Raw genomic sequence first — 68,291 nt, forward strand, 5'->3', positions numbered from 1 at the left:
GGACGTGCGGAGAAGTGAATCCGAGGCAATATTCAGGAGGATAGACAATGGGGGAGGGGGCCTCCATCGGCCGCTTCTGGCAAGTGATAGAGCCGCGGAGCACAAAGTCGGACCTTTCAGAAGTTGGCTCCGCTGAGGGACGTCGCTGCAGTGGCTAAGCGGGGGGTGGAATCCTCCCGGGACAGTGTGGTCGCAGGACCCTTGGGGTCACAGAAAGACCAGGGGTGCCTGAGTGCGGCAGAGCTCCCAGGTATGGGAGCGGGGAAGCCGGCTGCAGAGACGGAGCCAAGGCGCGGGCTCTCAGCTCGGGGTTGCCATAAACTGTGATCCATGGCCCAGTCGGGCTACTGCTCCTCCAGCAGGGACCCAACAAGTGGCAGAGCCAGGGAGACTCCCCTTTCTCCCCCGGGAGGAGCGGCGCGGGAACTCACCGCGGGGATCTGCTGGGTTTGGAGACTCCACACGGGGTCGGGTGCCAGAGATACAAATGCTCGGTCACAGGCCGGGTGAGCACAGAGTGCGGCCAGAGACCAGGGAGACGGGAGTGACTACTTTTCTCTGGGGGCGCACTAAGGAGCGGGGCCCCGAGTTCTCAGCTCCTCTGGGTGGAGATTGGGAGGCCACCATTATTGCCCTCGTCCTCCAAGGCTGTACCGAGAGTTTGCAGGGAACAAAAGCTCCTGAGAGCAAACCCGAGCAGCTTGCTTAGCCCAGACCGACAAGGGCGGGGCAATTCAGCCTCCAGCAAAGACATTTGGAAACCACGGCAACAGACCCCTTCCCCAGAAGATCAGCACGAACAGCTAGCAAGCCAAGACCAAGTTTACCGATCAAGGAAAACGGGAGAACTCCAGCGCGAGGGGAATACTGCACATAGAATTCATGGCTTTTTTTTACCATGATTCATTAGTTCATCAAAGTTAATTTTTTAACGGTTTTTTAAAATTTTTTTTCCCCTTTTTCAACCAACATCTTATCAATCCCTTTTTTTAAAAAAACATTTTTTATTTTTCATTTTTAGAGTCATATTTTATCCCTTCATAGTAGTTATCCTTATTTTGGCATATATATACAAGTTGTTCTCTCTTTAAAATTTTGAGATACAGTTTCTTCTAACAGATCAAAATATACCCTAAATCACTAGTGTATGGCTTTGTTCTAGTCTCCTGCCTGATCACATTCTCTCCCTTTTTTCTTTTTTTTTTCTTAAATCTTCTTCTTTCTTTTTTCAAACAACTTATCTTATCAATTCCTTTTATAAAATCTTTTATAATTTTCACCTTTACAATCATCTTCTAACCCTTCATTGTATCAACCCTTATTTTGTACATATATGTCTTTCTTCCTTTAAAATTTTAGGAGGCACTTTTTTCTAACAGACCAAAATATGCCCAAAATCTAGTGTGTGACACTGATCTATGCACAGGCCTGATCATATTTGATCATATTCTGCTTTTTTTGTATTGTTCTGTTTTTGTTTTTATCCTTTTTTTTTTTCTCTTTTTTCTTTCTTTCCCTTTCTTTTCCCCTGGTTTCAGGTCTTTTCTGATTTGTATACAATATATTTGTGGGGACGTTGTTAACCTGTTAGCATTCTGTTCTCTCATTCATCTATTCTCCTCTGGACAAAATGACAAGACAAAAAAATCACCTCAGCAAAACGAACAAGAGGTAGTACCGTCAGCCAGGGACCTACTCAATACGGATATTAGTACGATGTTGGACCTAGAGTTCAGAATTGTGACTTAAAAGATACTAGCTGGGCTTGAAAAAAGCGTGGAAGTTATTAGAGAAACCTTTCTGGAGAAATAAAAGAACAAAAATCTAACCAAGTCGAAATCAAAAAAGCTATTGATGAGGTGCAATCAAAAATGGGGGCACTAACTGCTAGGATAAATGAGGCAGAAGAGAGAATCAGTGATATAGAAGACCAAATGATGGAACATAAAGAGGCTGAGAAAAAGAGAGAGAAACAACTACAGGATCACGAGGGCAGAATTCAAGAGATAAGCGATACCATAAGACAAAACAACATTAGAATAATTGGGATCCCAGAAGAAGAAGAAAGAGAGAGAGGGGCAGAAGGTATATTGGACCAAATTATAGCAGAGAACTTCCCTAATGTGGGGAAGGAAACAGGCATAAAAATCCAGGAGGCACAGAGAACCCCTCTCAAAATCAATAATAATAGGTCAACACCCCAACATCTAATAGTAAAACTTACGAGTCTCAGAGAAAAAGAGAAAACCCTGAAAGCAGCTCGGGAGAAGAGATATGTAACCTACAATGGTAGAAACATTAGATTGGCAACAGACCTATCCACAGAGAACTGGCAGGCCAGAAGGGACTGGCAGGATATCTTCAGAGCACTAAACGAGAAAAATATGCAGCCAAGAATACTATATCCAGCTAGGTTGTCATTGAAAACAGAAGGAGAGATCAAAAGCTTCCAGGACAAAGAAAAACTAACGGAATTTGCAAACACGAAACCAGCCCAACAAGAAATATTGAAAGGGGTCCTCTAAGCAAAGAAAGAACCTAAAAGCGGCATAGATCAGAAAGGAACACAGACAATATACAGTAACAGTCACCTTACAGGCAATACAATGGCACTAAATTCATACCTTTCAATAGTTACCCTGAATGTAAATGGGCTAAATTCACAATCAAAAGACACAGGCTATCAGATTGGATTAAAAAACAAGACTCATCAATATGCTGTCTGCAAGAGACTCATTTTAGACCCAAAGACACTCCCAGATTGAAAGTGAGGGGGTGGAAAACCATTTACCATGCTAATGGACACCAAAAGAAAGCTGGGGTGGTAATCCTTATATCAGACAAATTAGATTTTAAAACAAAGACTGTAATAAGAGATGAGTAAGGACACTATATCCTACTTAAAGGGTCTATCACACAAGAAGATCTAACAATTGTAAATATCTATGCCCCTAACATGGGAGCAGCCAATTATATAAGGCAATTCATAACAAAAGCAAAGAAACACATTGACAGCAATACAACAATAGTGGGGGACGTTAACACCCCCCTGACTGAAATGGACAGATCATCTAAGCAAAAGATCAACAAGGAAATAAAGACTTGAAATGACACAATGGACCAAATGGACTTCACAAACATATTCAAAACATTCCATACCAAAGCAACGGAATACACATTTTTCTCTACTGCCCATGGAACATTCTCCAGAATTGATCACATCCTAGCTCACAAATCAGGTCTCAACCGGTACCAAAAGATTGGGATTATTCCTTGCATATTTTCAGACCACAATGCTTTGAAACTAGAACTCAATCACAAGAGGAAAGTCAGAAAGAACTCAAATACATGGAGGTTAAAGAGCATCCTACTAAAGAATGAATGGGTCAACCAGGAAATTAAAGAAGAATTAAACAAATTCATGGAAACCAATGAAAATGAAAACACAACTGTTCAAAATCTTTGGGATACAGCAAAGGCAGTCCTGAGAGTAAAGTATATAGCAATACAAGCCTTTCTCAAGAAACAAGAAAGGTCTCGGGCGCCTGGGTGGCTCAGTCGTTAAGCGTCTGCCTTCAGCTCAGGTCATGATCCCAGGGTCCCGGGATCGAGTCCCACATCGGGCTCCCTGCTCAGTGGGAAGCCTGCTTCTCCCTCTCCCACTCCCCCTGCTTGTGTTCCCTCTCTCACTGTATCTCTATCTGTCAAATAAATAAATAAAATCTTAAAAAAACAAAGAAACAAGAAAGGTCTCAAATACACAACCTAACCCTACACCTAAAGGAGCTGGAGAAAGAACAGCAAATAAAGCCTAAACCCAGCAGGAGAAGAGAAATAATAAAGATCAGAGCAGAAATCAATGAACTAGAAACCAAAAGAACAGTAGAACAGATCAACGAAACTAGGAGATGGTTCTTTGAAAGAATTAACAAGATTGATAAACCCCTGGCCAGAATTATCAAAAAGAAAAGAGAAATGACCCAAATCAGCAAAATCCTGAATGAAAGAGGAGAGATCACAACCAACACCAAAAATACAAGCAATTATAAGAACATATTATGAGCAACTCTATGCCAGCAAATTAGATAACCTTGAAGAAATGGGTGCATTCCTAGAGATGTATCAACTACCAAAATTGAACCAGGAAGAAATAGAAAACCTGAACAGACCTATAGCCACTAAGGAAATTGAAGCAGTCATCAAAAATCTCCCAAGAAACAAAAGCCCAGGGCCAGATGGCTTCCCAGGGGAATTCTATCAGACATTTAAAGAAGAATTAATACCTATTCTCCTGAAACTGTTCCAAAAAATAGAAATGGAAGGAAAACTTCCAAACTCATTTTATGAGGCCAGCATTACCTTGATCCCAAAACCAGACAAAGACCCCATCAAAAAAGGAGAATTACAGACCAATATCCTTGATGAACATGGATGCAAAAATTCTCACCAAAATACTAGCCAATAGGTTCCAACAGTACATTAAAAGGATTATTCACCACGACCAAGTGGGATTTATCCCTGGGCTGCAAGGTTGGTTCAACATCCGCAAATCAATCAACGTGATACAATGCATTAACAAAAGAAAGAACAAGAATCATATGATCCTCTCAGTAGATGCAGAAAAAGCATTTGAGAAAGTACAACATCCTTTCTTGTTCAAAACTCTTCAGAGTATAGGGATAGAGGGTACATACCTCAATATCATAAAAGCCATCTAGAAAAACCTACAGCAAATATCATTCTCAATGGGGAAAAGCTGAGAGCTTTTCCCTAAGGTCAGGAACGTGGCAGGGATGTCCACTCTCACCACTGCTATTCAACATAGTATTAGAAGTCCTAGCCACAGCAATCAGACAACAAAAAGAAATCAAAGGCATCCAAATCGGCAAAGAGGAAGTCAAACTCTCCCTCTTTGCAGATGATATGATACTGTATGTGGAAAACCCAAAAGACTCCACCCCAAAACTGTGAGAACTCATACAGGAATTCAGTAAAGTAGCAGGATATAAAATCAGTGCACCGAAATCAGTGGCATTGCTATACACCAACAACAAGACAGAAGAGAAACAAATCAAGGAGTCGATCCCATTTACAATTGCACCAAAAAGCATAAGATGCCTAGGAATAAATCTAACCAAAGAGGCAAAGGATCTGTACTCAGAAAACTATAAAATACTCATGAAAGTAATTGAAGAAGACACAAAGAATTGGAAAACGTTCCATACTCATGGATTGGGAGAACCAACATTGTGAAGATGTCAATGCTACCTAGAGCAATCTACACATTCAATGCAATCCCCATCAAAATACCAACCACTTTTTTCAAAGAAATGGAACAAATAATCCTAAAATTTGTATGGAACCAGAAGAGACCCCGAATAGCCAGAGGAATGTTGAAAAAGAAAAACAAAGCTGGCGGCATCACAATTCCGGACTTCCAGCTCTATTACAAAGCTGTAATCATCAGGACAGTATGGTACTGGCACAAAAACAGACACATAGATCAATGGAACAGAATCGAGAGCCCAGAAATGGACCCTCAACTCTATGGTCAACTCATCTTTGACAAAGCAGGAAAGAATGTCCAATGGAAAAAAGACAGTCTCTTCAACAAATGGTGTTGGGAAAATTGGACAGCCACATGCAGAAGAATGAAACTGGACCATTTCCTTACATCACACACAAAAACAGACTCCAAATGGTTGAAAGACCTAAACGTGAGACAGGAGTCCATCAAAATCCTAAAGGAGAACACAGGGAGCAACCTTTTCGACCTTAGCCGCAGCAACTTCTTCCTAGAAACATCGCCAAAGGCAAGGGAAGCAAGGGCAAAAATGAACTATTGGGATTGCATCAAGATAAAAAGCTTTTGCACAGCAAAGGAAACAGTCCACAAAACCAAAAGACAACCGACAGATTGGGAGAAGATATTTGCAAATGACATATCAGATAAAGGGCTAGTATCCAAAATCTATAAAGAACTTATCAAACTCAACACCCAAAGAACAAATAATCCAATCAAGAAATGGGCAGAAGACATGAACAGACATTTTTCCAAAGAAGACATCCAAATGGCCAACAGACACATGAAAAAGTGCTCAACATCCCTCTGCGTCAGCGAAATCCACATCAAAACCTCAATGAGATACCACCTCACACCCGTCAGAATGGCTAAAATTAACAAGTCAGGAAACATCAGATGTTGGCGGGGATGTGGAGAAAGGGGAACCCTCCTACACTGTTGGTGGGATGCAAGCTGGTGCAGCCATTCTGGAAAACAGTATGGAGGTTCCTCAAACAGTTGAAATTAGAGCTACCACCCGATTCAGCAATTGTACTACTGGGTATTTACCACAAAGATACAAATGTAGGGATCTGATGGGGTACGTGCACCCCAATGTTTATAGCAGCAATGTCCACAGTAGCCAAACTGTGGAAAGAGCCAAGATGTCCATCGACAAATGAATGGATAAAGAAGATGTGGTATATATACAGAATGGAATATTATGCAGCCATCAAAAGGAATGAGATCTTGCCATTTGCAACGATGTGGATGGAACTGGAGGGTGTTATGCTGAGTGAAATAAGTGATCAGAGAACGATATGTATCATATGACCTCACTGATATGAGGAATTCTTAATCTCAGGAAACAAACTGAGTGTTGCTGGAGTGGTGGGGGGTGGGAGGGTTGGGGTGGCTGGGTGATAGACATTGGTTAGGATATGTGCTATGGTGAGCGCTGTGAATTGTGCAAGACTGTTGAATCACAGATCTGTACTTTTGAAACAAATAATGCAACATATGTTAAGAAAAAAGAGAAGGAAGAAGATAGCAGGAGGGGAAGAATGAAGGGCATTAAGTTAGAGGGTGAGACGAACCATGATAGATGATGGACTCTGAACAACATACTAAGGGTACTAGAGGGGAGGGGGTGGGGGGATGGGTTAGCCTGGTGATGGGTATTAAAGAGGGCACATTCTGCCTGGAGCACTGGGTGTTATGCACAAACAATGAATCATGGAACACTACATCAAAAACTAATGATGTAATCTATGGTGATTAACATAACAATAAAAAATTTAAAAAAATTAATGATGTAATGTATGGTGATTATCATAACATAAAAAAAATGCCTATTAAAAAAAAAACCACAATGAGATACCACCTTACCGTAGTTAGAATGGCTAAAATTAACAAAATAGGGAACAACAAATGTTGGTGAGGTTGTGGAGAAAGGGGATCCCTCCTACATATTGGGTGAGTATGCAAGATGGTACAGTCACTCTGGGAAACAGTGTGGAGTTTCCTCAAAAAATTAAAAACAGAGCTACCCTATGGCCCAGCAATTGCACTGCTGGGTATTTGCCCCAAAGATACAGATGTAGTGAAACGAAGGGGCATATGTACTCCAAAGTTCATAGCAGTGATGTCCACAATAACCAAACTGTGGAAGGAGTGGAGATATCCTTCAACAGATGAATGGATAAAGAAGATGTGGTTCCTATATACAATGGAATATTACTCAATCATCAGAAAAGATTAATACCCACCATTTGCATCGACATGGTTGGAACTGGAGGGGATTATGCTAAGTGAAAATAGTCAAGCAGAGAAAGACAATTATCATAGGCTTTCACTCATATGTGGAACATAAGGAATAGCACTAAGGACCACAGGGGAAGGCTGGGAATACTGAATGGGAAGAAATCAGAGAGGGAGGCAAACCATGAGAAACTCTGGACTCTGGGAAACAAACTGAAGCTTACATAAGGGAGGGGAGTGGGAATGGGGTAACCGGATGATGGGTATTAAGGAGGGCAGGTGTGCTGATGAACACTGGGTGTTATATGCAACTAATGAATTGTTGAACAGTACCTCAAAAACTAATGATGTTGGCCTATTGAACATAGTAATAAGAAAAATGCAGCACAAGTTTTTTAAGCCTGTTTTAACATTCCTTCATTTTTTTAATATACTGTTATCCTCCAGGCATGGAAGGGGCCCAGGCCTCTTGGGCCTTTGGGAGGAAATGGTCTGCATCTTATAGGCAAGGAGGTAGGCTTTCCTCAGGCTCTTATGTCTGGTGAGTGGCTGACCCCTTTGCCAGCTGCTCTTCAAAGTGAAGTCAGCAGAACTTGTGGGACTATTTTTAGTAACCAGCTCAGTAACCTTAGGCCCTCCTTCTGAGGTCTGGGGCCCTGAGGTGTCTTCCCAGCAGCCTGGGTGTTGTTTCTAAGGGTCCTGGGTGTTGTTTCTAAGGGTCCTGTAAGCCCTGAGGTGTCAGCTTCTGAATGTGCTATCCTCCTTTGTGGGGCTGTTCCTTCCTCCATCCCGAGGCTGGCAAGATACTGGATGTGGGCCTAGTTGCTACCAACATTTCCACCTGGAGATTGAATCAGCAGCTTCACTGAGGTCAACCCTGAGTCCATGCCCCTACCCGGGTGCTGTAAGTCTCCCTGCATGAATCTAACAAAGACAAGAAGTCCGTCCCTGGATGTTAAGTAATTTGGGGGGTGGAGAAGACTCCTAGGTCTGCTGTGGGGAGGTTTTCTAACAGAGGCATGATCATCCCTTACATCGTAAAGCCAGCACTGCCAGACACACCCTGGTGGGCAAGCCTCAGTTTCCTCACTGGAAAGTGGGAACGGTAATGCATGTTCTGCCTGCCCTCCAGGTCTGTCACGATGATTCTGTGATATCACGGATGTAAGCATGTGTTGGAAAGTCCCAGTGAAGTGCAAGGTACTATTTCCATTACAACATGAACAGTTTTGTTCACGGTTACGCTCTTGCAGATTGCAGGAGGGGTCCAAGTAGTGGCACTGTCTTCCTTCCTAGCAGCTCTCGGTGCAAGGGCAGTGGTCTGGGCCCAGCGCATAGGGAACTGCTGCATTCTTGTCCCACCTCGAGGACCATGTTGTTCTTCCTGCTGTGGCTGAGTCTCTATCAGTTCCCTGCAGAGCTCTGGGATGGGGCCACTGATTTGGCAGGACAAACAATAGCAATGGCCCACTTCTCCCCATGTGAGTGAAGCACAGGAATGGCCTTTGGGTGTGGGTGGACCTGCTGGGGTAGTGGGCACCACACCAGCCCTGGATTATTCAGCATGCGAAGTGGGAAACAGAGAGGGGCAGGCCCTGAGTGATTGATCTTGAAATATCTTCATCATCATCACAGACCAAATGTCATTCCTTGGAATTTTACTGTTTCCTGTGTAAATATGACATCATAAATTTAATATCGAAGAGCAGCTAATTCATGGAGCAGTCATCTTTGAACCGGGACACTAGGTGAATCAGAGCATCTCCCTTATAAAGCACTCATTTGTTCATGCATTCATTCACTTGTTCACTTGGTTTGAGAGACGGAATCTGGTTGATGGAATGGAAGGGTCATCTTTAAATTCCTTTGGAACAGAGTTTGAATCCCAGCTCTCTCTCTCAGGGCTGTGACCTTGAGCAAGTGGAGTAACTCTCTGGGAGCTCAGTTTGCTCATCCATAAAGAAGGCAGGTGACATTCCCCTCCCTGGTTTACTCTGAGGGTTAGCACTGATGTGCGGACAGCAATCTGCACCCAGAGTAAGTGGACAAGAATCAGACTTCTGCTCTCCAGCACTGCACCTTTTCATTTATTCTGCAATCAGCAAGTGTCTTTCCAGTGCTGCAGATGTCCCTGCTTCTGCCCTCCCTCAGGTTCCCCCTCCAGTCCCGGGCACACCTGCCTGACTTCTTAATGTTGGCCAGCAGTAGTGCCCAGGAAGACTTTCTTTGCCTGTGGGCGCCACTTGGCCCACCTTGTCTGACAGTTCATCAGGCCTGAAGGACCAGCACACTATTGTGCCCTGGAAGTAGCCTTCATGTAAAGATTGGGGGGAATTAGGATTTGCACATCCTTCAAGATATGTCTGAGGTTCCCAGAGGTCCAGGCAGGACTGAGCTCCAGATGCTGCAGTGGTAACTTGCTTGGTAATGAAATTTTCTTGGCTGCCCTCCATTCCCTGCCTCATCTCCCCCCTTCTCCCACCAATGTTTTCTGGGATCATCTCCCAGATAAACTCTTGCACTTGAATCCTCATCTCAAGGTCACTTCTGGGCGCTGAGAGGGGGCAATTTAAAGCAAGCGTCTAATAGTACTAGTGGATATGTTCAGAGATGAACAAAGCCTCCTCCCTTGGGGAATTCACAGTCTAAGAAGCAAAAATATCCAACCTGATATAGCACAATGACATAAGTTAAGAGGTGTTGGGGAGTTGGGAGAAAAGAGGTTGAGGGGTGTGTACTTGAATTTCCCAGGGGAGGACAAGCCTGAGCAGAGGCTAAGGGAGCCATCACAGAGGGCAGCCTCTATAGGGACAGGACTGGGCAGGAGGCCGACCCCACTGTAAGGTGTGGTCTCTGAAGGGAAGGCCACATGGCAGCACAGGGGCAGGTGGGCTTGTTGTGGGAAGAGGGTGAGGGCCCTAAACTCCAAAGTCATTTTGTGGGGTCAGTCTGCATGGCGGGACCACACCCCTCCACTCTGGGCAGAGGGGCAGTCAGGGCTTGGCCAGCCCATCACATGGGCCTCTGAGACTGTGGGGGGCTGGGCAGACCTTGAAATGGGGCTGCTGCCACCAAGATGAAGGCCATTTGGGGAAGACAAGGACTGGCTGGGAACAATGGATGGATGCTGTAGTGGCAGAATGACAGCAGGAAGCTGGGACAGACATGAGGAAAGCTGTGGGTAGGGTAAAGCCCAACTTGTGCCCCAAACCTCCTCCAGTGATCCATCCACATGCCTGGAATCAGCCCCCTTCTTGGGATTTGTCCTGTCAGAACTTCAATAGTAACAATAAACATAGTAGCAGGAAACATGGGTTGAGCCCTCACTATCTGAGGGCTGAGGGCTTTACATGGATGACTTCCTGTCAACCTCAACCCTTTGAGGTAGGCACTAATATTAATATCACTTTGCAGATAAGAAAACTGAGGTTCATATCTTTCCTAAACTCAGGTTGGGCTTCCACAACACAGTACTACAGACCAAGTGGCGTGAAAAACAGAAATTTATTTCTCAGAGGTCTGGGGCTTGAAGTCCAAGCTGAAGATGCCAACAGGATTGGTTTCTGGTGAGACTTCTCTTCCTGGGTTGTAGATGGCCACAGTCTTGCTGGGTCTTCACATGGCTTCTTCTCTGTGGGCATGGAGAGATAGGAAGAGAGAGAGAGAAAGACAGAGATGAGAGATGAAAGACAGAGAGAGAGGAAAAGAGAGATGAGAGATGAAAGACAAACACACACACACACACAGAGATGAGAGATGAAAGACAGACACACACACACACAGGGTGGGGGAGCTCTTGAGTCTCTTCCCCCAGTTGTTGGGACACCAGTCCTATCTGCTCAGGGTCCCACCCATAAGCCCTCATTTAACCTTTATTGCATCCCTATAGGCCCTATCTCCAAGTACAGTCACACTGGGGATTAGGGCTTTAATATACATATTTGTTTTTTGGGGGGGAGACATAATTTAGTCCATAATATCCCCTAACACTATATAAAACTTTATCATTTACAAATGTCATTTTGTAAATGGTGAGGTCTATATATCTTAAATTTCCATCCCAAGACTACAGTTTGGCATAGTAGCTCTTTGCAAAAGCAAAGACAAGCTTAAAATTCAGACAGGCCTGTGGACTCCCAAGGCAGCATTCTGGGTGGGCACTTATAAATGCTGTAAGTGAGGGGAAGAGAATGGGGCATGAGCCAGGACCTAGTGCACACCACCTGCCACTTACCAAGACCCTTAAGAATGGGTCCTGTGTCTTAGCATGGCTATTGTCCTTTGGAGCTTAGCTGGGGCTGCCCCCTTCACAAGAGTACTATATTCTCCCCATGGTTTCTTTACTAGAGGTCAGCTGTTAGTTGACATTTATCATTACACTTTTGTTGGTTTATTTTTCTTGCAGTGGAGTTAAGTAGGAAATAAAATGTTTCTTGTACCCATATTGAAACAAGATAAGCCCACTTAAAAAGTTACAGAACCTACGGCAAGATTACAAGTGGGGGCCTACAAACCATATGTTTAAGTACATATGCAAATAAAACATGGCTGGGGTGCCTGGGTGGCTCCATCAGTCAGTTAAGCATCTGCTTTGGCCTCGGGTCATGATCTCAGGGTCCTGGGATTGAGCCCCACCTCAGACTCTGCTCACTGGGGAGTCAGCTCCCTCTCCCTCTCCCTCTGCGCACGCTCTCTTTCTCTCTCTCTCAAACAAATAAATAAAATCTTAAAACAAAAACAACACACATGGCTGTAAAATAGAGTTCATTCTATTTTCTGGCCTTGACAAATGTACCTCCATAGCAACTTGGGAGGCCGGGTTCAAATGTAGAATTCTTGGACTCCTATGTAAAGATACAGGGCGTGCCCCCCAACCTGTTCATTCTCTGGGACACTAATCCAGGTATACATCCTAGAAGTGGGCTTAGGGTCATTCAGAATTCCCAGGTCCTGGGGAGTTGGAGCATGGTCTAGAAAGTTTAGGGCAGGATTACTGGCTACCAGTGGATATAACCCCTCTTTCTGTCGGGAAGGCAGGAGGTGCCAGAGGATGGTTAGTCCCCTGAAGCCTAGGTGCATAAGGAGGTGTGCAGGCAGTACGCAAATGCGGAAGGCTGCACATTTGCTGAAAAACAGGGTGTGCATGTGGGTGTCTGTAAACTTGTAGAATATTTTTGTGTTTAATATGCAGAGTTGTCTTTTGCTGAAATAATATCATGTAGTACTAAATCTTGTTAAATATCTAGCTTTCACTTGCCCTTGCATTTCCACCGCTGTTTTGGACTTTCTTCTGGTTGGACTCATGTTGAGCTTTGCCTGAAGCTCTCTCCCTCCAAAATCTCATCCCTCTTTAGATCTTGGTTAGAAGAGGCCGACCATCAAGACATTTTTGAGTCAATCAGGGAAAACAGAACCAGACTGGGTATTGCTAACTTTGTTAGGTGTGTTACTGGTATTATGGGAATGCTTGAAAAAACAAACATTTATAGATTAGATAAGATACTCAAGTATTTAAAGGTGAAATATGTCTGCTGGAATGCTTTAAAATTGCTCCAGGAAAAAAAAAAACAACAGATATGTGTGTCGGGGGAGGGATATAGATGGGGGGAAAAAAAGGCAAGGTGCAGACCATGATGGAAGCTGGTCTATGGATGTGTGGGACAATTCCACTGTTCTACTTTTGCATGTGTGCACATTTCTACAATAAAGAAGTTAACCACAAGAACAAAACGCTCTTCCTGGAGACTTGACGGAGCACTGGCTGCCAGCGAAGCATCTGTGCGTTAGGAATGGCTCGTCTTCACACCCTCTTTAAAGATGGGATCCTCAAGCCCCCTCTCCTCCCTGGAGGTTTTAGAGCCTGAGATTCGGTTTCCTTTGTAAACCAGGCCTCAGATGGTTCACTACAACACAGGAGGAGGGGAACTTGGCGCGCTCAGGCAACGCTCGGTTTACACAGTCATAGCCTGGTTGAACGCGGCCTGGAGAGGGCTTCTGGCCCCAGGAGTCCTCATCACGAACCCCACGCTCCCCGGCCCCGAGGGCGGGGTCTGCACCGCCCTGCCTTCCTGCGCGCGCTGGGCAGGGCAACGCGCTGGTCAGTCTGGGGCCGCCCCTCCCCGCCTTCGCCCCGCCTCCAGGGCCGGCCCTCGACCCCGGCCCCGCCCCCGCGCGCAGTCTCCGGGTCCCGCCGCGGCCGGGAGGGGTGGCTAGAGGAGCTTGACTTCCCCGTTTCCTCCGTGAGCCCTACCCGCGGCCCGCCCACCTCCTGCCCGCTTGTTGTGTGCCGCCGCCCGGGAGGGTATCCGGTAAGCGCGGCCCTGTGCCCCACGCGGGCTGGGGCGGGGGTGCGCGAAGTCTGGGGTAAACCGGGGGTGGGGTCCCAGGGAGGGCGTTCCGAGGGAGGGTCTGGATGTGTGGGGGTGTCACACTGGAGAGGCCCGGCCCAGGGGAAGCGCCGGGGTGGGACCAGGGCGGGGGATGCGTAGAAGAGGGAGTAAACCCAGGGCTGTTCGAGGGTATCTCGGGGCTGGGTGGGGCACACCTGGGAAGCCCAGGGCTTGGGGAACGCGGAAGACGAGGTAAACCGAGAGCCGGGGTGTCCGATGGAAGGCCGGGGCCAGGAGGTACGCGAATGTAAGGTAAAACGGGGGAAGGGAAGGAAAAGTGGTTCCAGGGGGACCTAGGGCGGAGGTGGCGCCTGGGGAGGTAGCCAGGTTAGGACCCAGGGCAGGGGCAGCTCTGGATGAGGGACCTGGGGTGGAGAGAGACAAACCAGGGCTGGTGCAGTGCCCTTGCGGGTGGGAGGTGGAGAATCCAGACCTTGAGGGGTGGGCAAGTCTTGTTCCTCAGGTATCTCTGAGGCTCCCTCCTCTCCCACACATCCAGTGTCTGGGTTTAACTGGCCTCCTCTACCACACCTACTGATCAGAAACTACCCAGGTGGGTACTCCAGGTGATTTTGATGCAGCTATAGTTTAAGAACCACTGGTCTAAAACATTAGAACTTTGAGGGTTTTGAACTAGGGGTGGGGACTGTCCAGGTGTCTTGTGACATAAATGTGTTATTACATTTAATCTTCACAACTCTGAAGTCGGTGCTATTGTCCCCATTTAACAGATGAGGCACTGGAAGCACAGAAATTGAACTTTTCCAAGGACCCGCATCTAGGAAGGGGAAGAGCTGGGATTCAGACCCTTTAGGCTGGCTCCAGGGTGCTCCCACTGAACCCCGTCCTCTGTGAAGCCCAGAGGCACTTTGACTCACAGCCAGGTAGTGGGCAGCTGAGTGGAGCCGATTGGTTCCAGCATTTCGGCTACCCAGTGAGTGGTTAGGAATGGCCATCCGTCCTGCCTTGGGGTGAGCACTAGTTTGTATGAGGTGCTAGCGACCAGGTCTCAGACCTCATGTGCACTGGGGCTCCCAAAAGGTCTTAGATTCAAGGCCAGCTTCTCCCTGACTCACTGGGAGGCTTCTGGATGATCAGTGACCTTACAGACTCATGTGACTGGCAGCCAGTGTTCGTCTGGGCCCTGGTCCTCTTGCCCAGCCCCTCTCATAGCCTGCGCCAGAGGAAGGGGCTCCCAGCACTCCAGCCCTGCAGGACTCTCGCTCCACACTCTGACGCCTTGGCTGGGTAGTTCTTTGTTGTGGGGGGCTGTCCTAGAGCACTCCCTCCATCTCGTGTCCTCTGGGGGAAAGGCTGGGTGGGCACCGCTGCCCTGGAGTCCGTGACATCTCCCCCCAGGTTTGCCCCTCTCTGTGGCCTACAGGAGAGGGTTTACTGTGTCCACAGCCCACTCTCCCGACAGGAGCCTCCCTTACCAGCAGGCCCGTCCTTCAGGACCTGGCGTGTTCATTCATCTGTGCTCATTTCTGTTGATCCAAATGACACTGGAACCCATTCTCCTGAAACACTCCTGCGTTCTCCAGGAAACGGAGTGCCTCTGACCACCATCCATGGGGATGCGAGGTCCCTGCTGGTGGGTCACGGTGTCCCCACACCGTAAGGGGCACAGAGCAGGTGGGAATGCCTGCTGGGTGCTGACCACACTGGGCCTCTGACCCATTTTAGATGATTTTAGAGGACATTCCTCAGTGTGCTTCCCTCACGCAAGTTTCTCTTGGAGCTGTTCCCTGGGCTCCCCCTAGCTCTGCCTTGCCCCTTGAGACGTGGCCTCTTTCTCAGCAGTTGGGGAACCCTTCAGTTTAGCTTGGCTGCTGGCACTTGCCTCCTGATGCCAACCTGGTTTCTCGGCATATTTGGAAACTCATTTGTGTTCTACCTGAATCTCACCACAATGAGTGGGTCATCCAAAGGGTTTTACTCCTTTTGGGAGGAGAGAACAAATCTTCAAGGTTCGTGTTTCTCTAATTATCTAGTTTTTGTAAACATTCTTTGGGCCTCTTTTCAGTTGGTTACCTTGTCTGAACATCTGTGCCCTTCAGCTTGTGCACCTTCCTGCTGCCTGGTTATCTTGTGACCACAGGTGCTGGGTGGTTTCTCCTGCTCATCCCAGCATGGTCTGCCTTGTCCACTCCTTCCTGCTCACATGCATGGGTCACGGATGTGTCTTCTCTTCATGAGGTGATGCAGTGGTGATCAAATTGACAAAGGGCCCAGCTTATTAAAAGCAACAAAGGAAGGATTCTCTAATAGGCTGTATTTCATCCTTTCTTGACTTTTTTTGTCTGCAGTTTTATTTTATTCTTTATGGGTTTTATACATTTTGTATTAATTTAACTTTTCTGTTTTGATCTCCTAATGAACTTGTGGCCCTTTGCGGGTTCAGCTTGTGAAGTGGTAATTATACCGTGTTTATTATTATTATTAGATGCTGAAGTTGTCACTGATTGACAGTGGTAGTCTGTTTACATTTTGTTCCTTTGTCATTTTAGTCCCTCCTCAGACACTTCTGAAAGCATCTTATTTTCTAGCAACAACAGAATGTTCCAGAGCTATCTTGATTTTTCTCCTGCCTCAAGTTATGGGATTCATTGTCCTCTAAGAGTCCTGGTTCTGAGTATTAGAGGTGAATATCTGAGTGTAAGATGTGCGTGGGGGTACCCCCCCAGACTAAGGGAAAGTCCTGTTGCTTTGGACTACTTTAGAAGTGTCAGAGCCAGAAAGTACATCCTTTTAAAGGTTGGTGTTCACATTGACTTTGAGCATTTTGATGCCATGTACCCAGCTATCTTTGCAGTACACCATGGCTGTTAAGATTTATCTCCCACACTGGAAGTCCTCAACTCAGCTCTCAATTCTCTCGCCCCCAGAGGAGGGCAGGTGAAGTCACAGAGCCCGAACATGCATGACAAAGCACAGGAAAACTGAGGGACTTAAAGCCAACAGTGATTTATCCTTTCTCAATGTTCTGTACATTGCTGGGGTGTAACTTTGGCTTCACGGGGGTCATCTGGGGTCACTCATGGGCCCTGATTCCTTTTAGTGGGGGAAGCAACAGAGTTGTCTTTTGAAAACAGAAAATCAGTCTGTGGAAGAAACATGAACTCCTTGCTCTGCCTTTAAGGTCCTACAGGACCGGCTCCCCTGCCATCCTCTTGCATCCAGGTACCGCAGACTTGTCGGCCTCTTTGCCGTTTCTTCCTTGGAGGCACCGAGTTTGCCCTACCCCAGTGCCTTTCTACTTGCTGCTGTCTCTGCTTGCAGGGCTCTTTCCCTAGACCTTCGCACAGCTGGCATTTAAAAAAAAAGTTTTATTATTTATTTTTTAGTAGTCGCTACACCCAATGTAGCTTGAACTCACAAGAGTCGCATGGTTTTCTGACTGAGCCAACCAGGCGCCCCTGTGCAGTTGGTGTTTTTTTTTTTAATGAATTAGAGCTAAGTAAAATGTCACCCTCTTTTCTAGGGCCTTCCTTGATCCTCCATCTGTACCCTACCCTGCACTTTCCCGGCATGGCCCCTGTCAGTTCACTGTATTTAATTTCTCTTGTTCATTTATTCCTTCTCTTGTTTATTTCTGTCTCTGCCTCTAGAATACAAATTTCCTGAGAACAGGACCTTTATCTGTTTTGCTTTTCACGTATTCTTGGTGCCTAGAAAATCCCTAGCATAAAAGGAAGGAACAAAATGTTCTTTGTTGAATGGATGATGAATCATTCATGCACTGAGGGGGCGAGAGGGATGAATAGGTGGAGCACAGAGGATTTTTACGGCAGTGAAATTACTCTGTATGATATCATTATGGTGGACACATGTCATTAAACATTTGTCCAGACCCACTGAGTGTACAATGTAGGAGCGAACCCTAATATAAACTGGACTCGGGGTGATTATGATGTGTCAGTGTAGGTTCAGTGTAACATGCTCCTCTCATGCAGGATGTTGGGGGAACTCTCTGTACCTTCCTCTCAATTTTTCTATGAACCTAAGACTGCTCTAAAAAAGAAAAGTGTTTTTTTCCTAATAGTGCACGTCCATTGGGAAGAAGTCTGAACAGTATAGACGTGTATAAAATCCAAAGGATTATATCCACGCCTCCTGAACCCTAGCTCCTTCTGTTTACACCCACGCCTCCTGTGTTGACTGGTTGGGTGGCTGGGGTGCCTTTCATGGGAAGGATGAGATTGAGAGGCAGAGTGGGGACCTCGAGAGCTCTGTGTTAGACCTAGTGTGCCTGAGATGCTTCTCAGACCACTGAGTAGGAGGTGGGCTCTCTGTGTGTGGATCCCGGCTGAGCTGGAGACCTCTGTCCAGGGGGCAGCGCAGCACATCGTTGTTACTTCACGCACGGGCCTGGAGGAGGTCCGGGCACGGGCTGTGGACAGAAGAGAGGTGAGGAGAGTCTGGTGTGTCAGCGCTGGAGGTCGGGGGGAGAAGCCACAGCAGGAGGAGAGGCAGTAGGACACCAGTGGAGTAGGACCAAGTGAGGCGCGCATGGAAACCTGGGAAGGGCCGCCGGGAGAGACGGGGACTTTCACATAAACAGTGAATCACTTTTCAGCGTAAGTGTGTCCCATTTGATCTGCTGCATCTGGCAGCCCAGAGCTGGGAGGAGAAGGCTGTGATGTCCGTCTAGCCTTTCCACCACGGTGCTGTAAAGGCCAGGGAAGCCTGTGGGCCTGTACGACTTGTGATGAGCCCCCAGCCAGTTCCCCAGCTGGAACCGCTGTTGAGGCCGGACCAGCCCTTGTGGTTCTTACTATCACAGGAAGCGCCTCAGCAAAAACCATCAGAGAACTTTGAAGAACAAGCTTTCTTACAGGTCCCAGAGGGGACACGGCACGCCTCAGGGCCACACAGCCACACAGTGCAGTCTCAGGTTGGGGAGGGGGTGAGGACATGATGCTCGGCCTTTCCTGGAGTGAGATAACTAGGGTTTCATGGGTTCACTGTTTATCAGATGATTTAAAACCTAAGAGCAAGAATTAGGATGAGGGAAGGGAGAAGCGGGGTCACTTAGGCAGTCAGTGATCTAGATTACCTAGGATTTGCTAAAGGGGGAGCTCTGTGGGTGCAGTGACCTGGCTCTTGGGTTGGTTTGCCAGTAGCTGTGTCATATAGCTGGGTTCGCAGATGTCTCTGATATGGATGCCTTGGCAATCAAAGGCTTCATGTCAGGCACACACTACAAAGGAGGCTCAAGGAGCCTCAGGAGAAACAAAGTCAGCTCCAGCACCCTTAACGTAGCCTTTATTCTAGAGTGCTGAACACTGGAAGGCTTCCAGAGAGCATTCTGACTTGGGGAAGGAGGGTGGAATGTTTTATGGACTTTAGCAGGAAGGTATTGGTTAGAATTCCCCTAGACTTAGCAGGAAGGGGGCAGCCCCTGTCCAGCCAGTTTCAGAAATGAGAGCAGGGCATTGTTCTTGAGGGTCAGCAGCTCTTTCAGGCAGTTGACTTTATCGGGAGGGATGAAAGGAGCAAGAGCTAAAGGCACGTGCAGGAGGGGTGGGGGCACACTGCGGGGGCAAGGACGTCGGGAGGCCATGGTGCACAGGTCTCGAGTCCTTGAGAGTGTCTCATGCCACGCTGAGGTTTGGGGGAATTGTTGGGCATCGTGCAGGTGACCTCTGGCCTTGGCAAGGGCCACTTGTGCAGAGAGGAGCCAGCTGGGTGTTGAGCACAGAGGCAAGGACACCGGGACAGTGGGGATGTGTCCCTTTCATTGTGTTCTGAAGGGGAGCAAAGAAATGGGGTGCAAGCTAGAGGGTGGCTTGAGGTCAAGGGAGCTTGTTGGAGAGGGAGATTCTAGAACAAGGTCCTTTTGTCATTAGATGATCCTGCAGAGGTAGAGGGAAGAAACTGAAAAGGCAGGAGAGAGGAGAGCCTTGTGAACGCTGGTCCTTGAGAGGGCTGAGGTGGATTCTGGGGCACAGGCGAGAGGCTGGCACCCCTCACCCCCTTTACCCTGTGTTCCCTCTGCTCTGTAATAGACCTTCTTGGGACGTGTGAGGCTAAGGGATATGAAGGACCGCTGCATGGGTCATGGGTAGCTGTGTCTATTATTATTTTTAAGAAATTATGGATCTGGTACTGCAGGGATGCTGGGACCCCCCCAGCCCTGTTCTACTAATTGTCCTTCCTCCCCATGTGTTCCAAGGGAGCCACATAGAATAGCAGAATGGGGACCTGAGACCCTGTTGACAATTTTGTATGTGGCTCGCAGTGATGGTCAGACTGGGACTCTTCTCTCCATTGTTACCTGCTTGCCTACTATGGCCAGGCCTCCCTTGTGAGCCTGACTCACTTTACCAGCACTGCTGCCCTGAATGGGATGAATTTAAAGAGAATGTTTGGTTTACCTCAAGGGTTCAGGCTTAGAGGGTTTAGAGCAAGAAAGCCACTGGGAAGGTAGAACAAGGGTCTTAGTCCTAACGAATGACCTGGGCCTGGACCAGCCAGGTGAGGGTGGCTCCTGTGGGGGGCAGGACCAGGGCAGGGGGCCAGGGTGGGCCCCGCTGGGCCTGCTGTGGAACAGACATTTCCTGTCCCACTGCTGGGCTGCTACAAAGCCTTTAGGAGTCATGCAGGAATAAGTAATTCCTATTGTTTGTCCGTTGTGGTTTATTGCCTTTCTGAGCTGAGCAAAGCCTGCCTTGGCCCAAGTTCTGTAGGCTTGTGTGTGCGGACTGTTCCTACCTTCAGAAGTATCCCTGAAGACGTGAGGCCTCTTCTGTGCCCTGTTTACTCATTGCTCACTCAGGCTGTCCTCACAGGCCCAGTGTCTCTGTTGACTTCCATAAACCTGATGCGCACAGTGCAGGGCCCCTGGCCGTCTGCCAGTGGGGAGGTGGGGCTGGTGGCCTTGGGCAACTTGTGGCTACAAGTTAAAACATGTATCGATTGACTTGTCCCTGCTGAGTTCTTCCCTCTGCTCTTTCTGTCTATAAATCCTGTGGAAAAGAAGGTTTTACCAACACCTGGGTGGACTATCAAGGATGGCATGAGATGCTAAAAACAGAGGTGGAGAGGTATATACAAAACAACCCAGGATCTAAAACATTGATTTAAAAAAAAAAATAGCATACATGATTGTGTCTGTGTGTGTACGTAGGAAGGATATATACTAGATTTAGTGTTATTTGGGGGCAGTAAATTGTTGATGATTTAAACTTCCATATTTACACCTTTTTTGTGTTTTCTAAATTGTATTTCTTATGAACACATTACTTTTATATTAAAAAACAATCGAGTGATTTTTATTTTGGAAAGGATGGTCCCTTGGGAGTAGAATAGGTGGATCGTGGCAGGTCATTTGGTTGCATTCGACACAGCAGTAAAATGAGATGGTCCCACAGCGTGGCTGAATGTGAGAAACCTAATGTTGGCCGAAGAGACCAGACAGGAATAGATGGGAGTATGACTTACTGATCTAACCTGCAAAGAAAGCAGACACTATTGTTTAGGACTGCTCTCATAGTTGGTAACACTAAGGAAGGAATGAAACAGCAGCTGAGGAGTGGTTCTTCCCAGAGTGCGGACTGTGGTCCCCTGTGGTAAGGAGTAGGGGCTGTTATTAGACAGGGGCTCAGAGAGTTTAGGAAGCTGGTAGTCTTCTGCTTCTTCCCCTTATTCCATAAATAATTCATGAATATTTTTTATTGACACACAAATCACGTACCATAAAATTCACCCCTTCAAAATGTATAATTCAGGAGAACAGAAAATACATGTTCAGACAGAGACTTGCGTACATATGTTCATAGCAGGGTATTATTTGTAATAGCCAAAAAGTCAGAAAAGTTCAAATGTCCGTCACCGAATGAATTGATAAACAAAATGTGGTCTATTCATACAGTGGACTATTCCACTAGTCTATGAAACTTTGCTCTATACTCTCCTACTTTGTGCTCCTACTGTCATACAAATTGCGTATTTAGTTACTGTGTACCCATATATAGTGATTTGTAATCACCAAGTTATGCAGTTGTCTTTGAATTGGATGAGAGAAAGAAGAGTTATTAACAAAAATGCAGTTACGCTGTTTTTATACTTTCCTGTGTAGTTACCGTCACTCACGCTCTTTCTTTCTTTACATGGATGCAAACTACTATCTGGGTCCTTTCGTTTCAGCCTGAAGGACTTTCTTTGGTGTTTCCTATAGGGCAGGTGTGCTAGTGGCAAGTTCTCTTGGTTTTTGTTCATCTGGGAATCTCTTAATTTGTCCTTCATTTTCGAAGGATACCTTTGCTCCTTACAGAACTCTTGGCTGGCAGTCTTATTCTTTAAGCTCTTTTGAATATGTCATCCTGCTGCCTCTGGCCTCCATGATTTCTGATGAGAAATAAGCTGTTAATCTTGAGGAGCTCTGGTCCGTGAAGAGTGACTTCTCCCTGCTTTTACGATTCTCTGTCTTTGACTGTTTGATAATGGTGTGTCTTGGTGTGGATCTCTAAATTTATTCTGCTTGGAATTTGTTGAGGTTCTTGAATATGGGAATTTTTCTGATCATATTTGGAAAGGTTTTGCCCATTCTGTCTTCAGATATTCTTGTGTACCCCTTTACTCTCTCATTCCTTTCTGAGACTCCTGTTATGCAAATGCTGGCTTGCTTAATGGTGTCCCACAGACCTCTGAGGGCTTGTTCATTTTTCTTCATCCTGTTCTGTTCTTCAGATAGGATAATCTGTTGATTTATCTTTCAGTTCAGTGGTTCCTTATTCTCCCTGCTCAGGTCAGCTGTTGCAGTCCTCGAGGGAATTTTACACTTTGGCTATTATATTTTACAACTCCAAAATTTCTACTTGGTTCTTTTAAAAGGTTTTTATCTCTTTATTGATATTCTCTGTTTGGTTAGGCTTCATTTTCATACTTTCTTTGGTTCTTCAGGCATGGTTCCTTAAGTTCTTTGAACATATTTAAAATAGCTGATTTAAAGTGTTTGTCTATTAAATCCAGTGTCTGGGCTGCCTCAGGATATTTTTTATTAATTGCTTTCTTCCCTGTGCATAGGTCATAGTATCATGTTTTCTTGCATGTCTCATATTTTTTGTTGAAAACTGGACATTTTAAAATTCTACAACGTGGGGCGCCTGGGTGGCTCAGTTGGTTAAGCGTTCCAGCTCTTGGTTTTGGCTCAAGATCATGGTCCCAGGGTCCTGGGATCGAGCCCCGCATCGGGCTCTCTGCTCAGCGGGGAGCCTGCTTCTCCTTCTCCCTCTACCTGCCGCTCTCCCTGCTTGTTTTTTCTCTCTCTCGCTGTCAAATAAATAAAATCTTTTTAAAAATTTTGTAATGTGACAACTCTGGAAATTAGATTCTCCCCTCTTCTCAAGGTTTCTTGTTATTGCTGCTTGCTGGAGTTGTTGTGTCTTTGGTGACTTTTCTGAGTGACCTCTTTAGTTTGTATTCTGTGTTGTATGCGGCCACTGAAGTCTCTGCTCGTGGTCAGGTAACGCTTGGCTAGAGATCTCCTTGAAGGCCCCGTGTGGAACTGTGTGGAACTGCTGAACATCCCTGTCTGTGCCTGGGGGCTCTGTGTGCGCATTGGGGCACGCCTTCAGCGTAGTCTGGTGGCGGACAGCTCTGCCTCGCCCTCACTTTCTGCTTGTGCAGAGCCTCCAGAGGAGCTGGAGGGTAGAGCTTCGGGCCTTCTCAGCTATTTCGTGAGCAGATGCCCAGCCCAGTATGAGTGGCCTTCTTGATTCCCAGGAATTTTTAGGAACTCTGCAAAATTTGCACATCTCATTCCCCTTTTCCTTTTAGGCTTTTTGGTTAGTGTATTATTTACCCCAGCTATTACCCACTGCCTCCGGCAGCTGTGAAGTGCCTTTAATTGTTTCCAACAAATGTCCCTCAGGGAAAGGCTTTTGTACACTGAGTGAATTAGGAGTCAGGTGAAATACAGATAGTTTGTAAGTGGCAGTTTCCAGTGAACCACCTACTAGGTCAAAGAATGACAAATTTTTTGAAAATGAGCCTTTGAAAGAGCTTGAGCCCATTCTGTTCTCTCTGGGCTCTCTCTTTTAGGCTGCTGCAGAACCAGAGAGCAGGGGGTAGGACTAAGGCACAGTTAAAATATCACAATCACCTATGTTGCTGTTCTTGCTAAAGATTCAGCATTTTTTTCTTGAATAAATACTCTTTGCATTACTGCAAGCCTTTGATTAATTCCCAGAGTTCTGAAAAAGTGGATTCTGACAGTTTTTGCTAGCTTTCTTGTTCTTTTATGGAGAGAATTTTCAGTTCCCTATACCACCAGTTTTGCTAACTCCAATTCCTAAATATTTAGTGCTGTCTTCTATAATGTGTTTTTTTCCCCTCAAATATGTGCATATTAAATAAAAAACTATTTAAATTGGGGTTGCAGGAGACCATGTGGAGGCAGTCACTGTGTGAGGGCTTACATGGCATCAGCCCCAGAGGGGTCAGGAACTCTACTGAACAGCCCCTGTTGCTTTGTGTCTCCCAGGTTAAGGCTGCCAGGGGCTCAGCTCTGCTTACATGGATGGGACGGAGACCCGACAGCGGCGGCCAGAGGAACTGGTTCTGCCACACACACTCAGTCCTGGAAGACTCTCTGCAGCCTCAGAAGATGGACCTCTGAGTGAATCTGAGAGCCAAAGGGCGGTCCCTAAACCACTGGGGACTGAGCTCAGCAGGGAGACTGCCTTGTCCATTGGCCTTCAGGTGGTAGTGCCCTTCATGTTTGCAGGACTGGGACTCTCCGGGGCTGGTGTACTTTTGAACTATTTCCAGGTAAGAGGGAACTAAATGGTAATAGTGCTGTTGGTAGCATTGTTGAATGTCATCCCTGAAGAGTAGGCAGCTGCACATTGAGTCCAGCTTGAGGGAAAAGGGACAAGGCCTTCTCTTTCAAATACCATTTTTCTACAAATTGGGCAAGATTCTTTTAGTTACTGGTGATGGAGACTAAATTTAACCTAGGTTAAACTTAAAAAAGACAATTTATTAACTCATATCATTGAAATATCTAAGGGGTTGGATTTCAGGCATGGCATGATCCAAGTGCTTAAATGATATCATGGTGCTGGCTTTTTCTCTGTCACTCAGCTATGTTTTATTTTCAGGCAGAATTCTGTGCCTAGAGGGGAGGATGGCCCTTGGCAGTTAATCCTTAGTACATGTGTTCTTAGAAAAAAAAGAGACCTCTTTATCAATGTCCACATCAATCTCTAAAAATTGATCCTGATGTCAGGCATCCACTCCTGTTCCAGTCACTGTTCCCTGAAGGAGGACATTCTCTGCTTGGCTAGCTGACTCACGTTGTTAATCGCTCTTTGAAGGGAGGCAGGACCTGTTGATTTGCAGCCCTCCTGGAATGCCACATAGTGAGGAACTGGGAGTTACCCATCAGACAAAAATACTACCGATGAACCATGCCTTTCCTGTTCTTCTACTGGCAGAGCCCTGTTCCTTTCATCAGTGTGACCTTCAGAAGTCCTCCCTGGAAAGGCATAATACCTAAGGATATTCTAAGTCATGACTGGCCAGATCTCTCCTATCAGCAACCAGCAGAGAACAAAGATTGTCTAGAGTGGGGCAGGCTGGGAGAAGCAGGGCTGACACATCTGACAGCTCCCAGCCCGTGCCTCACACAGTGCTCTAGGGGCTCTGCACTGGGGGTGGGGGTGGTGGTGGGCTCTCTGTGCCTGGGAACTTGGGCCCTGCCCCTCACTCATTTGAGTCCCAGTTCTGCCATGTAGCTGTAAGGGTGGTAGTTTAAAATTTTTTTTAAACCAACACTAAAATCAGATTTCATGTAAAAGTCTGAATTTCTGTTTTCTCTTGAAAACCTGGCAACTGTTACAACGTTGGACCCACATTCTCTCAGGGCCACAGTCAATGGTTGCTGCCCTCTCTAGGTGGCCATTATCTCTAGTTTGCCACAGTCCCCACCACTCCCTCTTATTACACCGTCTTCCTTCACTCCATCACCTGCCTGGCCCTGCCCCACTCTGGGGTTCTCAAAGACCCTTCCAACAACCATCTGTCTAGTTTCTCATGACATCACCACACCAGTGAACAGCTCCACTCCGAAGATCCACCTAGACCTCGTCAGGCCCTAGGATGGCTTTCTATTAAACTGGCGTCCCTATCCCGGTTGGATTCAGCCCTAGTCCCCATGTTTGGTCTCTCTCTGACCTCCAGAACCCTCAGCCCTCTCCTTTCTCCCGGTGACCTGGTGGATTCTGGCCCTTCATCCTTCTTTAAGCCATGGTCAGTCAGCACTGCCCTAACCTCCAGAGCACCTCAGTGCCTGGCTTCCATAACCTGGAGATTCCTCCCCACCCCACTCCTACCTCCTGCCCCTGCCTCCTCACTGCCTTCCTTACTTCAGGTCCTCCTTCCTGCAGTCCATTCTCTGTACCAGCAATTTTCAAAACATCTGTTTTATCGAGGTCTCCTACCAGTATGATGTCACTGAGCATGTATCCCACACCCTCAAACACACACACACCTCACACATATATATTTATACGTACATTCATAGACATCAATCCCCTGTATGTACACACATTGGTTTAGAAAGTGTACACACACACATAAGTTTATAAATTACATATGGAGAGGCAGTATAATAGTGAACTGAACTGCTTTAGGGCCCAGACTCTGGAGCTTTTTCTAAGTGGGTTTGAGTCCGACCTTTGTCACTTACACAAGTTGCTCTTTGTTCCCCTATTTTCCCTTCTTTAAATTAGAGTTGACCCCAACAAGGTTGTTAAGAGGACCATGAAGTGCTGGTCACAGTGCTGGGCATTAGAAAGCACCCAGTGAAGGTTAACTGCTGTTGTTCCTGTTGTCACTGATATTCTGTCACGTGCAGTGCTGGGCCAGTTTTCAAACACTTACATAAAATTTCAACTCAAGAGGATAAAGATTAGGCAGAAACATCCATTCTAGAGTTTCTTTCATGTGTTCATTGGACCCACATGAGGGTCATGGCCCAACTGCTGTGTCAGGGGGACCGCCATGATGCAGATCTGAATTTTAAAATCCCTGTTGATTTCTCTATTAACTGTGGAATAAAATCCAGGCTCCACAAACTGGTACCCAAGGGCTCCCCTTGGCTGTATCAATTAGGTTGGTTTCAGCCACAAATATCAGAAAGCACACCTAGAATAGACTAAATAAGAAGGAAATCTGTCATCTCCCAAAATGGAATTTCCAGGATAGGGTAATTCAAGGTTTGGAAAGTGTTATCATCACCAGCCAACGATGCCTCCGAGAAACCAGGACCTTTCCAAGTTCCTGCCAAGTCAGCACCCAAAGTTGGCTTTGTCCTACAGCTACATCACGGTCAGAGGGAGAAGAATGGGTCATGTGTTCTGGCTCCTCCTTCTTTTTTTTTTTTTTTAAAGATTTTATTTATTTATTTGAGAGAGAGAGAGAGAGAGAGAGAGCAAGCCCAAGAGGGGGTAGGGTCAGAGGGAGAAGCAGACTCCCCGCCGAGCAGGGAGCCCGATGCGGGACTCGATCCCGGAACTCCAGGATCATGACCCGAGCCGAAGGCAGTCGCCCAACCAACTAAGCCACCCAGGCGCCCCCCTGGCTCCTCCTTCTTAAGCACAGAGAAGCTTTCCTAGGCACTCCCAACAGAATCCCCCCACTTCTTACTGGCAGATTTGAGGTACATTCCACTTTGAAACCAAAAATTGGCAAAGGGATTGGAATGGCCTCGATTGGTTTGGCCTGCTTGAAGTGAGAAGAGGATCCCCTGCCCTGTGGGGCAGGGGTGGGTTCTTGTGTACAGTTGGGTTCCCTGGGGAAGGCTGGAAAGGGGCAGTGGTGCCACACTGGCTCAGGGCTGCTGAGGCTCCAGTTCTGCAGCTCTGTCCAGTGGTGCTGGCTCTAGTCTCAGCAGCATGGTAGCCTCCAGCCTCACTTAGACTGTCCCCTCCCTGTGCCTGCCTTTCCACCAGCCCCAAGTGAAGAGGCCTCCCATCATCCTTCCTGCCCCATTTCACATAGGCAGTCTTTCATGGAGGTGCTGGCCCCACTGATGTTTCACCTTCACAGATGATGGGATATTTGCCATTTCCTTTTATCTTGGGTGTTGATCTGGTGTGTCTTTGGTTTGAATGTGAACTCCCTGAGAATAGAGGCTACACCTTTTTTATTTTTTAATTTTATTTTCCTGGAAAAGGTAGAATATCCATGTGGTTCAGGGTTCAAAAGGTTCACCAATGCAGGGACCAGGTTCCCCAGTATACACAGAGGCAGCCAGTGGACCCCAGTTGGTTGTTTTCTCCTAAAGATATTTTATGCACGTACAAACAAGTATCTGTATCTGTTCATCTGCTTCTGTATATTTGTCTCTTTTTTCAAGTTTTAGCACATACAGACTGTTGAATGTTTTACTTTTTTCACTTTACAATATAGCTGTACAGTATATTCACTACACAATATGTTCCCTTTACAATATTCTTTATAGGTATATTAAGAGTTTCCTTTTTTTAAATGGTTGTTCAGTGTTCCATTATACAAATATACCAGAATTTATTTAGCCATTTCCTTTCTTATGTGCTTTTAAATTTAATTTAATAGTTTGCTATGGCTGCCATAACAGAGTACCACACCTGGGTGGCTGAAATGTCAGAGACTTCCTTTCTCACAGTTCTGGAGCCTGGAAGTCCAAAATCAAGGTGCCCTCAGTGTCGGTTTCTCTTGAGGCCTCTCTCCTTGGTGTGCAGATGGCCACCTTCTCCCTGGTCATCCGTCTATGCATGTCTGCGTTCAAATTTCCTTTTCTTGTAAGGACACCAGTCATATTGGATTAAGACCTATCCTTATGACCTCATTTTAATTTAATGCCTTTTTAAAGGCCCAATTTGTTGGCACCAGATGCGTCATATTCTGAGGTATGGGGTGGGTGAGGAGGGTTAGAACTTCATTTTAGGGGAGGGGTTATGATTCCACTCATAACAACAACTTAAAATGGTATTACTAACAAAAGCTGCATTGAATCATCTTGACATTTCATACACACCTGAGTAAATGAGTAGGATAAATTGTTGCAAGTAGAAGTGCTGGGTCAAAAGATGCATGCATTTTCAACTTGGGCAGATATCCCCAAATCACTTGCCCTGGAGGTGGACCAGAGCAACAAAACTAGAAGCTGATTCTTTGAAAGAATTAATAAGATCGATAAACCTCTGGTCAGACTTATCCAGAAGAAAAGGGAAAGGACCCAAATCAATAAAATCATGAAGAAAGGGAAGAGATCATGACGAACACCAAGGAAATAAAAATAATTATTAGAAATTATTACCAGCAACTATGTACCAACAAATTAAGCAACATGGAAGAAATGGATGCCTTCCCAGAAACTTATAAACTACCAGCTGAAGCAGGAAAAAAATAGACAATCTGAACAGACCAATAACCAGCAAGGAAATTGAAACAGTAATCAAAAACCTCCCAAAATACAAGAGTTCAGGGCCAGATGGCTTGCCAGTGGAATTCTACCAAACATTTAAAGGAGAATTAATACCTATTCTTCTGAAGCTGTTTCAAAGAATAGAAATGGAAGGAAAACTTCTAAACTTGTTCTATGAAGCCGGCATTACCCTGATCCCAAAACCAGGCAAAGGCCCCATCAAAAGGAAGAATTACAGACCAATATCCCTGATGAACATGGATGCAAAAATACTCACCAAGATCCTAGCCAATAGGATCCAACAGTACATTAAAAGAATTATTCACCCCTACCAGGTGCGTTTTATTCCTGGAATGCAAAGGTGGTTCAACATTCGCAAATCAACGTGATAGAGCCTGTCAATAAAAGAAAATTGAAAATATGATCCTCTCAATTGATGCAGAAAAAGCTTATGACAAAATACAACATCTTTCTTGATTAAAACTCTTCAAAGTGTAGGGATAGAGGGAACATACCTCAATATCCCTCCACCACCAAAGGAAAATGCCTGTTTTCCAGCACTTGGCAACATAGTTTATTATCAAATCCTTTGATCTTTAACAATCCGATAGATGGAAAATTGCATTTCATTGTACACTCTATTAGTTTCTATTACTATGTAACACATCATCCCAAAATTTAGCAGCTTAAATAGCACTCACGTGTTATCTCCTGGGTGCTGTGGCAAGAATCCAGGTTAGCTGGATTCTGACGACTCAGGGCCTCAGTTTCTCACTGCCTGTTGCCCAGAGGCCACCTTCAGGACTTTCCCTGCTGGACGTGTCCAACATGGCAGCTTCATCAATGCGTGAGGTCCGAGAAGGAAACGGTCTGTTAGCAAGACACAAACCACTGCCTTTTATAAACTCACCACGGAAGAACATTTTTCCTCTTTTGGCTAGAGGCAAGTCACTAAGTTCAGCCTGTGTTCAAGGGGAGGGGATTACACCAAGTGTCTACACAGGGTATCAGGGGCCATTGTCGAGGTCCCTTGTGGTGTAATTTGCATTTCTTACATTAACGAAGTTGAATATCTTTGGATATTTGCTTCTATTTTTTGCCCATATTTTTATGGAGTGGTTATCCTTTTTCTTATTGATACCTAAGCGTTCTTTATATATAGGGAAATTGGCCCTTTAATTGTGATATGGATTACAAATATGTTTCTCATTTTTCTATTTATCTTTTGACTTTGCTTTTGGCCCTGCATGTATTTTTTTTTAATGTAGTGAGATTAATACTGTTTCTTTTAAGGCTCTGAGTCCGTGTCCTCCTTAGAAACAGAAGCTGCCTCTCTTATAGCTTTCCAGCCCCTTGGGTACCCACACAGGGCAGCATATTACAGGGTTTGGGAATATGTTCATATGAAGAAGAAAGAACCCCATTCTTTGTGATGAGTCTGATCTCTTTGCATTACATATAGCAGAAGTTCAAACTGGTGGTCTCTGCAGAGTGGTCAGGAACCTTGGGCCCCATGGAAGTGGGTGGGGGTAAAGAGGAGGGAGGGTCTGGCAGGGATGGTGCCTTAGCAGAGACACTCGGAGCAACCTAGAAAGGCAGGAGGGCAAGGGGCTGGCGGGAAGGGAGAAGCAAGGGGGTGGAGAGTTCTGTGAGGGAAGGGACTGGAGCCTGGACTGAGTGTCACAGGGGCTGAGGCTAGCCTGTTGCCTCCCCTTGGTGAGGGAAGATTCCCATCCTAGGGTTATGGAGGTGGTCGAACATAGGGCACCCAGCCCTGGAATGTTGAGAAATACCACAGGTTATGAATCACAGGGACTCCTAGCCTGAGAGGGGCCAGCAGATGCTGTGCAGGGCCCTCAGTAGGGAGTGCTTAGGAGCAGAGTGAACCTGCAGGGGCTGTGGGAGGCACTGTGTGGTATCAAAAGAGTGGGGGAGCCCCTGGTTTCTGCAGGAGGGTGTGACTGGCATGGTCACAGGACGGCAGGGAAGTAGAGTCCACTACTCAGGGATAAGAAGGCACCATCCCTATGATAAGAAAGGCTGTGACAATAGCGGGGTGGAACCTGTGGGTAGGCTACTCAGGACCATCCTGCTTTGCCCCCACGTCACAGTAGCACATCATACTGCTAGTTTTAGGCCTCACACCACATTGATCCTGGGATGCCTTGACACCAGCTTAAACCTTGGAGGTGACTGGGACTTCTAGGGAGCAGGCAAAGTGCCTCCCGAGCAAGTGAAGCAGCCTCTTGACCTGAAGGGAGAGGGTGAACTTATAGGGGTTCTCCATTGCAGCCCATAAAGGCAATGGAGGGGCCTGTTTTGGGGGTGCAGGGAGCATGTATCCCCAGGAGCATGAATCCAGATTAAAATCAATGCCAGATTAATCAACCTCCCACCCCCAGTGGGGCTCATTTGCTACCTTGTACCTTAAATAGGAGTTTTTTGAAAAGAACAATGTGCCTCTCAATTCCACTGGCTGCAGGGGAGGTGGGAGTTTACTGAGTCCTTCCTGTAGAGCCAGCATTGTGTATCCTATATACCCAGGAGGGCCTGGCCGTGGTCGGTAATGTTGGAACACCAAGGAGGACAAGCAGTGTCCTAGTGAGGCCTTGTATGTGGCCTTACTATATATGGCCTTGTATATGGCCTTGTATGTGGAGACATCTATGACTTTGACCTATACTTGGGGTGTCTCAGAGACAAGAGTGTCCCAAGTTCTTCCTTACCCTGAAAGGAACAAGTTAGGCAGTGGCCCAGGAATTTGTGAAAGGTGCAGATGGAGACATTTGCTGGCCAGGGCATCCAGTGCTAAATGGCAGTCTAAAGTTTCGGACTTCTGCTGACTGTTGGGTGGGTTGTGTCCTTCGTTAAGGACATAAACATTCCACTGAGCTCCGTCACATGGTACAGTGGTCATACCACCCATAAAGTATACAGATGCCATTGCTGTGTGTTCAGTTGATGTCGTGGGGGCTCCCTACACAGCCAAGGGACCAGGGGAGTGGTGACAAGGGACTGAGGCATTCGGCAAGGGGCTGAGGAAGAACAGGGGAGACCTCTTCCTGGAGGTGGCATATGCCAGGGGTCCCAGGTTTGATTCTATCCTGCATTGAGGAGGCCTCAATAGCTATGCCTCCCAAGGCCCAATGGGCAGCTGAGTATGGAGGGTCACAGGCCAGGGTCTGTGAAAGCCTCTCTTTCCAGGAGAGCCCAGTGTGTGGCCAGCAGTTGCTGCTTGGTTGGTGTATTGTGTAGGCAAGGAAGGTATTTTCTTGCATCTGAAGGCCTTGGGCACTGTGTGTCCATTATGGATATATGGTCTAGAGACCAGGAAGCATAAGAGGTTGCTAAAGCTTTTTCAGTGAAAGAGTATTTGAGGGCACTGATGGGAATGCCTCTTGACTTTATTTTTTTTTAAAGATTTTATTTATTTGAGAGAGAGAGAAAGAGCACAGAGAGAGAGGAAGAAGGAGAAGCAGACTCCCCACTGAGCAGAGAGCCCAATGCAGGGCTCCATCCCAGGACCCCAAGATCATGACCTGAGCCAAAGGCAAACGCTTAACTGACTAAGCCACTCAGGTGCCCCATGCCTGTTGACTTTAATTTGGACAGATTCTAGGGCCTTTTGTTGGAGGTGTCCATTCAAGGCAGGTGTCTTTGCAAGTGACAGCATAAATGGGCATAAGTAAAATGTGTAGATGAGCACTGTGTTGCCTCTGGATCCAAAAAGGATTAAAAGATGTTGGGCTTGGGGCGCCTGGGTGGCTCAGTTGGTTAGGCGACTGCCTTTGGCTCAGGTCATGATCCTGGAGTCCCGGGATCGAGTCCTGCATCAGGCTCCCTGCTCAGCAGGGAGTCTGCTTCTCCCTCTGACCCTCCCCCCTCTCATGCTCTATCTCATTCTCTCTCTCAAATAAATAAATAAAATCTTTAAAAAAAAAAAAGATGGGCTTATATTAACAGTGTGTGTGCTGAGAGATCAGTAGCTATTTTCTGACAGTGTCAAGGATGGAGTTGCTCTGGATTTACCAAAATAATTTTCATGAATCTGCCAAGGTGGCTGGCTTTGCCTCCTACATGTGGAGTCATGGCCATTCTCTCTTTATGAACTCCTTTCTGAGTATTTGGATGTCCTTAATGAATGTGTCACTTGAGTCTTCCTGGAGGAAGACATCATAATGTAGTATCAGACCTGTGCTCCTCGAGAAGGGTGCAAGCAGTTAAGATGTTGTCTGCAAAGATTGTGCATAACAGAGCTGGCGAGGTACCCTGTGAGTAGCCTGGAAAAGTCTACCGTGTCTATTCTGAGTTGAAGGTTAACTGCACCTAAGAGGCTGTTGAAATAGGCACTGAACAGAACACATTCGCCCAATCTATAGTAGCAAAATACTAAAAGGTTGCTGATTAGGTGGAGTCAGTGATCTCAGTAACATTGGACGGGGGTCTCTGGATGGAACCAGAGCATTAAGGTTATGGTCATGCACTCTGAGGCACTTTATATTCTTTCCAGGTTTAAGAACAGGCCAAATTGGACCTTTAAAAGCAGAAGCAGTGGGGGTAATCACTCCTTCTCCAAGTAGGTCTTGTATGATCCATTTCAATCCTTGAAGACCCTGTGTTAGTTTACATTGGACTGTGTTAACTATTTTAGCTCAGCAGAGGGGGGTGTGTCATGGGGTCTCATTTTTGCAATTGAATTTATATGTCAGACTAGGTGACAGGAGTGTCATAGAGCACTTGCACCTACCTCCCCCCACCCCCGCCCAAAGGCACCTCCTGCCAGGACATGGCCAGTTGGCAGTAGTCCTTGACTTGGTGACAGGAAGAGACGGCCGTGCCCAGGAGAGACAGTGAGTGGAACACGGAGCAGGCTAACATACAAGCTGGCCAGCAGTTCGCGGGTCCATCCCAGGCAGCCCTGGCCGTGTCAGCAGCTAGTTAGCAAAGAGCAACTGGTGAAAGCTGACCAGGATTGGGCTGTCCTATTTATGATGCCAACTGTTGGAATCACCTCCTCCTCACTCCATTGGTGAGAGAGGGTTTCCCACCCTAGCATTATGGAGATGGCCCAAACACATGGCAACCCCAACACTGAACAAAGGAAATTACTGAGTTTATCAGTCACGTATACTCATAGCCTGGGGGAGGAGGACACTGCCTACCACCCAGAGACACACAGGGTTGCGCTGGGGAGCAGAGTGAACCGCCAGGAGCTTCAGGAGGCAGGCTTTGTAGTAACAATACGATAAGGTGCCCCTGGTTCCCATGGCAAAGTGTGGGCTAGCCAGAACTAAAACCCCCTACTCGGGAATAAGCAGGAACTGTGCCTAGTCCCCTTGATAAGGAGAGTTGCTTGACTAGAGGACCTTGTCTGTTGGAGTAGAGTAGGGAAGGGAAGTTACAGTTAGACCATTTGCTGCCCTCCTGGTTTCACCAGATGTCAAGGCAGCAAATCATAATGATTTTAGGCCTTACACCACTCAACCTATAGAAGGCTGATTGGGTTTCTTTTTCTCTTTGTTTCTATGATTGATTTGTTCATTTGTTCACTCATTCATGCAACACGTGTGTGTGTGAGAGAGAGACAGACAGAGACGGAGCAGCACTGTCCTGGACACTATGGAGGACCCAACAGCCAGGCCCCACTCTCACGGCATCATAGTCAAGCAGGGAGGGACAGACAGCAGATGCCTAAGTCAGTGTTAGACAGCAGAAAGGGCTCTGAAGACAAGCAGGCCAGCTGTGCCTCAGCCTCAGAGGGGGAGGCCGGAGGAGGCCTGAGGACTAGAGGCTGGAGTGAGGCCCGAGTGACATGAGGGAGCTGCCTAGAGAAACCGTGTGTGAGAACGGCTGGCCCTGGGTGGGAGGACGTGCTCTAGATCCATGTGTTCACCTGTGGGTGGGGTTCTGCCAGCCACATAAGAAGCAGGAAATAAAGGAGAACCCCTCCTGTTACTGAAAATGTAATCGGCTTGATCTCTGAGACCTTAACAGGATGGGGAAGAATTCAGGTCTTTTAAGCATGACCCTGTGGCTCAGAACCAGCCCAGGCTCAAGGTGACCGTGAAAGGAGTAAGAGGCCATTTGGAAGGTGTGCTGCAGGGAAGATAACCAGTTCCCACTGAAGAATCAGAAAGGAAAGCTAGGAACGGTGGTGTGCATTCCAAAGCCCTCTGCCACCCTCTGCAGGCCCTCCTAATTGTCCTACAAATACACACCCCCTAAAAATTGAGGGGGTTAGAATAGATGAGGGATTCATGCTGTAGGCCTGGGGAACCTGATTCATTGGTCCGTGCCTGGGTCTGGGCTGCACGTTTCAGGTCATTCTGATGGTAGAATAGACTGAAAACCACTGATGCTGTCCCACCCCTCATGATTAGAAGTTAGAGGCCCACACAGGGGCAGGGACTTATTCAGGGTCGCCCCGGAAACCACCTCATCCTTGACCCAGATTCTACCCTGCTGCCCAGCGCAGCCCCAGAATCTAGTTCAAGCTCTCTGAGATTTTCTACTATGCTACTGAACTGTTTTTAAAATCACATTCCTGATTTTCTGGATTATGACCCAATAAACCATGTTGACAGATTTTGTTCTCAAATAGCACAGGAAAGTAATTTTTTTCATGTAATGATATCTTTTATTTATTTTTGGTGACAATTTATGTTTTGATGGTTATGAAAGCAAGTAATCACAGTAGAATATACAGAAAATTATAAAATAAAGCTCACTTTTAATTCTACCATTCAAAAGTAGCCACTTTTAGCATCTTGGTGTATATCCTTCTGACCTTTTACTGCTTGTGTTCACTGCTCTGTGTGTGTGCATTTATGTTAATTTCTCATTTGATTTTTTTAAACAGAAATGAGAAACATTTTTGTAATGATTAAGAACTTGCTTAATTAGGAATCTCTTTCTGTGTGAAATTATGTAAATCATTGTCTGTTTCCATACCTTCTGTACTGATGAGAATGGTTCAGGGGCCCACTGTGTATAATTATACATTGTATTAGGATGTTTGACCAAATTCAGAACTATAAAGAAATCGCAGGAGTTGCTGAAATCAGAAGAAAGTGATCACTTGTTGGGGGCCCCTCCAGCTGGGTGCCATGGGAGCAGTGTGATCAGTGTCCAGAGAAACCAGGCCAGCTCCAAGTGGTTCTGTTGTAAACCAATTAACTTCCGCAACTTCTTTCTCAAAAACATGCCATTTATTTCTGCCTTCTGCTGGTTTAGACTCTTGTTTGAATACAGGGACTGATGGCGGGCAGCAGTAGATGGGGGAAGGATAAGGAGTGGACTGCAGGGAGGATGGTGGAGGCGGTCTGCACCGGGAGTCAGGGTCTCAATCCCGCCTCTGATACTGACATGTGTGATGATCTTGGGCAAACCCTCTCAGGGACTTCGATTTCTTTCTTTCTTTCTTTCTTTCTTTCTTTCTTTCTTTCTTTCTTTCTTTCTTTCTTTCTTTCTTTCTTTCTTTCTTCTTTCTTTCTTTCTTTCTCTCTCTCTCTCTCTCTCTCTCTTTCTTTCTTTCTTCTCTTTCTCTTAATTTAAATTCAATTAGCCAACATACTAGTTTTTGATGTAGTGTTCAATGATTCATTAGTTGCGTATAACACCCAGTGCTCATCACGACACGTGCCCTCCTTAATATTCATCACTCGGGTACCCCATCCCCCAACGCCCCTCCCTTCTGTAACCCTGTTTGGTTCCCGGAGTCCAGAGTCTCTCATGGTTTGTCTCCCTCTTTGATTTCTTCCCATTCAGTTTTCCCTCCCTTTGCCTATGGTCCTCTGCACTATTCCTTATGTTCCACATATGAGTGAAACCATATGATAATTGTCTTTCTCTGACTTATTTCACTTAGCGTTATACCCTCCAGTTCCATCCATGTCGATGCAAATGTTGGGTATTCATCCTTTCTGACGGCTGAGTAATATTCCATTGTATATAGGAACAACATGTTCTTTATCCATTCATCTGTTGAAGGGCATCTCAGCTCCTTCCACAGTTTGGCTATTGTGGACATTGCTGCTATGAACATTGGGGTGCATGTGCCTATTCTTTTCACTTCATCTGTATCTTTGGGGTAAATACCCAGTAGTGCAGTTGCTGGGTTGTAGGGTAGCTCTATTTTTAACATCTTGAGGAACCTCCATACTGTTTTCCAGAGTGGCTGCACCAGCTTGCATTCCCACCAACAATGTAAGAGGGTTCCCCTTTCTCTGCATCTTTGCCAACATCTGTTGTTCCCTGTCTTGTTAATTTTAGCCATTCTGACTAGTGTAAGGTGGTATCTCAGTGTGGTTTTGATTTGTATTTCCCTGATGGCTAGTGATGGGGGTGGAGCATTTTTTCATGTGCCTGTTGGGCCTTCGATTTCTCATTTGCAAAAACAGAAGGTTGTACCTCTTGGTGAACATCCTAGAGATATTTTTGCGAGTTTGGTGATGGATTGAACATGAAATGATTCAGCGTGAAAGGGCATTGAGAAGCACAGATGGCTACACAAGGGAGTGAAGCTCTTTCATTTGTTCATTTATTCATTCACTTCCAGGTCTCAGTGCTATGTGTGGTTGGTTGGTCCTCATCTCTGCTCCCATTCCTTGGGTTTCCTTCAGAGCACTTATCACAGGTCATAATTACATTTTCATTTTTATGTTTGGCTGCCACACTGGAAGGCATGTGGAAAGCATGTGTCTTTCAGCTAACATGTACCATGACACTTAGACCAAGAGTCTGGCAAATATTAGCCCCTCGGTACTAATTTCTGGAGTAAATGAATGAATGCTTCCCCTGCTCTGAAGTTGCAGCAGTGAGTCAGCCAGATTCCAGTCTCAAGAGGAGCGTACTCCAGGAGGGGAGAGTCAATGTGTGTGCATTTCATGCTGCCCCTGGGCAGATGTGGGCTTGCCTTCAGAGAGGTTCAGAAAAAGAGCTTGGGAATTCTGGGGAAGACGTTAGGCTCCGGCCAGGAAACTGGGATGGCCTCAGAGATGAGAAGATACTTCAGTTGGCCCTGAGGTTTGACAAGAATTTGGCCTGAGCAGTGTGTAGAACCTGCAGAAGGAGTATTGTGAACATAGGCATGGCCCATGTGAGGGTCCCGGGAAGTTCCTTCTAGGCTGTGCAGTGTATGACCATGTTCTAGAAAGAGAGGGCTCAAATGGATGCTTTTCCCCCCCAAATTGTGAGGGACCTTGAATGTCTGGCCACAGAATCTCAACTTTTTCCGGTAATGAGTTGACAGCTAATGAGGATATTTGGGCAAGCAGGTGACTCGGAGATGTAATATAAAATGTTAATGTGAAGAGCATATTACTTCTGGTGGACAGATGGGTTAGGAGGTAGTAAGGGCCCTGGTGAAGGTGGTGTCCATGAGCTGGAGAGGAGGGGACAGACATGGGAGAGACGTGGGGACAAGCAGATTGGATGTGGGGTTGAGGTGGTCAGGGGATGGGTAATCAGAGTGGGTTTTGGGTTTCTGGCAGAACCATTCATTGAAGCAGAAGGGTAGGGAGAGGGGTGGGAAGGAGTGATCATGGAAGACTGATCGAGTTACATGGGGGTTACACGGAGTCTGACAGCTCAGGGGAGGCTTGATAGTTGTTAGTTTATCTGAGATGAGAAAAGTAGAGAGTGGGGATGAGGCTCCCCAGATGTCCCTGTTACCTATTGCTGTGCAGCACACCACACCCAAATTTGGTGACTTGTATCAAGCCAGTCGTTCAGTTTGATCATGAATCTGCAGTTTGGGTAGGGCTCCATGAGAATGGGTGTCTGCTCCATTGCAGCATCTGCTGCTGTGGCATGCTACACATCATACGCAATGCAGGGTAGCTCACTTACATGACATGACAGTTGCTGCTGGCTGTCGCCTGGAATCACAGCTGGAACACCCATAGGGGGCCTCTCTGTGTGACCACTTGGGCTTCTCACAGTGTGGTATCTGGGTTTCAAGCATGAGCATCTCAGGAGATGGGAAGTGGAGACTTAGTTTCTCAAGAACCAGACTGGCATGGTGTCTCTTCCACTGTGTTCTACTGGGCCAGCAGTCACAGATCAAAGGGATGAATGTCCAAGAAGGGTAGAGCTCATTATGTCTGGCTCCAAGGAGAGGCTTAAAAATATCTGTTGAATGAATGAGTAAATGAATTATGTGAGGACAGATGCAGAGAGAGGAATATCTGGGGCTTGAGGGAGATATTTTTTGGAGAAGTTTGGCTGGAGTTGGTGAGGAGGTGGATAGGCTTGAGGAAGTCAGTAGGATCTAGATTGGTGAGGACCATGAACTCCAGGCTAAGGGGATGGGACCTGAGTGTGGGATAGACTGTCCAATAGAGGGGAACCAGCTAAGTTGCCTGAGAGGAACAGGAGCAGAAGTTGAGGCCCAGATTAAGGGCCTGGTCCAGGTTAAGTCCTCTTGGGTCCGTAGGTAAGTGTGCTTCTGACCTTGGGCTTCTTTTGGTTGTGGCCTTGATCCTTGTTCCAGTCAGCCCTCAGGCCTGCCATTCTGTCCCTGGTACCTGTGGAATGCATAGGGCACACCCAACAATAGAATCACAGGCAGTCAAAGGTAACGTCCCAGCCAACTCTCTGGGTTGGGGCAGTCAGCAGGCTATCAGGGTTGGTCTAACCTTTGTAGTGGATGAGAGTGGTGGGGTCCCTTTGGAAACATGTTTATAAGCCTTCTGGGCCCTTGAGAGAGAACAGGGCTGCATTTCCTCTGTGAACACAGCTTCTTCATATGGCCATGAGCCTTTGGACTCTGAAGTCAAGGCGATCATAGGACAGACATGGCTTCTTTCTTGGGTACCTGCAGCCCTCTCAACCTTGAGGAATGAACTCCTCAGGGGCCTGTAGGAGTGGGTCCTTTATGCTGAGATTTCTCCAGGCCCTTCTCTCCCGAGAGTAGAAGCAGCCTGGGGTGCATAAGCAGAGGCGGGCAGGATTCTTTGTAGCCCTCACCAAGGCCAGGCCTCATGCGGCTCTGTCTCCCTGGGTCCAGCCCAAGCCAGTGTGGGCTGGATGCTGTCAAGGTCACTGGGAGAGACTGTGAGTCTCCTCATGACAGTCCCGCTGAGGGAGGTCCCAGCTGACACAGCAGCCACTCTCAGAGGAGAACCTGATCTGCAGGGAGTGGACGGACAGCAGGAGCTCGCCGAGGCCCCAAATGAGGCTCTGAGTCACACTGGCCTTTGTTTCTTGCTTGCTGTCGCCCTTGGCTGAAGGGCAGTCGGGGAGCCTTCCAGCAGCTCAGGGCACTGGCAACATTACCTGTGTGGACCTCTTAGGAAACGTATCCTGGTGTGGGTGAGGAGGACAGAGGACAGACTTGGACGTCTTGCTCCTGTGCACGTGGTTGGCAGCCTAACCATGGTGGTCACCCAGCTGAATCTGGAGTTTCGCTTCCAGGACAAGAAGCTGCGAGGCTTCAGCTGTGAGCTTACTCGGTCCCCCCACGGGGTCTTCCCTGAGACTGTCTTCACTATCATTTGCCAGATCGTGGTGCCCATTCTACTCTCAGGCTTGGGCATGTTGACAGCCGGCCTGGTGATGAACATCATCCAAGTGCGTACTGGGCATGTGATAACCAGCATGGGGCCCTGGGTGGAGGGAGAGGGGAGCCAGGATCCCTGGGCATCACAGATAGGTTGGGAGAGCCCTGAGCCTGGCCTGATGCCCAGGAGTCCCGGGCTCAGTGGTGCCAGCCGGAGGTCCCTCCAGAAGCCTCAGGTCTGAGATCCATAGAAGCTTCTGATGACCCTCTCCAAGGTCAGCCTACACGAACCATGTTAGCCTGCTCAAACCATTTTCCTTCCGGGGAATGCAGGCTCATCAGGTAGGATCTGGAGGGGTTCAGACTCTTTGCCATTCGCTCACTACATGAGGGAATTCATTAGCCTCCCCTGCATCAGCTTCCCCACCTACAGACAGGGTTAATGAATGCACCTACCTCACAGGGTTGTGAGGATGGGCGCCTGAGAATGCCTCATGTTGTGGCCCTGAGGGTGATGGGAACTGTTCCCTCCAGTCCCCAGAATCTCTGTCCAGAGCCCGGGCTGGGGTCCAGGCGGTGCGGGATGCAGTGGTCTCTCTTAGGTGGAGGCATTTGCGGGGAGGCCCTTGAGCAAGAGCACACACTCCAGCATTCACTTCTCCTGGTCTGTTTATGCTCAGGTAATGCTGTTTGAATCATTGAGGGTTTGCTTTGTCTGCCTAAACGTTTTTATAGAATTAGTCTGTAATTCTAGACAATATACATAAGTGAAGAAGAGAGGGTGCCCATAATCTCAGTTAACGTTGTGGTGTGTATCTGTCAAGAACGTATGGGATCATACTATATGATATGCTTTTTAGTCAGTGAAGTTAAATTTAAATTTAGTTTTGCAGCCCATGGGGACGTCCCAGCTAGTGTGTGCCTTCCTCAGTTGGACCCCGCATCTCCTTCCTGATGGCTGCTCAGCCTTCCCTGTGCACCTGTCTGAGTTGGAGAGGGGTGATCAGCACCCACCCTGTCCCCCAGTCTCTGGATGAGGCTCATGATGTCTCCTAATTGTCTTCTGCTTGCACAGCTCAGTGGATGGCACATTCACCCCTCCCGGGGCTAGAGCAGCCCATTGTGTACTGGCCAGTACTGTTAGAAAGCATCCATTTGTGGGGCTTGCAACCTATATACCCATCTCTCCCACCTCAGAGCTTCACCCCTTGGGCTTTTGTAGTAGTCTCTCACCCCTTCCCTAAGACACTCCTGGGGATACTGGGGAGAAACACTCTGCCCTGGGTCTCTCCTTTTTGACCTTCCATGACCTCCTCATGGAGCATGAGTTTGAGCCCCTCCACTACACTGCATATCCCTTAGGTGCTGCAGCCTGGGAGAGTGTTGATCAATCAGCTGGGGGATCTTGGCAGAGTCCAGAAGATTTGGTGGCATGTGGGGGGAAGACGGGCTCAGGATTGTGCCTGACCATTAGCAGTGGTGGTGCAGAAGGCCAGTCCAGGAGGAAGTCTACCAGAGGGCAGAACACCTTTCTGGACCTCTGTGTTAAGGTGCCATCTGGGAGGCTAGCATGCAGCAAAAGGGGTGTCTTGGGAGGCAGGCCCAGAGCATACCGGGGGAAGGCTGTTTGCAAATCCAGGCCTTGAGCCATCCAGCTTTGGCAGGCCTGGCAGCTGGGAGAAACAGAAAACAGCCCTGGAAGATACAACTCATTCCTTCTTCCCATTTGCAAACATGCAGTACCTCCTGGCTATGGTGAAGTTCAAGGGCACTCAGGTTTGCATGGCTCCTGCGTGTGCACCACTACCTCCCTGCTCACCGCCGCTCAGCGGTGCAGGGGGCAGCCTTGCCAGCACCACTCCACAGGGTAGTCCCACAACACAGGAGGGTGACCTGGCTCCATCTGTTCCCAGGCTGCCTCATGCTGGGGCCTCGGGTCTTATGAGCCTGCAGCAAGGATGACCACCTGGCAGGTGTGCCTCGTGGCTGTGCCTGGCACAGTGGGCTGGCCCCAAGGGCACTGGTCCGGTCCTGGCTTTACCTCCTCTAGATTTGGGGCCAGAGGTATGTTCTCTGTTTATGGGGTCTGGGTTCAGTCTATCGTTGGGCCCAGGGATTGAGGCCCAGTAAGTGGTCAGAGTATCAGTTCGTTGTTTTTGTTTTTGTTTTTCAAAGAATTATCTTTCAGTTACACAAGAAAGGAAGGTATAAATGTTTCTCTTTTTTTATAAAGTAAGTATCGCAGTTGAGGTTAAGCCCTCAATCTCAGTTTATTCGTGGAGGAAGCCTCTATTATCAGGTCACATGTGTTCTTCAGACCTTATTGGGGTGCACCCAGAGGCAATGACAGGGGTTTTAATTGTGTATGTGGTCTTTCTGCACTGAATCAGACATGAATTAGGATGTAGCCGTGCTCAGAGTAGGTGAGATGCATTCATTCATTCATCTGATTCCTCATTTATTCGCTCAGCATATTGTGTTGAAGTCTGTACCAGCTGCTCTGGGGCTCTGGGGGTGCAGCGGTGAGCAGAAGCAGGCCTATCCCTGCCTTCCTGGCATTTGTAGCCTAGCGGGCGAGGCAGGCACTCATCTGATCATCCCACAAACAAGTATCGGAGCGGAGGCAGTGAGCAGACGTTTGTCTGTGAAGAAGTAGGGAACAATTCTTTCTTCCTAGAGGGATCAAAGAATCTGTAGTTAGCAGGACAGCTGGAGTTGGACCTTAAAGGATAATATAATAGCTTCTAGGATGACGTGAGAAATAGCAAACATTCCAAGCAAAGGGATCAGTGTGTGCAGAGATATAGGTGAATGACATTTGCAAGGAGTGAGGAATGGCAAGCGGCCATGGTCATGGGGTCAGGGTGCTGGACAGGCAGTGAGGGGATCTGTCTGCTCTGCTCAAGTTGTATGCTGAGTACAGAGGAGTTGTTTGGGTGTTGGTGAGCCCTCTGTGGCAGGGGATGCTGAGAAAGCCGGGGGTTTACTCTTGAGTCAGTGGGTACTCGGACTTGTGTGTCAGCTGAAAAGAAAGTGCTCGGGAGCAGGCCAGCTTGCTGGGGAGGTGGGAGGAGGTGGCCAGCCTCAGGGGAGGCCAGAGCCCAGGGAGGAGGGCCCTGTCAGGAACTGGATGGCAGACTGACCTCTGGATGGGATGTGGTGCACTGATAGGACAGCTGCACAGGGGACTGGGGCTGGGTGCTTCTGGAAGACCAGGAGCTGCAGGAGGCTGCTGATGGTGGGAGCACCTCCTTGCCTGGTGACACAGTTTTCTTCTGAACTTTCAGGGGAGGGCAGACTCCTAACTCCATCAGAGCTGGGAATGGATTCTGAATGCCCCAGCTTTGCAGATAAGGTAAAAGGAAAAAGGGAGCCATCAGCCATGGGTGCTCTTTCTCCATCGAAGAACCTGAAGGAGGCCTGACCCTTTTCACTTCAGGCCCTGTAAGCTGTTTTGTTGGGATGCTTTAGATGACCCTTCTGGGCTCCTACAGTAAGTGGGTTCATACATCTTCAGTTTCAGGGAACAGGGACCAAGACGCCAGGCCTCCTGTCTCTTAGCTGACAAAGTAGGAGGATGTTTTAGGTCTAGAATTTTAAAACCAAGAGGAGCCTTTAGTGTAGGGATCACATGTATCTATAGGGGCCAGAGAGGTAAATTAAGTCAGTGGGAACAGATAGGGTATTGAAAATTGGTGGAGGGGTGCACAGGCAATCTAATTGCATATAAACAGGTAGGAATCATTTTCACTTCACAAACAAGTTTTTTCTCTTCCAGTTTTCTTAATGTATGTGCCCCTTTCATTCTTTTTTATTTTATCTTTATTTGAGATAGAGAGTGAGTGAGAGAGAAGAAGGAGAGAGAGCACGAGGTGGGGAGGGGCAGAGGGAGAAGCAGGCTCCCCGCTGAGCAGGGAGCCCGACTCAGGGCTTGATCCCAGGACCCCGGGATCATGACCTGAGCCGAAGGCAGATGCTTAACCAACTGAGCCACCCAGGGGCCCTTTTTTTTATTTTTAATTTTTTACATTTGATAGAGACCTGGATAGAGACATATTCTGTCTGTTTTGACAAATCCAGAGTCTGCATGTGATGCTCTGGGGCCACTTGGCCGTGGTGTCTTGGGGCCACCTGGGAATCACTGTCCCTGGTAGAGCGGTGCCATTCCTCAGTCCCAGCTGGTCTTGCCAGTGCTCCCATTCATGAGGAATCTCCCAGCTTTGAAATCGGTGACTCGTTCCTGTTGCTACAAACACATGGACCACATTGGATACAGCGTGTTTGCAGACTGGACCCAGCCAGTTGGCCTTGGACCCCAGCTTGCCCCCCAGTTTTCCCAGCTGCTGAAGGCCAGAGAAAGAAAGGAATTCTCCTGAGGCCACTAGTGCTGTTCACTGAATAGTATTCAGAAAATTTCATGGCCTCCTTATTCTATGTTTAATTTAAAGCCATTTAAGAAACTACTTAGTCTTATTCATGAGAAGTAACTTGCCACAACTTCTCTTTAAATTTTTTATTGTTATGTTAATCACCATACATTACATCATTACTTTTTGATGTAGTGTTCCATGATCCATTGTTTTTGCCACAACTTCTTTCAAGAAGTTTTGAAGATGTGCCAATATGTGTATTTGAATTGATCTCCTTATTCTTTCCTCACCAGCACTGGCCCGTGTTTGTAGAGGTTAAAGACCTATTGACGTTGGTGCCGCCCCTGGTGGGCCTGAAGGGGAACCTGGAAATGACGCTGGCATCACGACTCTCCACAGCTGTAAGTAGATATCTGAGTGTCTGGGCCAGCTGCCCCCCAGGGATGGACCCATGGGCACCTCCCAAGCTCCCCTCATAGCTTGTTAGCCAGTGGGTTGGACTCTGGAAAAATGAGTGTCATGAGGTTCTGTTCTATCACGATGCTCCACCTGGTCACTCCTCCCAGTCTGCCATTCTGTTTTTCCAGACCCAGCTGGACTCTGGCAAGAGCCAGGCCCAGCCCCATGTGCCCTCAGTTTCTCCTCTAACCCAGTGTCAGGTCTGCTCTGTGTCCCCGAGCCTGGCTCCACACATTCACATACAAGTTGTAATAAGCAATGCAGACTTCTAGAGGGTTTGGGAGAGGAGACAGAGGGTTTGAATCACAATGGCACCTACCTCTGTTGGAGGACTCTGTTCTCTAGAATGGCTCCTTGAATGCTCCGTCAGCAGAGCGGCTTTTCAGGGCTCTGTAGCTCACACTGTCCTCGCCTTGTTACTTGTGGCACCCGTCCCGACTATCCTGGGAGCTGAAATTCTCCTTCTATTATGCATAGTGGTCTCTCCCCTTTGTGAATCAGTGTGTGAACCAGGCCTGTGGCAAGAGGAGGTGTGGTATGGGCAGGAGACTGAAAGAAGAGCAGTGTAGCTGGCATAGTGCAGGTGGGGTGGGGGCGCTGCCTGGAGAGGTGGGTGAAGGGCAGTCAGCCCGACAGTGGCCCCTGAAGAGCCACATCCTAATCAGTCGGGCCTGTGCATGGTTCCTTACGTGGACAGGGTCTTTGCAGGTGTGGTTAAGTGAAGGACCTGGAAGATTATCCTGGATTATCCAGGTGGGCCCCAGTGTCATCACAAAGGACAGGGAAGTTTCAGAAGAAAAGGCCGTGTGAGGGAAGCCAAGGCAGAGAAGATGCTATGCCATGGATTTGAAGATGGAGGAAGAGGCAGGAAATGTAGCTCTACCTGCTGGAAAAGGTGAAGAAACAGATTCCTCCCTAGAGCTTCCAGAGGGAGTAAGGCCCTGTTGACACCTTGATTTTTGTCCCAGAAGACTCATTTCAGAGTCGGCCTCCAGAACTGTAGGAGAATGCATTTCTGTTGTTTTAAGCCATGAAACTTGTGATAATTTGTTACAACAGTAATAGGGAATTAACAGGTAGGGCTGGATCATTTACAGACCTGTAAGGACATTGAAATGTTTTAAGCAGCAGATAACATGATACAGACATGCACACGTATGATTACATTGGTCAGTGTTTGAGAGGGAAAAAATGTTGCTTGCAGCCTCTGCTGTGGTGTCATTTCAGGTGTTAGCATTTTTATTTCATAATGTTTAACTACATGTTAAACATTCTCTGCAATGATCAAATCGTCGTTGTAATTTGTTTAAAATACATAAAACATAGAGGGAAAACACACTAGTAGTATAATTCATTACAGCCATCTGTCCAAGGAGAATACCGTCATTATCATCACAGTAGAACCTTTGAAGGCACTCAACACCCATTCTGTATTTTTGTTTAAATCACTGTATTAGGGTATAAATTAATATAATAAAATTAATAAAATAAAAACTCACAAATTTTAAGCACTATATGCTCAGTTACTTTTGACAGATCTGTGTCCCTGTGTAACTACCATCCCAATTGAGATCTAAAACATTTCCATCTCCCCAGGAGATGTCTCCTCGTGCACTCAGCCGAGCCTCTCCCACCACTCCATCCTGGCAACCCTGATCCAGTTCCAGTCTCTATAGATAAGTTTTGTTTTCAACAGACATTCATGATTTTTAAAAATACTCGTAGTGCAACCTGAAATAGAATAATTTTTCTGTATTGTTTTATATTTATTTTGTTTTATTTACATTGTTTTATTTTAGCTATATTGTTCTGGATGTTTTAGATATTGTAATAAGCCAAGAAAAGGAAGTGAGAGACTTGCATATTGGGAAGGAGAAAAACTCATTATTTGCTATCGATATATTTGCCATCTTGGAAAAATCTAAGCAAATCAGCTAGAAAACTCTGAAACTAATAAGCTCAATAAAGTGACCTGGTTTCAAAATATTTAGATGAAATTAAAAAAATATATGTATTGACATACATAAATGTGTATCTATGTACTCGTGTACACACTAGAAATAATCATTTACAAAATACAGTCAGAAAAGAGATATCTTCTAAAACATAAACTAATTTTAACACATCTTCAGACTGAAGCCATAAATGTTCAGGACCTATACAAATAAAACAATAATACTTTACAAAGGGAAATATAAATTTGGAGAGAGATATGAAGTTCCAGAATGGGGAAAGTCAATGTTATAAAGTTACCAGTTTTCCCTGTTTTAGTTTATAAAGTTAATGCAATTACTATCAGTGTGCCAAAGGAGTTAGGGGAACAGTTGACAGTATTATTTTATTTTATTTTTTATTTATTTTATTTTTATTTTTTAATTTAATTTAATTTTATTATGTTATGTTAGTCACCATACAGTACATCATTAGTTTTTGATGTAGTGTTCCATGATTCTTTGTTTTTGTGTAGCACCCAGTGCTCCATGCAATACGTGCCTTCCTTAATACCCATCACCGGGCTAACCCATCCCCCCACACCCCTCCCCTCTAAACCCTTGTTTGTTTCTCAGAGTCCATAGTCTCTCATGGTTCATCTCTCCCTCCGATTCCCCTCCTTCATTTTTCCCTTCCTTCTCCTAATGTCCTCCATGTTATTCCTTATGTTCCACAAAGAAGTGAAACCATATGATAATTGACTTTCTCTGCTTGACTTATTTCACTTAGCATAATCTCCTCCAGTCCCATCCATGTTGATATAAAAGTTGGGTATTCATCCTTTCTGATGGCTGAGTAATATTCCATTGTATATATGGACCACATCTTCTTTATCCATTCATCTGTTGAAGGGCATCTCGGCTCTTTCCATGGTTTGGCTATTGCGGACATTGCTGCAATGAACATTGGGGTGCATATGGCCCTTCTTTTCACTACATCTGTGTCTTTGGGGTAAATACCCAGTAGTGCAAATATTGGGTCATAGGGTAGCTCTATTTTTAATTTTTTGAGAAACCTCCATACTGTTTTCCAAAGTGGCTGTACCAACTTGCATTCCCACCAAGAGTGTAAGAGGGTTCCCCTTTCTCCATAACCTCTCCAACATTTGTTGTTTCTTGCCTTGTCCATTTTTGCCATTCTAACTGGTGTAAGGTGGTATCTCAATGTGGTATTGATCTGAATTTCCCTGATGGCTAATGATGATGATTTTTTCATGTGTCTGTTAGCCATTTGTATGTCTTCTATAGAGAAGTGTCTGTTCATGTCTTCTGCCCATTTCTTGACTGGATTATTTGTTTTTTGGGGTGTTGAGTTTGAGAAGTTCTTTATACATCTTGGATATCAGCCCTTTTTCTGTGGTGTTTGCAAATATCTTCTCCCATTCTGTGGGTTGCCTTTTTGTTCTGTTGACTGTTTTCTTTGCTGTGTTTCTTGATGAAGTCCCAAAAGTTCGTTTTTGCTTTTGTTTCACTTGCCTTTGGAGATGTATCTTGAAAGAAGTTGCTGTGGCCGATGTCAAAGAGGTTACTGCCTATGTTCTCCTCCAGGATTTTGATGGATTCCTGTCTCACACTGAGGTCTTTCATCCACTTTATCTTTGTGTATGGTGTTAGAGAATGGTCGAGTTTCCTTCTTCTGTATACAGCAATTTTCCCAGCACCATTTGTTAAAGAGACTGTCTTTTTTCCATTGCATATTTTTTCCTGCTTTGTCGAAGATTATTTGACCATAGAGTTGAGGGTCCATATCTGGGCTCTCTATTTTGTTCCATTGATCTATATGTCTGTTTTTGTGCCAGTATCATGCTGTCATGGTGATCATGGCTTTGTAATATAGCTTGAAATGAGGGAGCATGATGTCCCCAGCTTTGTTTTTCTTTTTCAACATTTCCTTGGTGATTCGGGGTCTTTTCTGATTCCATACAAATTTTAGGATTGTTTGTTCCAGCACTTTGAAAAATGTCATTGGAATTTTGATCTGGATGGCATTGAAGGTATAGATTGCTCTGGGTAGCATAGACATTTTAACAATGTTTATTCTCCTGATCCATGAGCATGGAATGTTTTTCCATCTCTTTGTGTCTTCTTCAACTTCTTCCATGAGTATTCTGTAATTCCTAGAGTATAGATCCTTTACCTCTTTGGTTCAGTTTATTCCAAAGTATCTTATGGTTATAGGTGCTATTGTAAATGAAATTGATTCCCTAATTTCCCTTTCTACAGTTACATTGTTAGTGTAGAGGAAAGCAACTGATTTCTGTGCATTGATTTTCTGTCCTACCACATCACTGAATTGCTGTATGAGTTCTAGTAATTTGGGGGTGGAGTCTTTTGGGTTTTCCACATAAAGTATCATGTCATCTGCGAAAAGAGAGAGTTTGACTTCTTCTTTACCAATTTGAATACCTTTTATTTCTTTTTGTTGTCTGATTGCTGTTGCTAAGACTTCTAGTACTATGTTGAACAGTAGTGGCGAGAGTGGGCATCCTTGACATGTTCCTGATCTTAAGGGAAAGGCTGTCAGCTTTTCTCCATTGAGAATGATATTCGTTGTGGGATTTTCATAGATGGATTTTATGAACTTGAGGAATGTTCCCTCCATCCCTATACTCTGAAGAGTTTTAATCAGGAAAGGATGCTGTATTTTGTCAAATGCTTTTTCTGCATCAATTGAGAGGACCCTATGGTTCTTTTCTCTCCTCTTATTAATGTGTTCTGTCACACTGATTGATTTGTGAATGTTGAACCACCCTTGCATCCCAGGGATAGATCCCACTTGGTCGTGGTGGATGATCCTTTTAATATATTGTTGGATCCTATTAGCTAGGATTTTTGTTGAGGATTTTGGAATCCATATTCATCAGGGATTTCGGTCTGAAATTCTCCTTTTTGATGGGGTCTTTGCCTGGTTTGGGGATTAAGGTAATGCTGGCCTCATAGAATGAGTCTGGAAGCTTTCCTTCTGTTTCTATTTTTTGAAACAGCTTCGGGAGAATAGGTATTATTTCTTCTTTGAATGTTTGGTAGAATTCCCCAGGGAATCCATCAGGCCCTGGACTCTTGTTTTTTGGGAGGTTTTTTTCATAACTGCTTCAATCTTGTTACTGGTTATTGGCCTATTCAGGTTGTCAATTCCTTCCTGTTTCACTCTTGGCAGTTTAGAGGTTTCCAGGAAGGCATCCATTTCTTCCAGGTTGCTTAATTTATCAAAAACTACCAGTTGTTGATAATAATTTCTAATAATTGTTTCTGTTTCCTTGGTGATAGTCATGATCTCTCCCCTTTCATTCATAATTTCATTAATTTGGGTCCTTTCTCTTTTCTTTTGGATAAGTCTGGCCAGTGGTTTATCGATCTTACTAATTCTGTCAAAGAACCACCTTCTAGTTTCATTGATCTGACCTGTGTTTCTGGTTTCTAATTCATTGATCTGTGCTCTGATCTTAATTATTTCTCTTCTAATGCATGGCTTAGGCATCATTTGTTGCTTTTTCTCCAGTTCTTTAAAGTGTGGAGTTAGTTGGTGAATTCGGGATTTTTTTATTTTTTTGAGCGAGGCTTGGATGGCTATGTATTTCCCCCTTGGGACTGCCTTTGCAGTATCCCATAGGTTTTGGACCGATGTGTTTTCATTCTCATTGGTTTCCATGAATTGTTTAAGTTCTTCTTTGATTTCCTGGTTGACCCAAACATTCTTGATCAGAGTGGTCTTTAGCTTCCGAGTGTTTGAATTTCTGCCAAATTTTTCCTGTGATTGAGTTCCAGCTTTAAAGCATAGTGCTCTGATCATATGCAGGGAATAATCTCAGTCTTTTGGTATCAGTTGAGTCCTGATTTGTGATCCAGTATGTGGTCTATTCTGGAGAAAGTTCCATGTGTGCTAAAGAAGAATGAGTATTCTGTTGTTTTAGGGTGGAATGTTCTGTATATATCTATAAGGTCCATCTGGACCAGTGTGTCATTAAAGGTCTTTTTCTTTGTTGATTTTCTGCTTACATGATCTGTCCATTGCTGAGAGTGGAGTATTGAGATCTCCTACAATTAATACAATATGACTCTTTATTTTGGTTAACAGTTGGCTTATGTAGTTGGCTGCTCCCATATTGGGGGGCATAGATATTTAAAATTGTTAGATCTTCTTGTTGGATAGACCCTTTAAGAATGATATAGTGTCCTTCTGTGCCTCTAGCTACAGTCTTTAGCTTAAAATCTATTTGTCTGATATAAGAATTGCTACCCCAGCTTTCTTTTGAGGTCCGTTGGCATGGAAGATGGATCTCCATCCCTTCACTTTCAGTCTGGATGTACCTTTAGGTTCAAAATGAGTCTCTTGTAGACAGCATATGGATGGATCCTGTCTTTTTATCCAGTCTGCAACCCTGTGCCATTCTATGCAAGCACTTAGGCTGTTCACGTTGAGAGTGATTATTGAAAGATACGAATTTATTGTCATCATGTTGCCTGTGAAGTCCTTGTTTCTATAGATTGTCTCTGTAAATTTCTGTTCTATATCACTCTTGGGGTCTTTCTCCTTTTATGAACCCCCCTTAATATTTCTTGCAGGGCCCACTTAGTGGTCACATATTCTTTCAGTTTCTGCCGGTCTTGGAAGCTCTGCATCTCTCCATCCATTCTAAATGACAGCCTTGCAGGATAAAGTATTCTTGGCTGCATGTTCTTCTCAGTTAGTACCCTGAATATATCTTGCCAGGCCTTTCTGGCTTGCCAGGTCTCTGTGGATAGGTCTGACATTATTCTGATGTTCCCCTTTCTGTATGTAAGGAATCTCTTCCCCCTAACTACCCTTAAGAGGGTTTCCTTGGTTCTGTGATTTGCGAGTTTTACTATTACATGCTGGGGCGTTGGTCTGTTTTCCTTGATTTGGGGAGGGGTCCTCTCTGCCTCTAGGACACAAATGTTTGTTTCATTCCCCAGATTAGAGAAGTTCTCAGCTATGATTTGCTCAAATACATCTTCTAGTCCTCTCTCTCTCTCTCCACCCCTCAGGGATCCCAATAATTCTGACAATGGAACATTTCATGGTGTCTCTTATTTCTCTAATTCTGTTTTCATGGATTTTGAGCTGTTTCTCCCAAGCCTCCTCTTTTTCCTTCTTTTCGATCATTCGGTCTTCTAGATCACTAAATCATTCTTCTACCTCATTTACCTTAGCTGTTAGAGTATCTAGATTAGATTGGATCTCACTGATAGCATTTTTAAGTTCTGCCAATTCAGCTTTCATATCTGCTCTTACAGACTCTATGTTGCCATTAATCAATTTCTCCATTCTAGCTATCATCTTCATAACTGTTTCCCTGAAGTCCCATTTATGACATCTTGGTTACATCTGTATCCATTTGTAAATCTGTGGCAGTAGTCACAGTCTCTGAGTCTTAACTATTTTGGGAGTTCCTCTTCCTTGTCATTTTGTTGAGGGGTGGCTGAGGGAATGTACAGAGTCCAAATTATTGACCAGAACCCAAGCAATATGCACCTGTTTTCTAGAGACCTTAGGGTTGCTGGCCTCTTGTTCTCCCAGCCTGTCTTCTCGGGGGCGGGGGGGCTGCCACGCTATTAGTCAGGCAACCCTGTTTCGGCAGAGTTGCCCTGCCCCCTGTGGGGGGATGGGCTCAGTGAAAACTGTTTTTTCAGGGCTTTTGTTCTCTGGCGGCTTCCCCTGGTGGCTTTCTCATCTCTTCAGAGAGTCAGAGCAGAAGCGACTGTTTGCAACCCTGTGCCTCCAAACAGAGAAGTCGCAGTCTGTTCTTCAGTGAGCTCTCCAGGCCACGCTATCTCAATTTCTGTCTATGCTGCTAAAAACTGCAGCATCCTGGGTTGTGCGCCCCTCAGAAGTACTCCCAGTCCTCACCTCCAGGTCAGGGCACAGGGGCACATCTCTGCCCTTTGTGCTTCTAAAACCACCAGCCGCCCCCAGTTTGCACGTGCGGCCCTGCATCTCCAGGTTTCAGTCCGGGGAGCTGCCCTGATATCCTTTCCCCACCACTACCAGTCTGCAAGTCTGTGCCCCATCCTCAGCGTGGGAGGCTTTTATGAACCAGCGGTGCAGGATCCCCACTGCTCCCTCCCCCTTCTGTTTATCTTCCAATATCTGCCCGCGGAATCACGACTCCCTGCTTCATACCTCGCAACCAACTGCCTGCAAGATTCTGTTTGTAGAGATCCAGATATATCTTCTTACATCTCCGGCTGATTTCGTGGGTGTTCAGAGTGCTCTGGTGGATATCCAGCTCAATTCAGGAGACTGGTTGGAATAGGGTACTGTACTCCTCTGCCATCTTTTCCCAAGTCCAACAGTATTATTTTCAAGTTGATCTAGACAAATAAGTGAGTGAGAAGAGCCAAGGAAATATTGATAGGAAAAGGAGTAAGAATACTAATAGTAATGGTGGAATTTGATTTCCACATTTTAAAATGTAATATAATGCTATAGCAATTTAACTATTTTGCAACCAGTGTTAGTTAATGTATCATACAACAAAATAGAACATCCAGGAAAAAAATCAGATGTGTACAAATATAATCTATTGAATACTGGCATTTTAAACCAGTGAAAAGGGTTGAATTTTTAATAAAGATTTATTTATTTATTTGAGAGAGGGAGAGAGAGAATCCTCAAGCAGACTCCTCCTGAGCAAGGAGCCCAATATGGGGCTCAATCCCAGGACCCTGGGATCACGGCCTGAGCTGAAACCAAGAGTCCAACGCTTAACCAGCTGAGCCACCCAGGCTCCCCGAAAAAGGATGAGTTATTAATAAATGGTGCTGAGATCATTGGTTAATTCTTTAGAATTAATTTTTCCTTATATCCTACATCAATATGTATGTTGAGAGGATTGAATAATTTAAAGTGAAGCGTGATACCAGGAAAACACACCATTATTTTTAAGAATCTGGTAACAGTGTTTTTTAAGTAGCAGAACAATTACAAATTAATTGTTACCCATAAAGGAAAGATGATGGTCTTGTCTTAATTAAATTGGAAACTATGTAATAATTTGTTTTAGTTTTCTAGGGCCACCATAACAATGTACCACAAACTGATTGGCTTAAACAACAGAGAATTGTCTCACAGTTCTCAGGGCTGCAAGTCCAGATGAAGGTGTGGGCAGGGTTGGTTCCTTCTGAGGGCCACGAGGGAAAATCTGTTCCAGGCCTCTCTCCCAGCTTCTGGGGGTTTGCTGGAAATTTTTGGTGTTCCTTAGCTTGCAGACACACATGGCATTCTGCCTGTGTTCCTGTCTGTGTTCAAATTGCCCCTTTTTGTAAGGATACCAGTCTTACTGTGTCCATCTTACTCCAGTATGACCTCATCTAAACATCATTGCAACCCTATTTCCAAATGAAATCACATACTGAGGTACTGGGGTTAGGACCTCAACATCTTTTGGAGAGATACAATTCTACATAACAATTTCCTTGCATAAGTTTAAATGAGGAATAACTAACAAGGGAAGAAGTTATAGTATATAAAATTAACAGTTTGTATCCTCAAGTATGTAAGTAGCTCTTAAGTAGCAATATGAAGACAAACCCATCAAATCAAAATGAACAAAGGACATGAATCATAAATCCATGTTCGCAAATAAGATTTTAGCAATAAAGAAAAACGTCTCAATCATACTAGTCACTGGTGGATATTCATTAACCAGTACTATTTTATTGCATATCAACTGGGCTCAGATGAATATGAATGTGATTGTCCACTGTTGGCAATAGTGTGGCATATGAGAATTGTCAAGCACTGATGTCAGCAAGTGTAATTTGGTACAGTCTTTCAGAAGAGCAATTTATCAAACCACAAATATATGTAGACCCTTTACCCCAGAAATTCTGTTCCGGTTGGGTTATCCTAAAGAAGCAGTTAGTTACCCAGAGATATCAGTACAAGGATGTTCTCCCATAGCTTTTTTTTTCTACTTTTTATTTTGAAGTAATTATAGATTCACAGGAAGTTGCTAAGATAGTACAGAGTCGACCTTTGTACCTGTCTCCCACTTTCCCTCAGTGTCTGCATGTTACATAGTTCTACTGCATTACTGAGACTAGGACATTGACATTGGCACAAGCTGTGTGCTGAGTTCCCTGTCATTTTTATCACATGTAGATTCCAGTGATAATCACCACAATCAGGAATCAGAATTGTTCCTCCCCATAGAGACCTCCCTCAGGCTACCCCTCCCCAAACCCTAATCCCTGGCAACCACTTGTCTGTTTTCCACCTTTAAGTTTTTGTCATTTGGGAGGAGCTTAGTGTTTCTAAGCGGTAATGTGGTTTGTTGTGTATATCAGTAGTTCATTGTTTTTATGTCTAAGTAGGATTCCATTCCATGTAAACCACAGTTTGTTTAGCCATTCACGTATTGGAGGACATTTTGGTTGTTTCCAGTTTGGGGCTATCACAAATGAAGCTGTTAGGAAAATTTATGTACAGGATTTTGCGTAGATATAGTTTTCATTGTTCTCACCCTGAGAGTGAGATTGCTGAGCAGTATGGTGTTTTAGTTTTTAAACAAACTGCCAGAAAATTTTGTCCGTTCCCACAGCAATTAAAAAAAATTTTTTTTATTATGTTCAACTAGCCAACATATAGTACATCATTAGTTTTTGATGTAGTGTTCAACAATTCATTAGTTGCATATAACATCCAGTGCTCATCACAACACGTGCCCTCCTTAATACCCACTAGCAATTTTTGACATAACCAGTTTCTCCACATCCTTACCAGTATTTAGTATTGTCACTATTTTTAATTTTAGCCATTTTATTGAGTGTGCAGTGATATCTCATCTTGGTCTTAATTTGCATTTCCCTGAAGACAGTGCTGTTGAAAATCTTTTCGTATGCTTATCTGCCCTTCACATATCATCTTCAGAGAAGTATTCATTCATATCTTTTCCCATTTCTAATTGGATTTTCTATTTTTGATTCTTAAGAATTCTTTATACATTCTATATGTGAGTTTTTTGTCAGATAGGTGGTTTGTAAACATTTTCTCCTAGTCCATAGCTTTTCTTTTCATCTCCCACCCCAACAGGTTCATTTAAAAAAATGTTTAATTGTGATAAAATACACATAATAGGAAGTTGACCATCTTAACCATTTCTGATCATCCAGTTCACTGGCATTAAGTATATTCACATTGTTGTACAACCATCACCACTATCCATGCAAAGACTCTTTCAGTTTTGGAAAACTGAAATATTGTTCCTATCAAACAATGATTCCTCACTCTCCTCCCCTCAGCCCCTAGCAACCACCACTCTACTCTCTGTTACTATGATTTTGGCTACTCTAGGCACCTGATGTAAGTGGAACCATACAGTTTTTGTCTTTTTGTGACTGACTGATTTCACATAGCATAATGTCATCGAGCTTCATTGATGTTTTAGCATGTGTCAGAATTTACTTTCTTATTAACACTAATATTCCATTGTGTATACAGAGCACATTTTGTTTATCCACTCATTCATTAATGGACATTTGAGTTGTTTCCACCTTTGACATATAACAAATAATACTGCTATGAATGTGGGTATGTAACTATATTTTAACATCCCTGCTTTCAGTTCCTTTGAAGTACAATTTCTAGATCATGTGGTAATTCTATTTTTAATTTTTTGAGGAACTACCATACTGATTTCTTCAGGGGCTGCACAATATTAGATTCCCATCAATGGTGCACAACATCATCTCCAGCACTTGTTACTTTCTATTTCTTTGATAGTGATCACCCTAATGGGTGTGAGTTGGTACCTACTGTATTTTTGATGTACATTTCCCTAATAAATTAGTTATGTTGAACATCTTTTCATGTGCTTGGTAGTCATTCTACTTTGGAGTAATGTCTGTTCAAGTCTTTGCATATTTTTTTAAAGATTTTTATTTATTTGACAGACACAGTGAGAGAAGGAACACAAGCAGGGGGAGTGGGAGAGGGAGAAGCAGGCTTCCTGCAGAGCAGGGAGCCTGATGCAGGGCTCGGTCTCAGGACCCTGGGATCGTGACCTGAGCTGAAGGCAGACGCTTAATGGCTGAGCCACCCCAGCACCCCCCTTTGCATATTTTTAATTGGGTTGTTTGTTTTTTGTTGTTGTAGTATAGTTCTTTATATATTTTGGATATTAATTCCTTATCAGGTCTGTGATTTGCAGAGTTCCAAATTCCCAACATTCTATAGGTTGCCTTTACACTCTGTTGATTGTACAACCATCACCGCTATCCATGCAGACTTTGATGCACAGTTTTTCATTTTGATGTAGTCCAGTTTGTCTATTTTTACTTTTATTGTCTGTGCTTTTGGTGTCATATGCAAGAAATCATTGCCAAATCCAATGTCATAAACTTTTCTCCTATGTTTTCTTCTAAGACTTTTGTAGTTTTAACTCTTATGCTTAGGTATTTGGTCCATTTTGAGTTCATTTCTGGGTGTGATATAAGGGTCCAACTTCATTCTTTTGCATGTGGCTATCCAATTTTTCCAGCATGATTTGCTGAAAAGATTGTCCTCTCCTCCATTGAATGCTTGTAGCACCCCTGTTGAGTATCTTTTGACCATATATGTGAAGGTTTATTACTGAGAGCTCTAGTCCATTCCATTGGTCTATATGTCTATCTTTATGCTAATACCACACTGTTTTGATTACTGTAACTTTATAATACATTTTAAAATTATGGAGTATGAAGCCTCCAACTTTGTTTATCCTTTTTCAGGTTGTTTTGGCTATTTGGGGTTCCTTGAAATTTCATATGCATTTTTGAAGGGATTTTTCTGTTTTGCAAAAAAAAAAAAAATACCATTGTGATTTTGATAGGGATTGGTAGTAATGTCCCTCTTTCATTTCTAGATTTTGAGTCTTCTATTTTACTTTCCTAGTTAGTGTAGCTAAAGGTTTATGAATTTTGTTGATCTTTTCAAAGAACCAACTCCTGGTTTTATTTTCTTCTTTGTTTTCCTATTCTCTATTTTTCTCTGATTTAATCATTATAGTTCCTCCCTTCTAGTAGCTTTGGGTTTAGTTTATTCTTTCAAGTTTCTTATGAAGTCATTTTTGGTGCTTGATTGAGATTCTTCTTTTTTAATATAAGTGTTTGTAGCTATACATTTCCCTCTTAGTACTATTTTCACTGTATCTCTTAAGTTTTGGTATGTCATGTTTTCATATTAATTTATCTGAATATATTTTCTAATTTCCCTGTGATTTCTTTTTTGATCCATTGGTTGTTTAAGAATTTTTTTTAATCTTAATGTATTTGTAGGTTTTCCAGTTGTCCTGCTATTGATTTCTAATTTCATTCTATTGTGATTGGAAAAGATAATTTGGAGGGGAAAAGATGGCAAACAAGTAGGGGACCCTATTCCGATTAGTCCCCGGAATTGAGCTGGATATCACCAGACCAGTTGAGCACCCACGAAATCAGCCTGAGATGTAAGAAGATCTGGATCTCTACAAACAGAAGATCGCAGGTGGTTGGTTTCGAGGTACGAAGTGGTGAGCCGTGATTCTGCGGGCAGATATTGGAGAATGAACGGCAGCGGGAGGGAGTTGGACCATGGGGATCCTGCACCGCCAGTGAGTGAGAGCCTCCGGGGACAGGGCACAGACTTGCAGACCGGTTGCAGCGGGGAAAGGACTTTAGATGGAAACCTGAGTGGCGGGGCCGCACCTGCGAACTGGGAGCTGATGGTGGTTTTAGAAGCACAAAGGGCAGAGATGTGCCCTGACCTGGAGGCAGGACTGGGAGCACTGCGAAGGGGCGCACAACCCAGGATGCTGTAGTTTATAACAGCACAGATGGAAACGGAGAGCGTATGGCCTGGAGAGCTCACTGAAGAACAGACTGCGATCACTCTGCTCTGAGGCAGAGGGTTGGAATTGGTCTCTTCTGCTCTGACTCTCAGAAGAGACATGGAAAGCCACCAGGGGACAAAAGCCCCAAAACACTGGCTCCCACTGAGCCCATCCCCCGCCACAGGGGAGCAGGGCAACTCTGCCCAAACAGGGTTGCCTGACTAACAGCGTGGCAGGCCCCTCCCCCAGAAGACAGGCTGGGAAAACAAGAGGCCAGGAACCCTAAAGTCCCTAGAAAACAGGTGTATCTTGCTTGGGTTCTCGTCAATAATTTGGACTCTATACATTCCCTCAACCACCCCTCAACAGAATGACTAGGAGGAGGAACTCCCAAAATAGGAAAGACTCAGAGATTATGACTTCTGCCACAGATTTACAAATGGATGCAGATATAACCAAGATGTCGGAGATGGAATTCAGGCTAGCAATTGTGAAGACAGTAGCTAGAATGGAGAAATCAATTAATGGCGACATAGAGTCTGTAAGGGCAGAAATGAAAGCTGAATTGGCAGAACTTAAAAATGCTATCAGTGAGATCCAATCTAATCTAGATAATCTAACAGCTAGGGTAAGTGAGGCAGAAGAACGAATTAGTAATCTGAAAGACAATTTAATAGATAAAAAGGGAAAAGAGGAGGCCAGGGAAAAACAACTCAGAATCCATGAAAATAGAATCAGAGAAATAAGTGACACCATGAAGCGTTCCAAAGTCAGAATAATTGGAATCCGGGAGGGGGTGGAGAGAGAGAGAGAGGACTAGAAGATGTATTTGAGCAAATCATAGCTGAGAACTTCCCTAATCTGGGGAATTAAACAAACATTCGTGTCCTAGAGGCAGAGAGGACCCCTCCCAAGGTCAAGGAAAACAGGCCAACACCCAGGCATGTAATAATAAAATTTGCAAATCATAGAAGAGAAACCCTCTTAAGGGCAGTTAGGGGGAAGAGATTCCTTACATACAGAGGGGGGAGCATCAGAATAACGTCAGACCTATCCACAGAGACCTGGCAAGCCAGAAGGGCCTGGCAAGACATATTCAGGGTACTAAATGAGAAGAGCATGGAGCCAAGAATACTTTATCCTGCAAGGCTGTCATTTAGAATGGTTGGAGAGATGCAGAGCTTCCAAGACCGGCAGAAACTGAAAGAATATGTGACCACTAAGCCAGCCCTACCAGAAATATTAAGGGGGTTTCTATAAAAGGAGAAAGACCCCAAGAGGGATATACAACAGAAATTTACAGGGACAATCTATAAAAACAACGTCTTCACAGGCAACATGATGACAATTAATTCATATCTTCTAATAATCACTCTCAACGTGAATGGCCTAAATGCTCCCATAAAATGGCACAGGGTTGCAGATTGGATAAAAACAGAGGACCCAGGAGGAGTAGGAGACTTGGATTTCGTCTGGTCTCAGGAATTCAGCTGAATAGGGATCAAATCATACTGAACACCTACGAACTCAACAGGAGATCGAAGAGAAGAATAGCAACAACTCTCTGAACAGAAAAGCGACCACTTACTGAAAGGTAGGACTTGCGGAGAAGTGAATCCGAGGCGATATTCGGGAGGATAGACGGCGGGGGAGGGGGCCTCCCTCGGCCGCTTCTGGCAAGTGCTAGAGCCGCGGAGCACAAAATCGGAACTTTTAGAAGTTGGCTCCGCTGAGGGATGTCGCTCCAGTGGCTAAGCTGGGGGTGGAACCCTCGCGGGACAGTGTGGTCTCAGGACTCTCGGGGTCACAGAAAGACCGGGGGTGCCTGAGTGCAACAGAGCTCCTAGGTATTGGAGCTGGGAAGCCGGCTGCAGAGACGGAGCCGAGGTGCGGGCTCTCAGCTCAGGGTAGCCATAAACTGTGATCCGCGGCCCAGTCGGGCCACTGCTCCTCCAGCAGGGACCCAACAAGCGGCAGAGCCGGGGAGACTCCCCTTCCTCCCCCGGGAAGAGTGGCGCGGCAGCGCACCGCAGGGATCTGCTGGGTTTGGAGACTCCACACGGGGTCGGGTGCCAGAGATAAAAACACTCGGTCATAGGCCGGGTGAGCACAGAGTGCAGCGGGAGACTGGGAAGACTGGAGTGACTGCTTCTCTCTGGGGGCGAACTGAGGAGGGGGCCCCAAGTTCTCGGCTCCTCCAGGCGGACATTGGGAGGCCACCATTTTCACCCTGGTCCTCCAGAGCTGTACTGAGAGCTTGCAGGGAACAAAAGCTCCTGAGAGCAAACCCGAGCAGATTGCTTAGCCCGAACCGACAAGGGCAGAGCAATTCCGCCTCTGGCAAAGACACTTTGGAACCACGGCAACAGGCGCCTCCACCAGAAGATCAGCACGAACAGCCAGCAAGCCAAGACCAAGTTTACCGATCAAGGAGAACGGGAGAACTCCAGTGCTTGGGGAATACGGCACATAAAATTCATGGCTTTTTTAACAATGATTCATTAGTTTTTCAGAGTTAATTTTTTAACTGTTTTTTTTTTAATTTTTCTTTTTCCCTTTTTCAACCAACATCTTATCAATCCCTTTTTTAAAAAAACATTTTTTTATTTTTCATTTTTAGAGTCATATTTTATCCCTTCATAGTAGTTACCCTTATTTTTGGCATATATATATATAAGTTGTTCTCGCTTTAAAATTTTGAGGTACAGTTTCTTCTAACAGATCAAAATATACCCTAAATTACTAGTGTATGGCTTTGTTCTAGTCTCCTGCCTGACCACATTCTCTCCCTTTTTTTTCTTTTCTTTTTTAAATTTTCTTTCTTTTTTCAAACAACTTCTTATCTTATCAATTCCTTTTATAAAATCTTTTATAATTTTCATCTTTACAGTCATCTTCCATCCCTTCATTGTATCAACCCTTATTTTGTACATATATAAGTCTTTCTTCCTTTAAAATTTTAGGAGACACTTTCTTCTAACAGACCAAAATACACCCAAAATCTAGTGTGTGGCACTGATCTATGCACTAGCCTGGTCATATGTAATCATATTCTGTTTTTTTTGTTTTGTTTTGTTTTGTTCTGTTTTTGTTTGTTTTTATCTTTTTCTTTCTCTTTTTTTTTTCTCTTTCTTTTCTCTTTCTTTCCCTTTCTTTTCCCCTGGTTTCAGGTCTTTTTTGATTTGTATAGAGTATATTTGGTGGGGACGTTGTTAACCTGTTAGCATTTTGTTCTCTCATTCATCTGTTCTCCTCTGGACAAAATGACAAGACGAAAAAATTCACCTCAGTAAAAAGAACAAGAGGTAGTACCATCTGCCAGGGACCTACTCAATACTGACATTAGTACGATGTCGGACCTAGAGTTCAGAATCATGACTTTAAAAATACGAGGTGGGCTTGAAAAAAGCATGGAAGTTAATAGAGAAAGCCTTTCTGGAGAAATAAAAGAACTAAAATCTCACCAAGTCGAAATCAAAAAGGCTATTAATGAGGTGCAATCAAAAATGGGGGCACTAACTGCTAGGATAAATGAGGCAGAAGAGAGAATCAGGGATATTGAAGACCAAATGATGGAAAATAAAGAGGCTGAGAAAAAGAGAGAGAAACAACTACAGGATCACGAGGGCAGAATTCAAGAGATAAGCGATACCATAAGACAAAACATTAGAATAATCGGGATCCCAAAGAAGAAGAAAGAGAGAGAGGGGCAGAAGGTATATTGGAGCAAATTATAGCAGAGAACTTCCCTAATGTGAGGAAGGAAACAGGCATCAAAATCCAGGAGGCACAGAGAACCCTCTCAAAATCAATAAAAATAGGTCAACACCCCGACATCTAATAGGAAAACTTACGAGTCTCAGAGACAAAGAGAAAATCCTGAAAGCAGCTCGGGAGAAGAGATATGTAACCTACAATGGTAGAAACATTAGATTGGCAACAGACCTATGCACAGAGACCTGGCAGGCTAGAAAGGACTGGCATGAGATCTTCAGAGCACTAAACGAGAAAAATATGCAGCCAAGATTACTATATCCAGCTAGGCTGTCATTGAAAATAGAAAGACAGATAAAAAGCTTCCAGGACAAACAAAAACTAAAGGAATTTGCAAACACGAAACCAGCCCTACAAAAAATATTGAAAGGGGTCCTCTGAGCAAAGAGAGAGCCTAAAAGCAGCATAGATCAGAAAGGAACACAGACAATATACAGTAACAGTCACCTTACAGGCAATACAATGGCACTAAATTCATATCTTTCAATAATTACCCTGAAAGTAAATGGGCTAAATGCCTCAATCAAAAGACACAGGCTCTCAGATTGGATTAAAAAACAAGACCCATCGATATGCTGTCTGCAACAGACTCATTTTGACCCAAAGTCACCCCCACATTGAAAGTGAGGGGGTAGAAAACCATTTACCATGCTAATGGACACCAAAAGAAAGCTGGGGTGGCAATCCTTATATCAGACAAATTAGATTTTAAAACAAAGACTGTAATAAGAATGAAGAAGGTCACTATATCCTACTTAAAGTGTCTATCCAACAAGAAGATCTAACAATTGTAAATATGTATCTCCCTAACATGGGAGCGGCCAATTATATAAGCCAATTAATAACAAAAGCAAAGAAACACATTGACAACAATCCAATAATAGTGGGGGACTTTAACACCCCCCTGACTGAAATGGACAGATCATCTAAGCAAAAGATCAACAAGGAAATAAAGACTTTAAATGACACACTGGACCAAATGGATGCCACAGATGTATTCAGAACATTCCATCCCAAAGAAACAGAAAACACATTCTTCTCTAGTGCCCATGGAACATTCTCCAGAATTGATCACATCCTAGGTCACAAATCAGGTCTCAACCGGTACCCAAAGATTGGGATTATTCCTTGCATATTTTCAGACCACAATGCTTTGAAACTAGAACTCAATCACAAGAGGAAAGTCGGAAAGAACTCAAATCCATGGAGGCTAAAGAGCATCCTACTAAAGAATGAATGGGTCAACCAGGAAATAAAAGAAGAATTTAAAAAATTCATGGAAACCAATGAAAATGAAAACACAACTGTTCAAAATCTCTGGGATGCAGCAAAGGCAGTCCTAAGAGGAAAGTATATAGCAATACAAGCCTTTCCCAAGAAACAAGAAAGGTCTGAAATACACAACCACACCCTACACCCAAAGGGGCTAGAGAAAGAAAACAGCAAATAAAGCCTAAACCCAGCAGGAGAAGAGAAATCATAAAGATCAGAGCAGAAATCACTGAAATAGAAACCAAAAGAACAGTAGAACAGATCAACGAAACTAGGAGATGGTTCTTTGAAAGAATTAACAAGATTGATAAACCCCTGGCCAGACTTATCAAAAAGAAAAGAGAAAGGACCCAAATAAATGAAATCATGAGTGAAGGAAGAGAGATGACAACCAACACCAAATAAGAACATATTATGAGCAACTGTATGCCAGCAAATTAGATAACCTGGAAAAAATGCGTGCATTCCTAGAGATGTATCAAGTACCGAAATTGAACCAGGAAGAAATAGAAAACCTGAGCAGACCTATAAGCACTAAGGAAATTGAAGCCGTCATCAAAAATCTCCCAACAAACAAAAGTCCAGGGCCAGATGGCTTCCCAGGGGAATTCTACCAAACCTTTAAAGAAGAATTAATACCTATTCTCCTGAAACTCTTTCAAAAAATAGAAATGGAAGGAAAACTTGCAAACTCATTTTATGAGGCCACCATTACCTTGATCCCAAAACCAGACAAAGACCCCTGTCCAAAAGGAGAATTACAGACCAATATCCTTGATGTACATGGATGCAAAAATTCTCACCAAATACTAGCCAATAGGATTCCACGGTACATTAAAAGGATTATTCACCACCACCAAGTGGGATTTATCCCTGGGCTGCAAGGATGGTTCAACATCCGCAAATCAATCAACGTGATACAATACATTAAAAAAAGAAAGAACAAGAATCGTATGATCCTCTCAATAGATGCAGAAAAACCATTTAGCAAAGTACAGCATCCTTTCTTGATCAAAACTCTTCGGAGTATAGGGATAGAGGGTACATACCTCAATATCATAAAAGCCATCTATGAAAAACCTATAGCGAATATCATCCTCAATGGGGAAAAGCTGAGAGCTTTTCCCCTAAGGTCAGGAACGTGGCAGGGATGTCCACTATCACCACTGATATTCAGCATAGTATCAGAAGTCCTAGCCACTGCAATCAGACAACAAAAAGAAATCAAAGTCATCCAAATCGGCAAAGAGGAAGTCAAACTCTCACTCTTTGCAGATGATATGATACTGTATGTGGAAAACCCAAAAGACTCCACCCAAAAACTGCTAGAACTCATAGAGGAATTCAGTAAAGTAGCAGGATATAAAATCAATGAACAGAAATCAGTGGCATTCCTATACCAACAACAAGACAGAAGAGAGACAAATCAAGGAGTCGATCCCATTTACAATTGTACCCAAAACCATAAGACACCTAGGAATAAATTTAACCAAAGACGGAAAGGATCTGTACTCAGAAAACTATAAAATACTCATGAAAGAAACTGAAGAAGACACAAAGAAATGGAAAAACGTTCCAAGCTCATGGATTGGAAGAACAAATATTGTGAAGATGTCAATGCTACCTAGAGCAATCTACACATTCAATGCAATCCCGATCAAAATACCATCCACCTTTTTCAAAAAAATGGAACAAATAATCCTAAAATTTGTATGGAACCAGAAGAGACCTCGAATAGCCAGAGGAATATTGGAAAAGGAAAGCAAAGCTGGCGGCATCACAATTCCGGACTTCCAGCTCTATTACAAAGCTGTCATCATCAAGACCGTATGGTACTGGCACAAAAACAGACTCATAGATCAATGGAACAGGATAGCCCAGAAATGGATCTTCAACTCTATGGTCAACTAATCTTTGACAAAGCAGGAATGAATGTCCAATGGAAATAAGACAGTCTCTTCAACAAATGGCGTTGGGAAAATTAGACAGCCACATGCAAAAGAATGAAACTGGACCATTTCTTTACACCACACACAAAAATAGACTCCAAATGGTTGAAAGACCTAAACGTGAGACAAGAGTCCATCAAAATCCTAAAGGAGAACACACGTAGCAACCTTTTCGACCTTAGCCGCAGCAACTTCGTATAAACATCGCCAAAGGCAAGGGAAGCAAGGGCAAAAATGAATTATTGGGATTTCATCAAGATAAAAAGCTTTTGCACAGCAAAAGAAACAGTCCACAAAACCAAAAGACAACCGACAGATTGGGAGAAAATATTTGCAAATGACATATCAGATAAAGGGCTAGTATCCAAAATCTATAAAGAACTTATCAAGCTCAACACCCAAAGAACAAATAGTCCAATCAAGAAATGGGCAGAAGAGATGAACAGACATTTTCCCAAAGAAGACATCGAAATGGCCAACAGGCACATGAAAAAGTGCTCAACATCGCTCGGCATCAGGGAAATCCAAATCAAAACCTCAATGAGATACCACCTCACACCCGTCAGAATGGCTAAAATTAACAAGTCAGGAAACGACAGATATTGGCGGGGATGTGGAGAAAGGGGAACCCTCCTACACTGTTGGTGGGAATGCAAGCTGGTGCAGCCACTCTGGAAAACAGTATGGAGTTTCCTCAAAAAGTTGAAAATAGAGCTACCATACGATCCAGCAATTGCACTACTGGGTATTTACCCCAAAGATACTAATGTAGGGATCCAAAGGGGTACGTGCACCCCAATCGTTATAGCAGCAATGTCCGCAATAGCCGAAGTGTGGAAAGAGCCAAGATGTCCATCGACAGATGAATGGATAAAGAAGAAGTGGTATATATACACAATGGAATATTATGCAGCCATAAAAATGAATGAGATCTTACCATTTGCAACGACATGGATGGAACTGGAGGGTGTTATGCTGAGTGAAATAAGTCAATCAGAGAAAGACATGTATCATATGACCTCACTGATATGAGGATTTCTTAATCTCAGGAAACAAACTGAGGGTTGCTGGAGTGGTGGGGGTGAAGGGATGGGGTGGCTGGGTGATAGATATTAGGGAGGGTATGTGCTATGGTGAGCACTGTGAATTGTGCAAGACTGTTGAATCACAGATCTGTACCTCTAAAACGAATAATGTAATATATGTTAAGAAAAAAAAAAGATAGCAGGAGGGGAAGAATGAAAGGTAGTAAGTCAGAGGGGGAGATGAACCATGAGAGACAATGGACTCTGAAAAACAAACTGAGGTTTCTAAAGGGGAGGGGGGTGGGGGGATGGGTAGCCTGGTGATGGGTATTAAAGAGGGCACATTCTGCGTGAAGCACTGGGTGTTATGCAGAAACAATGAATCATGGAACACTACATCAAAAACTAATGATGTAATGTATTGTGATTAATATAACAATAAAAAATTAAAAAAAAAAACAAAACCCATCCATATGGTGTCTACAAGAGACTCCTTTTGAACCTAAAGGTACATCCAGACTGAAAGTGAAGGGATGGAGGTCCATCTTCCATGCCAATGGACCTCAAAAGAATGCTGGGGTAGCAATTCTTATATCATACAAATTAGATTTTAAGCTAAAGATTGTAGTTAGAGGCACAGAAGGACACTATATCATTCTTAAGGGGTCTATCCAACAAGAAGATCTAACAATTTTAAATATCTATGCCCCCCAATATGGGAGCAGCCAACTATGTAAGCCAACTGTTAACCAAAATAAGGAGTCATATTGTATTAATTGTAGGAGACCTCA

At 44.9% G+C, this 68,291-nt stretch overlaps 1 protein-coding gene across 6 annotated transcripts; it reads left to right on the forward strand.

The window, feature by feature from the left end:
- The first annotated feature begins 13,723 nt into the window (after window positions 1-13,723).
- On the forward strand, window positions 13,724-48,245 carry SLC41A3 (solute carrier family 41 member 3). Of its 6 annotated transcripts, none has more exons than XR_012377205.1 (4): window positions 13,724-13,851; window positions 24,422-24,708; window positions 45,514-45,621; window positions 47,276-48,228. XR_012377205.1 is itself a non-coding variant. In XM_073889874.1 (3 exons), exons 1-3 carry the CDS (start codon window positions 40,727-40,729, stop codon window positions 47,333-47,335), a joined length of 363 nt encoding a protein of 120 aa, XP_073745975.1. In that variant the 5' UTR covers window positions 40,482-40,726; the 3' UTR covers window positions 47,336-48,245. The 6 variants fall into 6 exon arrangements, 1 of the variants encoding a protein (XP_073745975.1); XR_012377207.1 differs by lacking the exon at window positions 13,724-13,851 and adding an exon at window positions 14,040-14,169 and having other exon boundaries at window positions 47,276-48,232; XR_012377206.1 differs by lacking the exon at window positions 13,724-13,851 and adding an exon at window positions 14,045-14,184 and having other exon boundaries at window positions 47,276-48,232.
- The last annotated feature ends 20,046 nt before the right edge of the window (window positions 48,246-68,291 follow it).

Source organism: Callorhinus ursinus, unplaced genomic scaffold (genome assembly GCF_003265705.2).
Source record: "Callorhinus ursinus isolate GAN/ISIS: 27379988/994484 unplaced genomic scaffold, GSC_fseal_2.0 scaffold119, whole genome shotgun sequence".
In the NCBI taxonomy this organism is placed as follows: Eukaryota; Metazoa; Chordata; class Mammalia; order Carnivora; family Otariidae; genus Callorhinus; species Callorhinus ursinus.

Bases quoted from the DNA above. Each gene is read 5' to 3' on its own strand.
- SLC41A3 (XM_073889874.1), top strand. From the start codon at position 40,727: ATGGTGGTCACCCAGCTGAATCTGGAGTTTCGCTTCCAGGACAAGAAG. The intron at 40,922-45,513 runs GTGCGTACTGGG...TTTCCTCACCAG, and splicing joins TGGTGATGAACATCATCCAA to CACTGGCCCGTGTTTGTAGA. The intron at 45,622-47,275 runs GTAAGTAGATAT...CCATCTCCCCAG, and splicing joins CATCACGACTCTCCACAGCT to GAGATGTCTCCTCGTGCACT.